Source organism: Cannabis sativa, chromosome 2 (genome assembly GCF_029168945.1).
Source record: "Cannabis sativa cultivar Pink pepper isolate KNU-18-1 chromosome 2, ASM2916894v1, whole genome shotgun sequence".
Lineage (NCBI taxonomy): Eukaryota > Viridiplantae > Streptophyta > Magnoliopsida > Rosales > Cannabaceae > Cannabis > Cannabis sativa.
Window position 1 is genome coordinate 79,208,207 of NC_083602.1, and position 72,089 is coordinate 79,280,295.

At 36.3% G+C, this 72,089-nt stretch overlaps 3 protein-coding genes across 3 annotated transcripts; all 3 read left to right on the forward strand.

The window, feature by feature from the left end:
- The first annotated feature begins 4,804 nt into the window (after positions 1–4,804).
- LOC133034534 (uncharacterized) lies at positions 4,805–5,790 on the forward strand. The gene is made up of 3 exons (XM_061109636.1): positions 4,805–4,875; positions 5,246–5,636; positions 5,755–5,790. The coding sequence occupies exons 1-3, from the start codon at positions 4,805–4,807 to the stop codon at positions 5,788–5,790; spliced, it is 498 nt and encodes a 165-aa protein (XP_060965619.1).
- A 6,872-nt stretch (positions 5,791–12,662) lies between these two features.
- Positions 12,663–14,708, forward strand: LOC115719105 (DNA damage-repair/toleration protein DRT100). The gene has a single exon (XM_030648020.2). The coding sequence runs from the start codon at positions 13,355–13,357 to the stop codon at positions 14,444–14,446; it is 1,092 nt and encodes a 363-aa protein (XP_030503880.2). The 5' UTR covers positions 12,663–13,354; the 3' UTR covers positions 14,447–14,708.
- Positions 14,709–15,641: 933 nt separating this feature from the next.
- Positions 15,642–18,262, forward strand: LOC133034535 (uncharacterized). Its single transcript, XM_061109637.1, has 3 exons — positions 15,642–16,494; positions 16,566–16,832; positions 17,043–18,262. The coding sequence occupies exons 1-3, from the start codon at positions 15,642–15,644 to the stop codon at positions 18,260–18,262; spliced, it is 2,340 nt and encodes a 779-aa protein (XP_060965620.1).
- Positions 18,263–72,089: the final 53,827 nt, after the last annotated feature.

Genomic DNA, 72,089 nt, shown 5'->3' on the forward strand with positions numbered 1-72,089 from the left:
CTTTTCACAGCATTATTCTGAAAGAATTTTCTCTCAGAAAATTCTCTCTGAGCCGCCACCCTCTCTCTCTCTATTCCTTCACTGTTTCGAAATGTATGAGTGCTAGAGTAGTGCCCACACACTTCAAGTAATACCTCAATCATAGTGAGGAAGGCTGTGTAGATTTCAGAGATAACAAAGAAGGACTTTCGGGCTCAGATCTTGATTATACTCTGCTACAGAAAGGAATCAAGGGTTAGAGATCTGAGTGGGAGGAGACATATATATTCCGCTGCAATCACTGTAAGATTTCTGATACTCTTATGTGTTTAATTTCATATCGTTTTAGAAGTTCATATTTAGGTTGTTAAATCAACATACTTGTGAGTAGATCTAAGTTCCTGGTAAAATAATTTCCAACACGGGCGCCCAAGCCCTACCCACTATAGCAGTTGCTGGCCATGAGTAGCTACCTAGAATAGGATTAGCCAACCAAGGCCACTTCCCCAACCTAGGAGTGGCTAGCCATAGCCTAAACCAAGGCTTAGGGCTGGCCGACCTCGAGCATACCCTTTCTAACGGTATGGCTAGTAAAACTGTGGCCAATTCAAGGCTTCAGCCCATCAAAGATGGGCCAATCTGTGAGGCCCCTATAGCATCAGATCCCCTATAGTTGGACTAGATAAGAGACATGATGAAGGGCCTAGCTGGATAGATCAAGGGGTTCACCATTCTGGACATACATAAATTCCTTGCCCTTGCCCATGTTCAAGATGACAGTATGAAAGATGTATACTGGACAAGAGGACTCATTAGCACACATGAAGTACTTTAAGATGCAACTTGATCTCTAGAAGATTATTGGTGATGTGCGGTGTTGGATCTTCGAAAAACCCCTGTCAAAAATAGCTCAGTAATGGTACTTCAAGCTGGCTCAAGGAACACTCAATTCTTGGAATGAATTTTCTTTAGAATTCTACACCCAGTTCGCATCCTCAAGACTGATACCATCGTAGCTGGAAGACATTGTCGAGGTTAAACAACGACAAGGAGAACCTTTAAAGAATTACATCCAATGAATCATGCTGAGGCCACCAAGGTAAAAGGCCTAACAGAAGAAGGTCAGTATACGGTCATACTAGGGGACATCCTGTTGGGTTTTATGCCCTAAATAAAACTCATTTCATATAATCAGATTTACTTATTAATAAAGATCAGAAATAACATTTTATGTTGCATGGTTCACATGATTTATTTCATGATTATAGGTATATAATGTATGAATTCTTTTTAAGTCCAGAACATATGTGTTTGTTAAAGATTATAGTGTTGTCAGCACAGTGGAATATAATCTTTATTATATGTTCAAAAGTTTATTCCCTGATTTGTCAGAACACTGGATTTAGACTGACATGGTATAATCAGCGATAGGTATTCTTACACCTCGGAAAAGTGTTATGTCCTTTCCAGGACATTGGCAAAGTTTACCAGTATCGGGTGTATGGAGTATACATCGGAAGGGACCGATATTGAACTTTGATTAGATATATTAAAATTTACCGTAATATCTATTCAATTCAATATCACCTGTTGATCCTAGATCAAATGATCTTAATCCTGATATGATTAGGTTCAATCTCAAGAGTGTTATTCGTGTTCTTTGATTTGTTAAGCTAAGCCTACTTTTGGGTTAGGGTGATACTTACATTTTGGGAACACGGTAGTGCAATTGAGTGGGAGCGCTAACATAAATATGGAATCTATAGCTTCTATTTGGCAAATAGAAGTAAAGGATGATTTCCTTCGAGCTTAACCAAACGAAGATAAATGGTGGAGATCTCATTTCACTTAGCTGAAATATCATTTATACAGGGTTAAGTGTTTTAAGGATAAAATACATTGTAGGGTGTTACGGTAATTTAATCCCTTTACAGTGTAAATCATCTATATAGAGGATCATTGATCACATTAGGGTTATAACAATGGATAACTAATGACGTGTCTATATCATGGAACATATAGAGCGTTCTATATGACTGAGAGTGCAATTCCAAGTTCTAAGTGTGGATTCAATGAGGAATTAATAAGTTAGGGAATTTACTTGGTAAATTCGGTTCGACTTATTGGAAGCTCGGTTATATAGACCCATGGTCCCCATACTAGTTGAGACCATACTTCTTGTAAGACTCAGTTAATTGATTTTAATTAATCAACTATAATTCTAAAAGTTAGACTATGTCTACTTTATGAATTCTCACAGTTTAAGGATGAAATCGTAAAGAAAAGGGTTTCTAGGTTTCATTATTAATTAAGAGACTTTGTATGTCTAATTAATAATTATTTTAAATGAAAATATTATTTAATAATCTATTTTAGTTATTAAATAATTAGTTTTGGCATTTAAATGATTAGAATTGGAAAAATGGCATTTTTGGAGAAATAGAAATAAAATGGAAAACTTACAAAAATACTAGATTTTGACTTACTCTTTACAAAAATACTGCCACACGGCAAAAATAACTTTTAAACTGCCTTGAGACTTTTTTTTTTCTTTTATACTGTAAACATGAAAAATAAAAAATGAGGTCTTCTTTTTTCACACCCGCAGACAAAACTACTACAACAACACCAGAACAGGCAGAAAACAACCATTAAATTCGTTTAGATGAAGCAAAAACATTAAAACCATTAATATTGGGGTTGTCATGGTTTTTTAATGTTGTTTTTGGGTTGTTCCACTATTGTTCTGTATGTTTAACAAATATTGGTTTTAAATTACACAAGTTAAACTAATTACTGAATATTTATTTGAGGTAACCAGAATGAAATAATCATGGACAGTAATAACTTTACCTTCTATTAAAGTTGTGAAATCTAAAAGACCAAAAAAAGAGGATTGAAGCTGGATGGGAAAAGAAACAACATAATAAATGCAGCAAATGTAGGGAGCTGGGGTACAACAAAAGAACATACAAGAGAAGACAACAAAAATGAAAAGAAACAGAACAACTAAAAAACAACAGTAGAACAACAGAGGAAAACTGAACATATATTAGAGCATATGAGAACTAAAGAAAATAACTTACATACAAATTTCATTATTCTCTATTACTATTAAAAATAGAGCAGTACAATAATATTTAGAAAATGTGATAAAAAATGAAAGAAAACAACAGTAAAACAACATTAAAACAATAATAAATCAATAACAAAATAAGTCATAAGAGTCATCAAACGATACAACAACACCACTCACGAAACCAGAGCTAAACTACAACCCCAAAAAAGAAAAAATAAATAAAGAAAAAAAGAGAATTTTTTTACTTAGAAAGTTTGAGTTGTCTGCTGTTCTTCTTCTTCTTCTTCTTCTTCTGTATTGTTCTTCTTGAAGATATTCTCACGAGATGGACTCTCTTCACAAAGAGAGCCTCCACACTCCTTCATCAGCCTACTCTCGTTTCAAGTTTTTTCTATCTCTCTCTAAAGCACACCCACAAAAACTTTCTCTCTATATATATATCTTGATTTTTTCTCTCAAAACCCAAGTAAAAAAATGAATGAAGGGAGTGAGTTTTGTAAATTTTTGAAATAGTGAAGAGTGGGGAGAAGGATTTTATCTAAAGTCCTTGGTTGATGGTCTTCATCTTAGACACTAATCTCAATAAATTTTCTTTATGCAAGACACCAATCTCAAGAAATTTTTAATAGACACAAACCCACAAAAAGAGATAGAGAGAGAAATAGAAAACATATGTAAAGCCTTGGAATTAATGGAGATCACGTGGGTGGGTGGGTATTTCACTTTTTCAAATTTAATTAAAAAAAATAGTCAAAAAAGTGATGTAAGCCATCAATCACCTAAACACATATATAAATTTTTAAAAATGGGACCACATGTTGGACTTAAAATTTAAATTTAAGAAAAAAAAAATAAAAAACAATCAGTAAATTATATAAAAAACCTGACATGAAAGTGACATAAAAGTCATCAATCACTAAATTAAATAGGTTTGAACAAAATTATAAAAAAAAAAAAAAAAACAAAAAAAAAAACAATATACACAGTAAAAATATAATAATTGCCGTGTAACAGTAAAAAAGAAATAAAATGGGAAATATCAGTACAGGGTGTAAATTTCCCAATAAAATTGAGGAAACTGCAAAATCCAAGTGAGGCCCATATCACCCTATGGCCGGCCACATAGTTTGAGTTTCCCAATTATTATTTTCAATTTTTAATTGCCATGTAATTGCTAATCAAAGCCTAGCAAAAATAGAAAAGTGGTGGATCACACTAAATAAGGCAGTTAATCAATTACACAGTAAAAGAGGAAACTGTTTATTTGGAAAGTTGTGCTCTCCCTTTTCCCTATATAAAGCAACTCTTGTTCTCTTCTCTTGCATGTCTTTGTATGCACTATAAGCCACGAAATTCAAGAGAGAAAAAGAGAGAAAATTTCGAAATCCTTGTGAGATGAGTAGTGCCCACACACATCAAGTGGTATCTCAATCATAGTATGTAAGACTATGGAATTTCTGCATCAAAGAAGGAGAAAAGAAGATCCAGGTTCAGATCTTGGTGATGCTCTGCTACAGAAAGGAATCAAGGGCTAGAGATCTGAACGGAATGAGTCATAATATTCCGCTGCACCCACTGTAAGGTTTTCTAACTTTATATGTGTTTATTTTCATTGTTTTAGAATTCATATTAGGTTGTTAATCCAACATACTTGTTAGTAAATCTAGATCCTGGTAAAATAATTTCCAACACATCCTTCCATTGAGTGACTTCTAGAAAGATATAACGAGGATCTCAACCAATAATATGAAGGAGTTCCTTGATAGAGCTAACAACTTTATCAAGTTAGAGGAAGCTGTTCGACAAGCCCAGACAAGGTAAGTCGGTAATAGGCGGTATCAGGGTGCCCTGCAACTTTATCAAGGTTTGTCTTCCGAAGAACTTTGGTGGTTTGGGATTCAAGGATGGAGCTAGTTGGAATCAAGCGGTTCTTGCGAAATATATTTGGGCCATTTCAAACAAAAGGGATTCTCTTTGGGTGAAATGGATCAACAATATATATCTAAAAAACTCATCTATTTGGACATATGAACTAAAGATTGACTCGAGTTGGTATTGGCGAAAGCTTTGCCATGTGAGACATAAATTTGATAGGTTGGACATTCAAACTGCAGGGGCTTCGGGTAAGTTCAAACCTCATCTTTAATACAACAGTAAATTGCCTCAGATTCCTTTCATTTACAGCAGGGGTGTGTGGAGTTCAATAAATGTCCCGAAGCATAGGTTTATCTTGTGGCAAGTTGTTAATGATCAGCTGCTAACAAGGAACAAAATGCTGCAATTTCGGGTCTTGCTGGACAATGTAGAGTGCCCGGTTTGTGCTGAAGTTGCTGAATCAATTCAGCATCTTTTCTTTGAGTGTAATCTCTCCTACAAGGTTGCAGATCAGGTGCAAAATTGGCTGGGAGTTGGGGGCTGGCCAAAGGAGTTTCAGGCTTGGAAAAACAGGTTGGTGATCAGCAACAAAAACAAGAATAGCAGAATTTGTACTGCTGTCATGGCAGCCATGGTATACAGGCTGTGGTTGAACAGAAACAACTGTGTTTTTAATGGTTTCTCGAGCACAATTACATCTATTGTACAGGATATTAAAAAAATTATGTTTTACAGATTATCAATAGCAAAAAAAGGGAGCTTGAATAGATATGAGAGGAACTTCATAGAGCAACTATACTGTGAAATTAGTTGACTTGCAGCTGGTTTTGCTTCCTTCAGCTGAGTTTTGTTTGTAATTTTTTGTTGATTAATGAAGTTGTTCCTTCTTGATAAAAAAAAAATTGATTATATTGAAATGAGTTTTATTTAGGGCACAAAACCAAATACAAGTAACACTGCCCTATCCTGGGATGCGGAGCCCCCAACATTTTTTTTCTTTGTGCCACATGTCAAAAATAGTGTCCACATCATCAAACTAACTTTTTGGATAAACAATCTTTTTTTAACCTTATTTTTCTATACCAATTTCTCACTGTGGGAAAATGATGATCCGGAAAATACAAACCACATGTATTTTACTTTTTAAAAACAAATACTAAATACTTGCCCATTACTTCATGATGCTCCATAACTTGTCGAGACAACCGTTCTGATACTCTATTTAGTTGTGCTAATCTTAGAGTGGCCTATGAAAAGTTTCATATAAAACAAAATACTTTAAACTTTAGAAATATATTTGACTATAATAATACATGAGTTCCGAGAGCTATTGGCAAACTTGAAACACTAAAAGCTCAGAAAAACATGTTGAAGCTTAATTTTAAAAGAAATATATTATGATTATAATAACTATATACAATAGTTATATATAATAGTATATATTATGTACTTGTGTGTTTTTGACGAAGTGGTGAGCTTCAAGGAGTACCAGTAGTCACGATGACGAGATAGGAATAGTGACTACTTCAAAGATTTTTCGAAACTCCAGTCGCTAACTTCAAGGATTCTTCGCTTCAAGAATCGCAGTCGAGAGAGGAAAGACCGATTGGGATGCCTCGAGGTTGGGTAAAGCCGACGGGGGTTTTAGGATTAATGGGTGACCTCCGATGGTAAGGGAGATCAATAAGAGAGAATGAGAGAGAGCGGGATCGATAGGGGTTTCATGGTTGGGGTTCCAGGCTTAGGTTTCAGCGTAGATGAAAATGAGAGCGGGCAAGGTTTCGTAGTTTGTTTTGATCTTTCATGTTCTCTTTGATCTCAATTCTCAACTGAGACTATAGAGGTGTTTTGCTTTTCTTTTTTTTAAAAAAAAAAAATCTTTTAAATCTCAATTTTGGCTTTAGTGTTAGTTTACTGACCCACACCATTAATTTTTTTGAAGTGTCAATTATAAACTGTCATCTAAAAATATGGGTACTCTATATGTTGTCAGTTTTTTAATTTAAACAACCGTCAAATTGAGATTAGAAGAATGTAATAGTGAAACATTAAAATTGTTCAGACCTAGAGATTCGTCCCATGAAATATAAAAAATTACAGTTTTAACTTCAGCCGCAAAGATGTTTTTATTTAATTAAAGAAGTCATAAGAGAGCCTATTGCCTTTACCACCCAAAAGATAACAAACACTACTCTAATCTACACATTAAGAAGTAAGTAAATTAGTTAAAAATCAGAAACAACTGTTGGGTTTTATGCCCTAAATAAAACTCTATTTTAATGTAATCTCTATCTTTTAAATATCAATAAAGAAACAGAAGTATTTTCATCACTTATTGTGTCATTTGGTTCATGTTATCATTTATTTATTTATTTGATTTATAAATTCATCCAAATCCTTATAACATTTATATTCTTGTTTATTGTGTCCTCAGCACAGTGGAAAGTAATCAAGATTATGTGATTAAATATATATTCCTAGATTTATCACTACACATGGTTTAACTGATATGATAATCTACAACATAGTTTACTTGCACCTTGGATAAGTGCTATGTCCTTTCCAGGGCATTAGTTAAAGTAAAGCTTGGGTTGGATGCATGGAGTATGCATCGGAAGGGACCGATATTGAACCTTGAATCAGATATGTTAAACTTACCATAATATCTATTCAATTCAATATCACCTAGTTGATCCTAGATCAAATGATCTTAGTCCTGATATGGTTAGGTTCAATCTCAAGAGTATTATACATGTTCTTTGATTTGTTAGTTAATCCTACTTTTTGGTCAGGGTGATGCGTATATTTTGGGAACATGGTAGTGTAATTTAGTGGGAGCGCTAAACATTGATATGGAATCTATAGCTTCTATTAGAGTATAGAAGTGAAATGATGATTTCCTTCAAGCTTGGCTAAACATAGATAAATGGTTGAGTACTCATTTCAGTGATTATGTTTAGTTCACTGAAATATCATGTATAGGTGGCTAAGTATTTTAAGGATAAAATGTGTAAAGCCCGCTTAGTTAATTTGGAAATTATCAGTTGTTTATGTTTAATCATGAAATTATTTATAGCCATTTAAATAATTTATTATGGATATTTATGGAATTCAGATATGCATGAGTATGTTATCAGTAGCTTTTATATTTCGCATTTCCGGTGTCCGGTATTTTGGAACGCGGCGTTTGGCTCAGTAGAAATCACAACTTAGTATGTTAGTAATTTGGGGACGGGTTTTAGACATTGGGAATGTCGGGAATAGCCGGGAATTTAGAATGTCCCAAAAATACCCCTTAAGTATGATTTATGTGGTTTTAGTATGGAGGGGCAAAATGGTCTTTTTGCCCCAATGATATTTTGTCTTATGTGATTTTTTAAATGGAAAAATAAATGTTTATTTTATTATTACTTGGCTGAAATGAGTTTAGTTAAATGGCATTATTATTTTAAGTTCATTCATTTTTCAACACTTAGAAAAAAAATAGAATTTTCAAGAAAACTCTCTCTCTTTTCCTCTCATTTTCGGCTTGGTGTGAGCTGCTTGGGCTGAGGGATTTTCTCATCAAATTCAATCATTTTTCTACCATTTTAAGTGTAATTCAATTGTAGGTAAGATCCTTGAACTTGTCCTTTTATGTTTTCTTGGAATTTTGATAAAAAGATGAGTAAATGCATGCATGATTTTGATTATGTTGCTGCTGTGATTTTCTTGTTGATTTATGTGGATTAAAGCATGTTAATTGAAGTTAAATTGGGTTGTTTGAAGCATGATTAGTTAGGTTGTTCAAGCTTTTAGTTTTTATGTGAAAAAGTATGATTTTTGGAAGGAAAATGTTGTGATTATATTCTGTGTTGTTGCTGTTGTTCTTGTTAGTTTGCAGAGGTGATATTATGCTTAGTTATGTAGAATTAAGTTGGTTTGCATGCTTGTTTAGGTGGTTTGCTCAAGCTTGAGTTTGGAACTCAAAACTTGAGCTCCAATGGCAAATTTTGTATCTGTGGTTTCTGGGTAGGTTTGATGCCTTGGATTTGTTCTTTAGGGTGTTTAGAACAGGTCTGGAAAGTTTGGGACCAATTGGGGTTGAATTGGTCGAGTTATGGGATTTTTAGTTGGCTGCCTGCGAGGAACCGGAATTCCGGTTGTGCATCCGGAATTCCGGATGGGGGTCCTGAATTTCCCAGAACCGGAATTCCGGTTGGGCAACCGGTCTTCCGGATGGGGGATTTTTCAGAACCCTAGTTTTCCTCGTTGTTGGGTTTTTAGGGGTATTGCCATGCTTTTTATCGATAGGGAAACTTTTAGTTTCGAGTTTTAGTCCCCGGGAAGTGATTTAGCGTGTCACTTATAGCGTTGTGATTTTTATGGTTTAGGAGCCGGTCCGCCGTTCGGCTTCGATTCCGGTCGGGTTGACCGCACACCGAAATCGGAATCCGGGTAAGATTAGTATAACGGTATGCATATGTAGATTACATGTTTAGCGTGCATGTAGGAAGCCTGCTAGATTACATTAGATATGTATTTAGGCTTCGAACCATCCAACCCTGTCACGTCGGTACAGGCTGGAGTATGACCAGCAGCCGGAGTATGACCGGTTCGACCGATGAGGCTGACACTTGGTTGGTGGTTCAGGGCTATTGACCTATCCCGTCGGTACAGGCTGGAGTATGACCAGCAGCCGGAGTATGACCGGTTCGACCGATCAGGAGGATACTTGTCAATAGCACCGTCCCCTGAACGTTCAAAACTCAGTACCATGTTGGACATGGCAGTAGTGCTCAGTACCATGTTGGACATGGCAGTAGCGGGACTCAGTATCGTGTTGGACACGGCAGTCAGTTTTATGTATGATATTATTATGCTTTTCTTACTGAGTCTGTCGACTCACAGTTTATGTTCATGTGTAGGTAAAGGCAAGGCTATAGCTGATGGACCGTGAGCGAGCTTATGAGATTGTACATGTCGGGGAGGTTAGGCCTGGAGCGTACGATCCTCGGGACAGCACGGCTGAGATTTTTGTAACTGTCGTTAGACGACTTTCATTTTGATGTAAAAGTTAAACAGTTAAAAACGTTTGTAAATGATTTTATAAATCGGGATCCCGAGACTTTTATAATATGGTTTATAAGTTTAATGAAAAAGCAAAATTTTAATTAATCACGTTTTTCCATAAACCTCGTTGATTAGCAACGAGCTGCACAGTACGTTTAAAAATCACGTAATACGCCTAAGATAGTTAGGGTGTTACAAAATGCATTGAAGGGTGTAACAGTAATTTAATCCCTATACAATGTAAATCATCTATAGAGGATCATTGATTATTGGGATTATAACAATGGATAACTGATAGCGATTCTATATCGTGGAACATATAGAGTGTTCTATATAACTGAGAGTGCAATTCCAAGTTCTATGGTGGATGCAACAAGGAATTAATAAGTCAGTGAATTTACTTAGTAAATTCTAGAGTTGCTTATTGGAAGCTCAGATATATAGGCCCATAGTCCCATACTAGTTGAGACAATACTACTTGTAAGACTCAGTTAATTGATTTTGATTAATCAATTATAATTCTATAATTAGACTATGTATAGTTTATGAATTTTCACTAAGCAAGGTCTTAATTGTGAAGAAATAGTTTTTAGGGTTTATTTGTTAATTAAGAGACTTTGATAAGTCCAATTAATAAGTATATTAAATGACAATATTATTTAATAATTAAGTTTTAGTTATTAAATAATTAGAATTGTCGTTTAAGTGGTTAAATTAGAAAATTGACATTTTTGAGAAAATGAGATGGAAAAATGAGAAAATGGCAAAATTGCAAAGTGGGGCCCATTATCCATTCCATGGCCGGCCACTTTGTATGGATTTTACCATTTATTTTTTCTATTATTTTAATGCCAAATAAATCTAACCTAACCCTAGGTGGTTTCCTATAAATAGGTAGTGATGGCTTAAGGGAAAAGATGATGCATCTCATTCCTTCAGATAAAATTTGAGCCTCCTTCACGAACCCTAGCCGAAACCTCTCTCTCTTCCTCTCTTCTAAACCGAAGCCACATAGTGAAAAGAGTGAGTACCCACACACATCAAGTAGTACTCAATCATAGTGTGTAAGGCTATGAAGAATCCAGATTCAAGAGAAGGAGATTCGGACTCACATCTTGGTGATACTCTGCTATAGAAAGGATACAAGGGTTAGAGATCTGAGTGGAAATTTGAGCCTCCTTCACGAACCCTAGCCGAAACCTCTGTCTCTCTTCCTCTCTTCTAAACCGAAGCCACATAGTGAAAAGAGTGAGTACCCACACACATCAAGTAGTACTCAATCATAGTGTGTAAGGCTATGAAGAATCCAGATTCAAGAGAAGGAGATTCGGACTCACATCTTGGTGATACTCTGCTATAGAAAGGATACAAGGGTTAGAGATCTGAGTGGAATGAGACATATTCCGTTGCAACCACTTTAAGATTTCTTGTACTTTAGATGTGTTTATTTCATATCATTTTAGAAGTTCATATATTTAGGATATTAAATAACATACTTGATAGTAAATCTAAGATCCTGGTAAAATAATTCTAACAACAACAACAACACTAATACTATCTAAAAGAGGAGTTTAAATGACCATTATTCAATTTTAACTTCGTAATGATATTATTTTTATATCTAAAAGTATTTTTTTTCTTATAGAAGAATTTAGTTTTTTTTTTTGTCCATTGCTTTTAATCAATGAACTCTAGATCTTTGATGCCAATAAACTTGCAAGCATCAAAGTAGAGATTGAAGATTTCTCATGTTATCTAAGTCTTCATTATATATATTTTAACACACTTTTAATATATGAATCTGAAGAAGAAAAAAACAATTAATTATCTTCGTCTCTTAGTCATAATAACTCTCATCATTAAATCAAATGAAGTTGCTCAAATTCTCCTGGCTTTCAGCCAGTGAAGCATTCATGTCAACAATTATTATTATGTTTTTAACCTCGAATTTCATCCCAATAAGTCAATATTATTACCGTTACAACCATTACTAGGTAGATTCATCTTTATAGATAGGCATATGTGTCATCATTATGTTAATACACACAAAATCAAACTTGTATAATTGAGATATGATAATACAAACTTCAACTTCAGCCAACCGACGTTTTTTTTACTTATTTATATACAGAAACAAACAGAAAGTTTAAAAAAATTTGAAAACTGGGTCCCTCCCAACTGTAGAGTAGATGATAGCAAGCTTCAAACACGTGATGTTGCATATAATATACAGTGAAGAAAGCTTAACTTTTTGCCTAATTTTATACCAAACAAACACATCTGGATTCACTTCATTCTTCAATTAATTCTTATCACTACTACATTTAAAAGTACATTCTCATTATTCATTACAAGTCACGCAACTACTTTTTCTTTGAACACCATATATCTCAAATCATTTACATAACAATTTTTAAATTAATATTTGTTTATGCCATACAGGTACATATAATTAGAACATATAATTATATGTTTTTTTTTATAAAGGCATTTTTCAAAAAAAAGAACATAAAATTTTCATACAAAAATATCTTTCCTTTAGCCCAAAGACAATATAATTTTGAAAACTAAGACTACACCCAAAAACCTGAATCGGAAAAGTAGAATCCAAAAATTCCATTACAAATAAATAATAAAACTAAAATGAAAAGCTACAATTATATGCAAATTATAAAGCAAAAAAAAAATATATATTAAAATAATAAGAAAAAATGAACAGACTAGCTATATGTAAAATACATTCAACCCTTCATAATTCTTTTGTCATTAAAAATGACATTGACTATAGTACTACCTTAGAAATTACAATAGCAATCAATCATTAATCAAATATCTCAATCTACCAAACAAATCACAGTAAATTATATTCAGATCATTCTCTATTAATATTGTAATTTTTATCCACGTATGTGAGACTTACGAACCGACAAAAGAAAATGATCTTTCATAATTTAACTAAGTTGTGATTTGGAGTTTCAAATGTACATGCTCGTTCTCACAGTATGTCTTGTTAAGGTTCATAAATAAATTAAAAATTATATGAAAGAGTAATGACGTGGCAAGAGGAAGAAGAAGAAGGGGCTAAGAAGGAAGCAGAAAAACACCGAGACCTGTTGCAATGAATGAACCCACAACTTTTACATCCCTCCCTACAGGCCTAGTGTCACTCTAAAATGCCACGTTAGGGGCAAAATCGTCACAGAAAATAATAAAATCATGTCAGAACTTTCTCTATATAAACAATAACAAACCCCTTTACGACCTTATCCCTCCATTTCATCCTATTTTAGCTTCCATCAAATAAAGTAGTAGGAAGAAGAGAATACTGTAGTAATCAATAGTGAAGATTATCGTTAATTATTATTAGATATGGGTTTGGGCTTAGTGATGATTATTGTGGTGGCCGCTACTTTGGCCGCCGCCGAGGCCTGTCCACCGTCGGACAGGGCCGCTCTTATGGCCTTCAAAGCCGCCCTCCACGAGCCTCATTTGGGAATCTTCAACTCCTGGACCGGAACCGACTGCTGTAAAAACTGGTATGGAGTTAGTTGTGATCAGGGAACCCGTCGGGTCGCCGATATAAATCTCCGTGGGGAGTCCGAAGACCCGATTTTCGAAAGGGCTCACCGAACCGGGTACATGACCGGTTACATTTCTCCCGCCATTTGCAAGCTTCCGCGACTCTCCAGCATCACAATCGCCGACTGGAAAGGAATCACCGGAGTCATTCCTCAATGCATAACAGCCTTGCCGTTCCTCCGAATCCTTGATCTCATTGGGAACAAGATCGGCGGTCCGATTCCTGTCGGTATCGGCAGACTCCGCCGCCTAACTGTTCTCAATATCGCTGATAATCTCATCTCCGGTCCGATCCCTGCCTCCATAACTAACCTCTCAAGCCTGATGCACCTCGATCTTAGAAACAACAGAATCTCCGGAGGTCTTCCCCGAGATTTCCACAGACTCGGAATGCTGAGTCGAGCTCTACTGAGTCGAAACCAAATCAGCGGGACGATTCCTCCTTCCATATCTTCCATATACCGTCTGGCGGATCTGGATCTCTCTCTGAACAGACTCGAAGGACCGATCCCGGAGTCGCTAGGGAAAATGGCGGTTTTGGCGACTTTGAACCTTGACGGAAATATGGTCTCCGGGAATATTCCGGCGAGTTTGATGAACTCAGCTATTGGGAACTTAAACTTGAGCAGAAATAAATTGGAGGGACGTATTCCAAATGTTTTTGGGCCAAGATCTTATTTTACGGTACTGGACTTGTCATACAATAAATTAACTGGCCCAATACCCAAATCCATATCTTCAGCTTCGTATATTGGACACATGGACTTGAGCCATAACCATCTCTGCGGCCCAATTCCAGCAGGCTCGCCGTTTGATCACCTTGAAGCGTCGTCGTTTACTTACAATGCTTGTTTATGTGGAAAGCCTTTAAAAGCATGTTAAATTTGGTAATAGTAGGTATTAATAGATGATTATCATGAATATGTTTTTTTTTTTTAACTAAATCATGTCGTGAATATATTAATGTTACGGGTTATTTTAATTATTGTAATTTCTTTTTTCTTTTTTATGGGGGGTGGGAGTGAGAGGATTTAATTGAGAGAGTGATCACTGTGTGGTAACTAAATAAGTTAATTTTGGACCCTTTTGATTTCATAATAAGTGGCATTAATCGATTTTTGGGCCGTTTTGATTTGCACTTAAATTAAGTGTGGGATTCTAAGACTATAGTCAACTTTATACTGTAACAATAATATTATTGAAAAAGAAAGTATAAGCTTATGTACTTTGAAATCTCTGACGATCAAAACTGAAAGCTGTATTTATATAATAGTACTACTCCTAATGTATTTTACAATAACATTAATGTAAAGAACAAAGGGTAGTAAACTTAGTACTTATTTTGATAATGATACTATTAATTATAGTCTTGAAGTTCCTATAGGGTAGGTATATATCTACTATTGGTTGGGATATCATTTTTCTGGATGTTTGACAGTAAAAACCGTTTATCATCTGGCTAAGTCTACAACCTTTCCTCCTCTTTCTTCAAATTCGTCATATTTTAAAAGATGGATGGTAGACTATTGTTTGATCCCTTATAGTGCCACCAAAGATTACGTCAAATAGAAGGGTAATAGATTGAGAATTACAACTCGATTTCTGTGAGCAAATCAGTGGGTGCTCCTAGTAATAGCATCAAGACTCAAGATCAGTTTGAGAATCTACCACCACTATGGTTGTTTAATAAGTTGAACATAGATGCTGCAAATGGATGTGAAGAAAGAAAAGACAGGAATTGGGGTGGTTGTAGTTAAGGAATAAAAGGAAATGCAGGAACTGTCCTGCAATATTTGCACAATTTCAACATGTGAGAAATTAAGGACCGTTAGGATATTCCCTCACTGATTTTCATAAAGATTCTGTGGTGATTGTATTTTGTACCAATGATTGCTTTTGTAACAAACTCGTACACGTGTATTGCAGCCAATGGCTGACTTGTATTCTCTGTTTCATTCCATTTGTGTATAAAAAGGCAGTTCAGACCCCTCACTCAATTGAGCTGAGATTTACCATTTTTCTCTCTTCTTTTTGCATATTTCTTCTCTTGGTATCAGAGCAAATCTAGGCTATCGCCATGGCAGATCCAACCTCAGCTCCAGTTCAGCAACAAGATGATGGCTCAGGGACTGCAACTTCTGAAGCATCCCACCAGAACCAACCTCGAGCGGCTGCCTCTGTTCAGACCGTATCGATGAATCCCGCACCAGTGACTACGCCATTTAGTAGTACACTCAGTCAGCCATTTACCATGAAGCTTGACAGACACAACTTCCCTGTGTGGAAGACAATGGTTTTCACCATCATCCGCGGCCACCGACTCGAAGGATTCATTAATGGCAAAAGAGTTTGCCCAGAAGAATTTATAACCTCAGGTACCCCTGAAACTACTGATTATAATGTGATTGTTAACCCTGACTATGAAAACTGGCTTGTGCATGACCAGTTGTTAATGGGGTGGCTTTACGGATCCATGACGGAGGGTATTGCGTCTGAAGTAATGGGCTGCCAGTCGGCCTACTCTCTCTGGACAGCTCTCGAAAACCTCTTTGGTGCCTACTCGAGGGCTCATACTGATGATCTCCGAACCAAACTTCAGACAACAAGGAAAGGTTCGACATCCATGACGGATTACTTAAAGCAAAAGCGAATGTGGGCTGACTCTTTGGCTCTTGCTGGAGAGCCATATCCAGAGAGGCATCTTGTCTCCAATGTTCTCTCGGGCTTGGAGATTGAATACTTGTCTATTGTCTCTCTAATAGAGGCTAGATCTGAAACTTCTTGGCAGGAACTGCAAAGTATTCTGCTGAGCTTCGACAATCGACTTGAAAGACTTACAGCAACTCCCCCCGCCCACAAAAATCTTAACTCACCGTCGCCTAATATCGCTCATAAACCAACCGGTGCAGAGGCACCCTGCACTCAAACCGGTATTCTCGGCCAAGGGACGAGGCTCAAATCCAAACTTTGGATCTCGGGGGAGAATAGGAAATCGTGGCAGAGGTCGAGGAGGCAGATTTGGCGGCTCGACGCCAACTTGCCAAGTCTGTGGCAAGTATGGCCACTCTACCGCAAAGGTGTTACAACCGGTATGATGAGAGTTACATGGGGCATCAACCACCAGGAGAACCACAGCAGGACAAACAATTTAATGCTCTTGTTGCCACACCACAAATCCTCAACGATGATAGTTGGTATGTGGACAGTGGGGCAAGTAACCATCTCACTGCTGAAGAAGGACAAATGAGCAACAAATCAGTGTATGGTGGTAAGGAGAAGATCACGGCTTGGTAATGGTAATCAATTACCCATCTCTCACATTGGATCTGGCCTATTAAAAACCTGCTCATCTACTCCTTTAATTCTTAAAAATATTCTACATGTTCCTGATATTTCTAAGAATTTAATAAGTGTCTCACAACTCACTTCTGACAACAATGTGTCAATTGAATTCTTTCCCTCTGTTTGTTGTGTGAAGGATCGAGTGACAGGAAGGTGGTTCTCCTGCAAGGAGCTCTTAGAGATGGCTTGTATCGACTCGACACCTCTCTTCTGCAAGATTCTCGTCAAACATGTCCTCGGTCTAGAAAGTCCCAACTTGAGTCCTTTGCTGGTGTTGTTACAGCAACATCTAAGTCGAATAAAATCAATGTTCATGAGTCTGTTTTAGATCTTTGGCATAGAAGGCTTGGTCACCCTTCTAATGTTGTGTTAAGTCAAGTGTTGAAAACTTCTAATGTAATACCTGCTATCAATGAAAAATTACTGTTTTGTGATGCTTGTCAATATGGCAAATCCCATTGTTTACCTTTTAAAAACTCATCCAGTCGTGCATCTCAGGTCTTAGAGCTTGTCCATACCGATCTATGGGGTCCAGCTCCCATTAATTCTCATACCAATTCTCGGTTCTATATACACTTCGTAGACGATCATAGTCGATACACTTGGCTATTTCCCTTGAAGCACAAATCTGATGCACTTTCAGCGTTTGTGCAATTTAAGGCCTTGGTTGAGAATCAATTTAATAGGAAAATCAAGGCTCTTAGAACTGATTGGGGAGGTGAGTTTCAGTCCTTTACTGACATTGTTACTCAGAATGGGATTGTTTTTCAACATTCCTGTCCCCATACTTCTGAACAAAATGGTAGAGCGGAGCGTAAACATCGCCATATAGTGGAAATGGGCCTCACTCTATTAGCTCAAGCCTCCATGCCTTTAAAATATTGGACTGATGCTTTCCACACAGCTGTACACCTCATAAACCGGCTGCCCACTACTGTTCTTGGTGGTAAGTCGCCTTACGAGGTTCTCTTCTCCAAAACACCAGATTATCACACTCTCAAAGTGTTTGGGCCAGCTTGCTTTCCTTGCCTAAGGTCATATCAGACACATAAATTCCAGTATCATTCTGTTAAGTGTGTCAACCTTGGCTATAGCCAAGCTCACAAAGGTTTTAGATGTGTCAGTCCTCATGGTCGAATATACATCACTCGACATATCATTTTTAATGAAAATGAATTCCCATGTAAATCTGGTTTTTTCAACAATTATAAGTCTGAACAGGTCGTTACACTAGATGCACCACACTCCTGGTTCATACTTCCTTCAGCACCTCCATTGTATCCCATTAATGAAGCAGATCATGGGACTGATCTCATATCATCCACTACACCAAAGAATCCTCAACAACTTGCGTAACCATCTCCCCAACATTCCGGTTCGACTCCACAACAAGTGTATGCCACTTTGACCTTGATAATAACACCTCTCACTCACCCCTGCACCAGCTGTCTTTTGATGAATCACAGGCCACTACTTCGGTTGATGCACATACGTCTTGCAACACACCACCAGCTCCACTTCAGCCATCACATCCTATGATAACACGAGCAAAGGCGGGAATTTTTAAACCTAAGGTGTATCTTGGTCATGCTCAATTTGACCTCTCACTCCATGAACCTTATTCCGTTGAAGAGGCACTTTCACATGAGGGGTGGAACGGTGCAATGCAGGATGAGATGGCTGCCTTGCGCAAAAATCGAACTTGGGTTTTGGTTCCTCGATCGGCTGTCACCACACCAAATATAGTTAGATGCAAATGGGTTCACAAGCTCAAGTACAATCGAGATGGAAGTTTTCAACGCTTCAAGGCACGGTTAGTTGCCAAAGGCTTCCACCAACGACCGGGAGTTGATTTTGCTGAAACTTTCAGGCCCCGTTATCAAAGCTTCCACAGTTCGTGTGGTATTGACTATTGCAGCGTCCTACAATTGGGAAATAAGGCAGCTAGACGTTAACAATGCGTTCCTTAATGGTGTTCTTGAAGAAGATGTATTCATGATACAGCCCCCAGGCTTTGAAGATGCCACTAAACCTCATCATGTTTGTAAGTTGAATAAGTCAATTTATGGGCTAAGGCAAGCACCCAGGTCATGGTATGATCAACTCAAGAAGACTTTGGTTCACTGGCACTTTGAAAATTCTAAGGCAGACTCATCTTTGTTCATGATGAAAACATCAAAGTTTGTTATTATGGTTCTTGTCTACGTGGATGATATCATAGTAGCAGGTAACAACTCGGCTGAAATAGAAAGCTTCATTGGAAAATTCAATAAGATCTTCTCATTAAAGGATTTGGGGCAGCTGCATTACTTCTTGGGAATAGAAGTTTTTAGGGATGATACATGGATCTACTTGTCACAAAAGAAGTACATTGCTGAACTCCTACAGAAACACAACATGGCCAACATCAAACCGAGTCCAACCCCGATGACAGCAGGAAAGCCACTCTCCATTCATGATGGTGATCAACTTGAAAATCCCTCCAACTACCGTAGCATCATTGGAGCATTGCAGTACTTAAGCCACACTAGGCCAGACATTGCTTTTGCAGTTAACAAGTTGAGTCAGTTCCTCAAATGTCCAACAACCACACACTGGAGTGCCACTAAGAGGATCCTTCGATATCTCAAAGGGACAATGCATCACGGTCTTCATATTGCTCCCAGCATAAATCTGAACTTGCAAGGTTTCTCGGATGTCGGGTTAGACTCGTCGCCCCGATGATCGAAGATCGGTAGCAGGCTATTGTGTTTTCTTAGGAGATTCTCTTATCTCATGGTCGTCTAAGAAGCAAACAGTTGTTGCAAGGTCAAGTACCGAATCTGAATACAGGTCTTTGGCACATCTAGCAGCAGAGTTGTCCTGGCTGCAAGAATTGTTGCAAGAAATGAACTTCAAAACGTCAACTACACCAATAATATGGTGTGACAACATGAGTGCAAGCGCTCTAGCATCAAACCCGGTGTATCACGCTCGAACGAAGCATATAGAACTCGATGTGCATTTTGTGAGGGATAAAGTCCTACAAAAGAAACTTGAGATACGCTACATCCCATCACATGATCAGATTGCCGACTGTCTAACTAAGGGCCTCTCCCCAACTCGTTTCAAGTTCCTAACTGACAAGCTCGGATTGACGGAGTCACCACTTCGCTTGAGGGGTGGAGTTAAGGAATAAAAGGAAATGCAGGAACTGTCCTGCAATATTTGCACAATTTCAACATGTGAGAAATTAAGGACCGTTAGGATATTCCCTCACTGATTTTCATAAAGATTCTGTGGTGATTGTATTTTGTACCAATGATTGCTTTTGTAACAAACTCGTACACGTGTATTGCAGCCAATGGCTGACTTGTATTTTCTGTTTCATTCCATTTGTGTATAAAAAGGCAGTTCAGACCCCTCACTCAATTGAGTTGAGATTTACCATTTTTCTCTCTTCTTTTTGCATATTTCTTCTCTTGGTATCAGAGCAAATCTAGGCTATCGCCATGGCAGATCCAACCTCAGCTCCAGTTCAGCAACAAGATGATGGCTCAGGGACTGCAACTTCTGAAGCATCCCACCAGAACCAACCTCGAGCGGCTGCCTCTATTCAGACCGTATCGATGAATCCCGCACCAGTGACTACGCCATTTAGTAGTACACTCAGTCAGCCATTTACCATGAAGCTTGACAGACACAACTTCCCTGTGTGGAAGACAATGGTTTTCACCATCATCCGCGGCCACCGACTCGAAGGATTCATTAATGGCAAAAGAGTTTGCCCAGAAGAATTTATAACCTCAGGTACCCCTGAAACTACTGATTATAATGTGATTGTTAACCCTGACTATGAAAACTGGCTTGTGCATGACCAGTTGTTAATGGGGTGGCTTTACGGATCCATGACGGAGGGTATTGCGTCTGAAGTAATGGGCTGCCAGTCGGCCTACTCTCTCTGGACAGCTCTCGAAAACCTCTTTGGTGCCTACTCGAGGGCTCATACTGATGATCTCCGAACCAAACTTCAGACAACAAGGAAAGGTTCGACATCCATGACGGATTACTTAAAGCAAAAGCGAATGTGGGCTGACTCTTTGGCTCTTGCTGGAGAGCCATATCCAGAGAGGCATCTTGTCTCCAATGTTCTCTCGGGCTTGGAGATTGAATACTTGTCTATTGTCTCTCTAATAGAGGCTAGATCTGAAACTTCTTGGCAGGAACTGCAAAGTATTCTGCTGAGCTTCGACAATCGACTTGAAAGACTTACAGCAACTCCCCCCAGCCACAAAAATCTTAACTCACCGTCAGCTAATATCGCTCATAAACCAACTGGTGCAGGAGGCACTCGGTACTCAAACCAGTATTCTCAGCAAGGACGAGGCTCAAATCCAAACTTTGGATCTCGGGGGAGAATAGGAAATCGTGGCAGAGGTCGAGGAGGCAGATTTGGCGGCTCGAAGCCAACTTGCCAAGTCTGTGGCAAGTATGGCCACTCGGCTGCAGTGTGTTACAACCGGTATGATGAGAGTTACATGGGGCATCAACCACCAGGAGAACCACAGCAGGACAAACAATTTAATGCTCTTGTTGCCACACCACAAATCCTCAACGATGATAGTTGGTATGTGGACAGTGGGGCAAGTAACCATCTCACTGCTGAAGAAGGACAAATGAGCAACAAATCAGTGTATGGTGGTAAGGAGAAGATCACAGTTGGTAATGGTAATCAATTACCCATCTCTCACATTGGATCTGGCCTATTAAAAACCTGCTCATCTACTCCTTTAATTCTTAAAAATATTCTACATGTTCCTGATATTTCTAAGAATTTAATAAGTGTCTCACAACTCACTTCTGACAACAATGTGTCAATTGAATTCTTTCCCTCTGTTTGTTGTGTGAAGGATCAGGTGACAGGGAAGGTGGTTCTGCAAGGAGCTCTTAGAGATGGCTTGTATCGACTCGACACCTCTCTTCTGCAAGATTCTCGTCAAACATGTCCTCGGTCTAGAAAGTCCCAACTTGAGTCCTTTGCTGGTGTTGTTACAGCAACATCTAAGTCGAATAAAATCAATGTTCATGAGTCTGTTTTAGATCTTTGGCATAGAAGGCTTGGTCACCCTTCTAATGTTGTGTTAAGTCAAGTGTTGAAAACTTCTAATGTAATACCTGCTATCAATGAAAAATTACTGTTTTGTGATGCTTGTCAATATGGCAAATCCCATTGTTTACCTTTTAAAAACTCATCCAGTCGTGCATCTCAGGTCTTAGAGCTTGTCCATACCGATCTATGGGGTCCAGCTCCCATTAATTCTCATACCAATTCTCGGTTCTATATACACTTCGTAGACGATCATAGTCGATACACTTGGCTATTTCCCTTGAAGCACAAATCTGATGCACTTTCAGCGTTTGTGCAATTTAAGGCCTTGGTTGAGAATCAATTTAATAGGAAAATCAAGGCTCTTAGAACTGATTGGGGAGGTGAGTTTCAGTCCTTTACTGACATTGTTACTCAGAATGGGATTGTTTTTCAACATTCCTGTCCCCATACTTCTGAACAAAATGGTAGAGCGGAGCGTAAACATCGCCATATAGTGGAAATGGGCCTCACTCTATTAGCTCAAGCCTCCATGCCTTTAAAATATTGGACTGATGCTTTCCACACAGCTGTACACCTCATAAACCGGCTGCCCACTACTGTTCTTGGTGGTAAGTCGCCTTACGAGGTTCTCTTCTCCAAAACACCAGATTATCACACTCTCAAAGTGTTTGGGGCAGCTTGCTTTCCTTGCCTAAGGTCATATCAGACACATAAATTCCAGTATCATTCTGTTAAGTGTGTCAACCTTGGCTATAGCCAAGCTCACAAAGGTTTTAGATGTGTCAGTCCTCATGGTCGAATATACATCACTCGACATATCATTTTTAATGAAAATGAATTCCCATGTAAATTTGGTTTTTTCAACAATTATAAGTCTGAACAGGTCGTTACACTAGATGCACCACACTCCTGGTTCATACTTCCTTCAGCACCTCCATTGTATCCCATTAATGAAGCAGATCATGGGACTGATCTCATATCATCCACTACACCAGCAACTCAACAACTTGCAGAACCATCTCCCCAACATTCTGGTTCGACTCCACAACAGGTATGCCACTTTGACCTTGATAATAACACCTCTCACTCACCCCTGCACCAGCTGTCTTTTGATGAATCACAGGCCACTACTTCGGTTGATGCACATACGTCTTGCAACACACCACCAGCTCCACTTCAGCCATCACATCCTATGATAACACGAGCAAAGGCGGGAATTTTTAAACCTAAGGTGTATCTTGGTCATGCTCAATTTGACCTCTCACTCCATGAACCTTATTCCGTTGAAGAGGCACTTTCACATGAGGGGTGGAACGGTGCAATGCAGGATGAGATGGCTGCCTTGCGCAAAAATCGAACTTGGGTTTTGGTTCCTCGATCGGCTGTCACCACACCAAATATAGTTAGATGCAAATGGGTTCACAAGCTCAAGTACAATCGAGATGGAAGTTTTCAACGCTTCAAGGCACGGTTAGTTGCCAAAGGCTTCCACCAACGACCGGGAGTTGATTTTGCTGAAACTTTCAGTCCCGTTATCAAAGCTTCCACAGTTCGTGTGGTATTGACTATTGCAGCGTCCTACAATTGGGAAATAAGGCAGCTAGACGTTAACAATGCGTTCCTTAATGGTGTTCTTGAAGAAGATGTATTCATGATACAGCCCCCAGGCTTTGAAGATGCCACTAAACCTCATCATGTTTGTAAGTTGAATAAGTCAATTTATGGGCTAAGGCAAGCACCCAGGTCATGGTATGATCAACTCAAGAAGACTTTGGTTCACTGGCACTTTGAAAATTCTAAGGCAGACTCATCTTTGTTCATGATGAAAACATCAAAGTTTGTTATTATGGTTCTTGTCTACATGGATGATATCATAGTAGCAGGTAACAACTCGGCTGAAATAGAAAGCTTCATTGGAAAATTCAATAAGATCTTCTCATTAAAGGATTTGGGGCAGCTGCATTACTTCTTGGGAATAGAAGTTTTTAGGGATGATACAGGGATCTACTTGTCACAAAAGAAGTACATTGCTGAACTCCTACAGAAACACAACATGGCCAACATCAAACCGAGTCCAACCCCGATGACAGCAGGAAAGCCACTCTCCATTCATGATGGTGATCAACTTGAAAATCCCTCCAACTACCGTAGCATCATTGGAGCATTGCAGTACTTAAGCCACACTAGGCCAGACATTGCTTTTGCAGTTAACAAGTTGAGTCAGTTCCTCAAATGTCCAACAACCACACACTGGAGTGCCACTAAGAGGATCCTTCGATATCTCAAAGGGACAATGCATCACGGTCTTCATATTGCTCCCAGCATAAATCTGAACTTGCAAGGTTTCTCGGATGCCGATTGGGCCTGCTGCCCCGATGATCGAAGATCGGTAGCAGGCTATTGTGTTTTCTTAGGAGATTCTCTTATCTCATGGTCGTCTAAGAAGCAAACAGTTGTTGCAAGGTCAAGTACCGAATCTGAATACAGGTCTTTGGCACATCTAGCAGCAGAGTTGTCCTGGCTGCAAGAATTGTTGCAAGAAATGAACTTCAAAACATCAACTACACCAATAATATGGTGTGACAACATGAGTGCAAGCGCTCTAGCATCAAACCCGGTGTATCACGCTCGAACGAAGCATATAGAACTCGATGTGCATTTTGTGAGGGATAAAGTCCTACAAAAGAAACTTGAGATACGCTACATCCCATCACATGATCAGATTGCCGACTGTCTAACTAAGGGCCTCTCCCCAACTCGTTTCAAGTTCCTAACTGACAAGCTCGGATTGACGGAGTCACCACTTCGCTTGAGGGGTGGAGTTAAGGAATAAAAGGAAATGCAGGAACTGTCCTGCAATATTTGCACAATTTCAACATGTGAGAAATTAAGGACCGTTAGGATATTCCCTCACTGATTTTCATAAAGATTCTGTGGTGATTGTATTTTGTACCAATGATTGCTTTTGTAACAAACTCGTACACGTGTATTGCAGCCAATGGCTGACTTGTATTCTCTGTTTCATTCCATTTGTGTATAAAAAGGCAGTTCAGACCCCTCACTCAATTGAGCTGAGATTTACCATTTTTCTCTCTTCTTTTTGCATATTTCTTCTCTGTTGTAAGGAATAGGAAAGGGGAGGTAGCAGGGGCGAAGCCAGAACTAAAGAGTTGGGGGGCCAATATCAGACAGTGCAATATACAATAAATTTAAATTTCGGTGACTTTAATACCTTTTAAGGATGTGTATCAATTATAAAAAATACTACATTTCTAAATTTTATACAATAATTTTTTTTTTTAAAAAAAAATGAATCAAATCATTAAATTAAAAATAAAATACGAGTGTTACGCTAAAAATTGACGGAGTTTAATTTAATACTACCAAAAGTAATAATGATATGTAATTACTTAAGGAAAAAAATACTCATATTGATTTTAAGAATAATATAATTAGTTAATTTTACTACTATTTATTAAACAATTTACTAAATATATTTTTAAATTAAAACAAATTAATTAAGTCTAATAAAATAGTAATATAATAATTTACTACATTAATATATAAAATAAAATTGTACATATTTTCTTAATAATAAAATTATATTTAAATAAGTATATACTAATTTTTTAGTTCTTTCATCATGAAAAATTATGTGTTAATATCTTTTTATATATGATTATATATATGTTTTTTTTTTTTTTTTTGAGATAGATTATATATATATATATATGTTAAGTAGTGTAAAATTTTTAAAAGTTGAGGGGGGCCACAGCCCCTATAGGGGTGTATGTGGCTCCGCCCCTGGGAGGTAGTTGCTGGTTACTCATCTCGAGACTATATGGGTGGTAATTCAAGTCATGACACAACAATACGACATCAACTTAATATAAATTATTGCTAGTTTGGATCATGAAGAATAAACATAAGTCGAAATTAGATATGAACCCGAATGACTCAATTATTATTTAGATTGATTTAGGATTAACACACGTGACACAAAATTGATATAAATTTACACGTTTATATCTAATATACTATTACAATTATTAATTTATAGTTAAATTATTATTTTATTTTTCTAGAAAGATATTTAAATTAAAAATAAAATTACTTAAAAGAATATAAGATAGATAATTTATTTATACTATTAACTAGATAATATAGTCGCTCTTCGCGCGGCTAGTTTAATTTCATTTAGTGTTATAATGAAAAACTATTTATTAATTTAATATACTTAGAAAAATATTTTATTATATATATAATAATACTAAAATTGTATCATCTAATTACATATCATTAATTTATTAAAAAAATAATAAAATATATTTATTCACAATATATTGATTATTATTTAGTTTATTTAATATTATAAAATTTAAATTTATATTATAATGTATATATATTACATATAGAATTTTAAATTGCTTTGTTAAAAAATATTATTATTATAAAAATAAGTAAATAGGTTTGTTTAGGAAAAATTTAAGTGTTTCCCATAATATAACGTATTATTTTTAAATATAATCGTTCAACACCATATCTCACCTATTGTTATCACCGTATCTCACCCGTTATCTCTCATCGTATCTCGCTCATTGTCATCATTGTACCATTAAATATCGTATCTCACCCATTGTCATCATCATATCACTCCAACCAGTCTTTTACAATTTTTGAATAGTCATCTTGTTGATGAACATGCCTTCTTTAAGATATGTATTCTTAACATTATAACTTCCACACTCTTGAAGTTGGTGAAAAGTTTTTGCATTAATGAGCAGTTTAATCCCTGTCAATTATTTAGTTAGATTCTTTATTTTTAAAATTAACTTTTGAATCTTTCTTTTTTGTTATCGATAAGTTAAAAATTAATTATAAAAATTGTTAATTATATGTAAATAAATTTATGTTTTGTTCAAAAATTTATACCATTTGGAACATGTATTTTAATTACCCTATTTTGATTTATTATTTTTACGAGTTAAAATTTAAATTTTTATTTTTGTCAAAAAGTTATAATAGGACTATGGTCTTGTGCTTTGTTTTTTTTTTTTTGTTCATTATCATAGATTATTTTTATTGATATTTTTTTCTCTTAATAATTAATTAAAAATTAGAAAAATAATTTTCAACAAACTTTTCTTAAAAATGATACATAGATATTTGTATAAAATGAAAAAATATAAATTACATGTTAAGCAGAAAAAAGTTATCAAACTTTTATTGAATTTTGACAACTTCAGGACCATGATTCATTTCATCAAGGCTACTAGATTATCAAACTTTTTCCTATTCACACCATAGGTGGTGGTTTGCATATCAGTTAGAACTTCTATTGTCCAATCAGAGCACCTTTAGAAGTTTCCACTTCAACCAGCCATCTTTTAGTTAGTGTGTCACACACATTTTTTGGTCTTCAAAATTGATCATGAACTCTATACCACTTATGTCTGGTTTTTGTCTCCTAAAAACAAGGTCGTGTAGGAAATATTTGTGATCCTTTTAGAAAGAAGTTCGGGTGATCTTTGGATGATGCGTTGCAAGAGCAGTCATCTGGAGCATTGCTCAAAATAGTCTTCAGCATGATCCCAAGTGCAAAGAAAATTGAATTAATTACTCAAGTTCAAATCTTCTCCATGTACTTGAGGAAATTACTCATTGTTGGCCATCGAGGCCACAGGTAAAGTAATGGCACAACTCACCTCTCTCATCTTGAAATACTTCTAAGTATAAAGCAGCTCGTTAGTCCTTACTCTTTGAATCTCATAACCTCTAGTTTTGAAGTATATTCTTTAAATTCCCCCTTTGGTGTGAGTGGAAGGTCCCTTTCCCTTCGCAAGGTCTTAAGGCCTAGTGTCGTTAGAGCGACAGGGAGAACCTGATGGAGGTAGTTTTGTTTGTTCTCTCAATAGTCTGTGGTTCTTCCATATCAGGTGGAGGGGCCACTGGTTGGCGCACTCAAGCTTGAGCCCTTCTGAACTCTTGATCAAAGTTTGCCTCCCTATGAGGAGTCTCACCTTTTATTGTTTGCTTAGTACTAGTTCTCGCATGGCCAGTTGGCCATCGGGGAATCTGTGCAGCTAATTTAGAAAGACCCCTACAAGGGATAGTTCCGCGACCAGAGCGACAAGCTTTTCTAATTCATCAAGATGGTGTTAACCCAAAAATATTCCCTAGTGTTGTGGGCATCAATGTTTGACACATGACATTCAAGATGACGTCATAGAGTTTAGTAGACCTGAGTCATAGCGGTCAACCTAGGTGGGGACCCAAGCCCTACAGCCAGGGTGGAAGTTTAGGCTTCAATAACCTGAATCCAACACACAATATTTTAGTATTCTATACCATAATGACATGGAGCGACCAAATCCAAATTCCAAGAGCTGAAATTACTCAAACATACAACCCAGAAGCCAACCTAGGCAACTAGGGTTTGCACCCGGTGCCCAAGTTGACATCCTCAACTAGTGTTTTAGTTTCTAGGTCTATCTTAGTGAAAAGTGCCCAAAACTTGCATTAGGACATCAATTAGACATATTGCAGACATATTTGAGGCATTATAATCATATTCAGAGCAAGTTGACTTTTGAGCACCCGGGGCCCCGAGGCCTTGAGCATCCAGTGCCCAGGTTGACAATCTTTCAATCTTGGCCTAAGTGTTTGATTGAAGGTCCAAATTTTGAATTGAATCCATCTTCATAAAAAATTTGTAAACAGGTCCTTTCGTAGGAAAAACAAATTTCTGGGCATAAATAATAACAGGGCCTAAAGCCAAGGTTGACACTTGGGGCTGGCCCTACGCCCAGTATGGGAACGTGCCACCCTAGGCCACAAAAAATGAGTTTTTCCAAAATTCTTTCAAGCATCATCTCTTTCTTAAAAAAATGTTGAGATTAAACTATTTTCAAGGACCAATTAGAATTTCTAAAAGGGCAAAAATAAATCCTAGCGCCAATTTGACATTGTTGGGTTTTGTGTCCTAAATAAAACTCATTTCAATATTGTAATATCCCAGAAAATAAATAATATTTAAATGGACATATTTTATTAAATATGTAATTACTTGGGAAATGAAGTAAGATTATGATCTTACTTAGGTAAATTGTTGAGAAATTATTTAATGAAATACGTTATTTTTGGACCCGGTAATTGTGGAAATTTAGCTATGTGGTTAGTAATGTCACGACATTAAATGAAAGAATTATTTTGAGGATATCCCGGATTAAGTTAGAATTTTATTACAATGTCAGATTGGGGAATTAGTAAAATTACCAAAATGCCCCTAAGGTTTTTTTTTTTTTAAAAAAAAAAATTATGTGAGGGGGGTAGATTAGCAAATTCAATGGAACCCTTTTTTTTTTTTTCTTTTTGACTTTTCTTTCATTTTTTTAAGCTGCCAATTATTTTTTTTAAAAAAAAAAAGAAAGAAAACCCTTATTTAAAGAGTTTCCTTCCAAGGCAAGAAAATATTTTCAAAAAAATCAACACCAAGCTTCTCTTCTTCTTCTCCTTCTGCCGAGCCCTAGGAGCAGCTTGGAACCAGGTGAAACTCATTTTATTTCATCCACTCTTGAGCTAATCTAAGCCCTAGAAGCTAGCTAAGTGAAGGTATGATTTTCTACTCTTCTCTTGATTGGTTTTCTTGAGTTTAGTATAGGTTTTGGTGAAGGTTTTCAATGAATTCTGAGCTGGGGTATAAACTGAGGGTAAGGTAGGTTCTTAGGGTTGAATTGGAACTTGTTTGAATGAAAATTGAGTGAGGTTAATGGCTGGTTGAAATTGGATATGGTTGTTGAGAGAAAATTTAGTTTTTCTTCACTTTGAAGTGTGATTTTGAGCAAATTGATATATTGTATTGAAATGGTTGTTTGGTTATGTTATAATTGCCATAATATACTGTTCTGGAAAGTTTGGTTAGGTTTGGTGGAGGTTTGATTGGTTTTTGGGGTGAAAAACCAGAAATCACCATGGCTGCCAGGAAAAAAAGGCAGGCCGTTTTTCTGGGTGTCTGAAAAACGGCCGACCGTTTTTCCCAGGAAAGGGGGATTTTGGGTTTTTCTCCTCAAGTCCGATCTGTTTCGGGGTGTCTTTCGGAGTGGAATTCAGGGTGTTTTAGAGATGGTTAAGCTAGTTTGATCTGGGGGAAAGTAGGGTGTGTTCGATTGTGAGAATAGTTGATTATCAGAAATTTGATTAAGGTTTTCATTTGAGTTTTAATTGTCGTGACATAGGACTGGAATTGCTTAGCTTTTTTTTCCACTCAAGTCAGCCCGTACTCTTGATTTCTGAACCAAGGTAAGAAAAGTGATAAGCACCGTATGTGGTTAAAGATTAATGTTTGAATGGAAGTGGCCTTGATTATTATCAAGACTTTGATTAAATATTTAGTAAGCCTAGGTTATGACCTAGGGTTGGAAACGGTTATTACCGTTACGAGTAATTACTCTTGAAACCGCGGTTAGGTTTCTTACTTATCGTTTGCTTTATCGGGCAACGATAGTGACATATTCAGCTCGTGGTTAACGAGTGGTAAAAAGGGGTACTTTATAAAGTACCAAGATTGTGTAATGTGAATGTGTAATGTGTAAAGGAATACTTTATGATATTGTATAATGAGTAAACATATTGGTATGAGATTAAATTGATAATCATTTTCAGTTAAAGTTTTGGTTACTTTTCTTGCTGAGTCTCTGTGACTCACGGGTGCTTTATGGTGCAGGTAAAGGAAAGGCAAAAGTTGAGCAACCATGAGTTTGTGGTCGCAGCAGCAATGTACATACCAGCCGCAGTGTCACGGCCCAGTAAACAGGATGCTCTATTTTGATTGTATTTTGGAAGTATAAAGTTTATGTTGTAAAATACTTTGAAACCAGTTTGTGAATATTTTGAAAACAGGGGAACCCCGTAGTCCATATTACTTATCTTTTGTTAAACAGTTTAAAAGTTGAATTTTAATTATCAAAATTTAATTACCCACACTTTTAGTATAATTACATATTATATAAATATCAGTATTTTATTAAATTGCACACACGTGGCGTCCCTATTGGACAGGGCGTTACAAATATAATCAGATTTACTAATTAATAAAGTTCAGAAATCATATTTTATATTGCATGGTTCACATGATTTATTTCATGTTTATAAATTCTATTAGGTCAGAACATATGTATTTGTTCATGATTATAGTGTTGTCAGCACGGTGGAATATAATCATGATTATATGTTCAAAAGTTTAATTTTTCTGATTTGTTAGTTCACTGGATTTCGACTGGCATGATAATCAGCGATAGGTATACTTACACCTTGGATAAGTGTTATGTCCTTTTCAGGGCATTGGTAAAATTTACCAGTATCGGATGTATGGAGTATACATTCAAAGGGACCGATGTTGAACTTTGATTAGATATGATAAATTTACCGTAATATCTATTCAATTCAATATCACGTAGTTGATCCTAGATCAAATGATCTTAATCCTGACATGATTAGGTTCGATCTCAAAAGTGTTATTTATGTTCTTTGATTTGTTAGTTAAGGCTACTTTTTGGTCAGAGATACATATATTTTGGGAACTTGATAGTACAATTGAGTGGGAGCGCTAAACATAGATATGGAATCTATAGCTTCTATAGAAGTGAAACGATGATTTCCTTCGAGCTCGCTAAATAGAGATAAATGGTTGAGATCTCATTTTAGTGATTATATTATTTCACTAAAATATCATTTATAGGTGGCCATGTGTTTTAAGGATAATATACATTAAAAGGGTGTAACGGTAATTTTATCCCTATGCAATGTAGATCATCTATAGAGGATCATTGATTATTGGGATTATAACAATGGATCATTAATAGCGTATCTATATCGTGGAACATATAGAGCGTTCTATGTAATTAGGAGTGCAATTCCAAGTTCTATGAGTGGATACAATGAGGAGTTAATAAGTTAGTGGATTTACTTGGTAAATTCTAGATCAGCTTATTGGAAGCTCGATTATATAAGCCCATGGTCCCCATACTGGTTGAGACCATACTGCTTGTAAGACTCAGTTAATTGATTTTAGTTAATCAATTATAATTCTAACATTAGACTCTATCTAGTTTATGAATTTTTCACTAAGCAATGGCTTATATGTGAAGAAAAGAGATTCTAGCTCTTATTTATTAATTAAGAGTGTTGACCTTGCTTTTAGCCAACGACAACGAGTCGAATTTAGTGAGCGATAAGTAATTTATAGCAATCGATATATAATAAAGCAATGTAAAGATACAAGAATTTTATAGAGGTTCAGCCCCGAGCAGTTCGGTAATAGCCTAATCCTCGTTATTTGTATTGACTTAAGATCAAGGAGAAAGGTTCCTTTTCTTATAGCTCTTACAACAGTATCTTTGAATGTATAATTCTTAGATAATATATTTAGGGTATAGTCTCAGCTCAACTGTTTTCAACCTATTGCCCAGTGAACATGCATCACTATTTATAGGGCTAGTAAGCTTGGAGAGGAAGAGTTTCCAATCTCGTCACAATGCGTATAAACAGAAAGATTGTGGGACCAATGCTGAATACAAAAATCGTTGGATTGATGCTGGATACACTGATAGTGGGATCGTGTGTATGCCATGTATAATCGTTGGATTGTTCCACTCAGGTTGACCGGCACACCTGAATTCGGAATCGAGGTAAGATTAGTATAATAGTATGCATATGTATTTATATGTTTAGCGTGCATGTTAGGAAGCCTGTTAGATTACATTAGATATGTATGTTGGCTTCGTACTATCCATCAGTATCACATCAGTACAGCTAGAGTATGACTAGCGTAACGAGTATAGGCTGATATTATGGTCGATAGTACCATACTATTTGACAGTATCACATCGGTACGACTAGAGTATGACTAGCGTACCGAGTATAGGCTGATATTATGGTCAAAAGTACCGTCGTACGAACGTTCTAGACTCAGTACGGTGTGGGACACGGGGTTTAGGGTTATGGTCAGGGGTATGGGCGTCTGATCATAATCCGGGATATATGTATGTTATATGATGTATGCTTTTCTTACTGAGTCTGTCGACTCACAGTGCAATGTTTATGTGTAGGTAAGGGCAAGGCTAAAGTTGAGGAACCGTGAGAACGAGCAGATGAAGATTGTACATGTCGGGGCGGTTAGGCCTGGAGCGCACGATCCTCAGGACATCAAAGCTTTTGCTGTTAGTCGCTGGGCGACAAATATTTTGTAAATGAATAGCAAACTTTTGTAAAGTATTTTGTAAACGGGAGCCCGAAATATTTTGTATGTAATGTTATAAGTTTTTAATTAAATAAGAAAATTTTAATTAATCATGATTTTCATTAACCTCGTTGATTAGCAACAAGCTGCAAAGTATATTTAAAATCATGTTAACACGCCTATACTAGTTAGGGTGTTACAGTTCTTTTCTTTTATACAATTTATATTTATCTATCAATATATATAATTATATATATGGGTTCACTCTGAATGGATATTACCTATGAATGGGTAGATTAGAAAATTTTGAGTTTTTATACTTAATTTTTCTATCTAATTAAAAAAATCTCTCATTTTTATATCATATAGGCTGAGATTGTTCCATCGGTAAAAATAAATTTTGAAAAAAAGTTTTTTAGCAAGAAAAATAAGAAAAGAAAAAGTTGAGTTTGAGTTAAATATTTTTGTATGAACATATTTTTGATATAGTATAAAAAGAGATATTTTTTGATATTTTTTTAATTAAGTAGTTAAATTAAGCATAGAAATTCAAATTTGTGATTTAATTATTCGTTATTAGATCAAAATTTGATGGTTTGATATTTTTAAAATTAATATTTATAGTTAAATTTGTTTAGTAAGCATTCATGGGTAATACCCATTAAAAAGTGTTCCAAATATATATATTTATAGAAAAAACAAAAAAAAAAAGTATAAATTGCATCTTATATATATTTTTTTTTAACTATTTTCACTATTTTAACTATAAGATTTTCATATTTTATTTAAACAATATATAAGTTACATATATATTATCAATATTAATTATTTTTAAATCTGTTAAAATTTTTAGTATTCTATTATTAATTTTGTGTTAAAAAATTTATTAAAATATATATATTTATATATTTAGTATGTTAATGTAATGTGCATTTATAACTTTTAATAAATTATCATTAATTTTGTGTATTTTTATGAGATAAAAAGTTTACTTATGTGTTAAAAAAACATAATTTTTTTATATGCTAATATAACATGTATTTGATTAAAATAAAAATGAAAGATAATTAATGAAATAACAAAACAAAAAGATGGTTCAATTATATTTGAAACAATAAGTTTTGCTTTGTAGTTTTGGTATGATCATGATATTTTGTCACTATAAGAGGATTAGAAACCAAATTCTAATTCTCATAAATTGGTTGTCGTAAATGAACCCAAGAGCTTTTCATGGATTACAATTAATTTTAGTTTTTTTTTAATATGATAGTATGATATTTTTTAAATTTTATTATAACAAAGTATTTTTCTTATTGCAAAGATTGAAATTGATGAACTTCTTTTTTATGATATATCATATGGTTCTTTGAACACCAAATAATATTTAGCATCTCTTGAATTCACTTTTTTTTCCTTAGTTATTTGTTCTCCCATTCTTAATTTGTCTTGTTCTCATGGTTAAAGTTTGGGATAATTAAGTTGAGGAATACCTCTTTTATGTATCTATTAATTAAAAATACTCTTATATTTTATTTCATTAAAATCTACTCACTTTTATGAATGGATTGACTAATATATTCTTACTCTCCACTTAAGTGTAGCACATGATTTACATTAATCTAAGGGGTATAATATAGACATCATCTATAAAAGTGACTATATTTTAAAAGAATTTGGAAATGAAGGTAAAATTATAAAAAATTACAGTAAAGTGGGTATACAATGTAATTTTTTCTTAAAGTTTTAGTATAATATAGTTTGTCAATGAGTGATAATAGAGTTAAAAAGTAGAGAAGTTTACATATCTATACTAAGAAACGTAAATAATATCAATTTTGTTAGAGAAAAAGTAATATACCAAAAATCTAACAATAATTATTATATATAACCAATATAATTCATGTAATAAGAGAATATAAACTTAATACAATCATTACAATTTTCTTTAAAATATATTTCATGTAATATGGTGACTCTTTTTTTTAAAAAAAAAGACTTTAATAGCAAACAAAAAAAAGGGAGCGAGAAAAATAATAATTTTATGGGCCTTTTTCATTTTTACACTTTAAAACAATTTTTTTTTTTGTATTTTTACAAAATTCTACATAGAAACCCATATTGCAACTAGCGCTGCAACCTAAATTGCAACAAAAAATCGTACAGAAACTCCTATTGCAACTAGCACTGCAACCACTTTAGAAACCCAAACCGTAAATTTGAAAAAAAGTTTAAAAAAAAATAATTTATGGAGTAATTCCCCTAATTTTAAATACCATTTAATAATTTTTTTAACATTAATCATACTTTTATTTTTATTATACTTTATTGAAATTCAATATTTTTTTTTCACTCAATTATTACATTACAACTAATTTTAATTTTAATTGCTTACATATTTACTAACAAGTATTTAATCCAAATTGGATACTAATTATTTTATGTGTATATATTTAGACTAGCAAAAAGTTACATGCCAGGCACGTATACTAAATTTTATGCTAGTTTTTTTTTTATGTTATTTGAAAGTGATACAATTAAAAATTAAAGAAAAAAATAGTATTAGTTATTAGGTGAGATTATTATTATGTGTATTTAAATATTATAGTTTATAATCACTACAAAAAACTGTTACTTTTAGTGACATTTTTTTAGTCACAACATAATTTTTTTATGACTAAATGTGACTTTTAGTCACAATAAAATGTTACTTGTGACTAAAATATAGTCTTTAGTTACAAGTTGTCACTAATTTAGTTTTAGTCCAACAAGTATTGTAACTAAAAGTACATTTAGTCACAAGAAATTGTAATTTGTGTGACTAATACCTTTAACCATGAACTTTTTAGCCACAACATAGGAATGATAATTTATAATTAGTCACAATTTTTTACTTTTAGTCACAAGTTTTGTTGTGACTAAAAGTAAAAAATTTTGTAGTGAATGTTGTCAATTAAAAGTGAATACCGAATGCAATATATTAAGAAAGCTTGATGATTTAAATATGTTCTTAAGTTAATCCAAAAATAAATTAAAAATTGATGTTCCAATACTTAAAGAAACATTACTTAAATGGGTGTAAGATAAAAAGAAAATTAAAAATCAATCTGTAAATTGTTGATAATTGAAGATAGCATTTGTCTAAAAATTGTAGATAAGAAAACTAATGATAGTCATTGGTGGATTTCAATCTTCATTTGCTTCGATAGAGACAATAGTGTAATTTTTGTATTTTGCACTTTTCATTCTAGCCGGGTCCGCATATATCTGGATTGTCTATTTTTTCGTTGATAAATTGAATATGGTAGTGTCGACAAAAAGTGAAAACTATGTTTAATAAAAAGTGATAGTATTCTATAACAAAATACAATTAAATTATTTGAATTTAAATTATTTTAAAATATTATATTTTATTAAAATAAAACTCTATACGATTAAAATTTCATATTTATCTTTATTCAAAAAGAAAAAAAAATGAAAAGTTTCTATTATTATCTCTACTGCCTTTCTAGATATGAATAATGGTCTCTTCTTTCTTCCATATTCTTCTTTATTTTTTGTATATTGTGTTTGCAGAATATATGTAAATTATTACGTAACTTTAAAAAACTTTGCTCCTAGAAACTAATGCATATGCCGAGCACTTAAAATCATTTGTTATACACTACAAGAAAAGGCATTTTTACCGGCGCAGTTCGTCAAATGCGCCGGTAAAGGTTGTCGAGATAAAACAAAATCTGAAATCCCACTTCCATTTAGGCTTCACTTTTGCCGGCGCATTATTGCGCTGATGTTAAAAGGTTTTACCGGTGCAATACTGAATATGCGCCGGTAAAAGTTACCAAATGAAGCGCCAACAGGCGCGAGAAGTTTGCCGCCTTTCATTTCATTTATTGTGGCGCTTGTTTACTTTTACCGGCGCATAATTGCGCCGGTAAAAGTCTCAAAAAAAGAGAGGGAAACTTCCCGTGTGGATTTCCTTGGTAGGTGGGAATACTTTTACCGGCGCACCATTGCGCCGGTAAAAGTGTTAAAGGAAACGTGTAGATTTTGATGTGATAAGTGAGAATATTTTTAGTGACGCAATTGTGCGCCGGTAAAAGTATTTACTTAAACGCTCATTTTTGGCTATTTAGGTCAGATTTTAAAAACACTTTTAACGGCGCAATTGGATGCGCCGGTAAAAGTATATATATGAATCAGGAGCACGAAGCCCCCTTCTTCTCCTCCATTTTTCATTTTTTTGCCTAGGTTTTCAGAGAAAACCTCTCAGCCCCCCTCTCTCAATCTCTCTTTAATTCTCTCTCATTCTCTATCAATCTCTCTCAATTTCTAACCCCGCCTCTCAATCCCTCTCAATCCCTCTCAATCCCTCTCTTTTTCTCTTCAAAAAAACTACCACCACCACCTCCAACACCACCACCACCGTCGGCCACCACCACCATCGACGGCGGTCGAGCTACGCCAGCCACCACCGCAGACCACCAAACCCCACCTCCTCCAATTTATTTAAGGTATTTTTAATTTTTTTAATTTTAATTTTTTTTAATGTTTATATGTATAGATTTGTGTATGTATGTGTCTATTAGTATATGTGTAAAGCCCGCTTAGTTAATTTGGAAATTAGCAATTATTTATGTTAATCAGGAAATTATTTATAGCTATTTAAATAATTTATCATTGTTATTTATGGAATTCAGATATGCATAATTATGTCATCAGCAGTTTTATATTTCGCATTTCCGGTGTCCGGTATTTTGGAACTCGGCGTTTGGCTCAGTAGAAATCACAACTTAGTATGTTAGTATTTTGGGGACGGGTTTTAGACATTGGGAATGTCGGGATTGGCCGGGAATTTAGAATGTCCCAAAAATACCCCTTTAGTATGATTTTCATGATTTTATGGTGGAGGGGCAAAATGGTCTTTTTGCCCCATTAGTGTTTTGTCTTGTATGATTTATTAAATGGAAAATAAATAATTATTTATGTGATTATTTGGCTGAAATAAAATGTGTTATATTCCTTTTTTTCCAAAATTCCAACACTTAGTCAAAAAATCAAGAAATTCCAAAACACACACACACAAAGCTCTCTCCTTTCCTCTCTTGTTCGGCCAAGCTTGGGGAGCAGCTAGGGCTGGATTTCCTTGTTGATTTCAAGTTATTTTTAGCAAGATCATAGTGATTTTAATTGAGGTAACTCTTGGCTTTAATTCTTGCTTGTTTTTCTTGAAGAAAATGTGTGAAAATGTGAAATGCATGTTGGTTTTTATGTGATTCTTGCTGCTGTGAATTGAGGTTTATTTCAGAGGTTAATGCTTGTTAGATTAAGGCTATTTAGGTTGTTTTGAAGCATGATAGTTAGGTGGAGTAAAGCTTTGTTGTTTTTATGTAAAATAGGTGATTTTTGGATGAAATGGTTATGTTCTGTTGCTGTGTTATTGTTGATGTTTTTGATTGTTTTCAGAGGCTTAGTTAAGCTTGTTTAAGTGGGTTTAGATGGTTTTGATTGCATGCTAGCTAGGTTTGCTCAAGCTTGAGTTTAGAACTCAAAGCTTGAGCTCTAATGGTGATTTTTGAATTCGTGCAATCTGGGTGGATTTGATGCCTTGGATTTGTTCTAGGGGTAGTTTAGAACAGGTCTGGAAGGTTTCATGTGAATTGGGATTGAATTGAGCAAGTTATGAATTTTTGATGTTGCTGCCTGCGAGGAACCGGAATTCCGGTTGAGCATCCGGAATTCCGGATGGGGTCCTGAATTTTCCCAGAACCGGAATTCCGGTTGGGCAACCGGTCTGCCGGTTGGGGGATTTTTCAGAACCCTAGTTTTCCTCGTTTTTGGGTTTTTAGGGGTATTGCCATGCTTTTTATCGATAGGGAAACTTTTAGTTTCAAGTTTTAGTCCCCGGGAAGTGATTTAGCGTGTCACTTATAGCGTTGTGATTTTTATGGTTTAGGAGCCAGTAATCCGCCGTTCAGCTTCAGTTCCAGTCAGGTTGACCGGCACACCTGAAATCGGAATCCAGGTAAGATTAGTATAACAGTATGCATATGTAGATTACATGTTTAGCGTGCATGTAGGAAGCCTGTTAGATTACATTAGATATGTATTTAGGCTTCGAACCATCCAACCCTGTCACGTCGGTACAGGCTGGAGTATGACCAGCAGCCGGAGTATGACAGGTTCGACCGATCAGGCTGACACTTGGTTGGTGGTTCAGTGCTATTGACCTATCCCGTCGGTACAGGCTGGAGTATGACCAGCAGCCGGAGTATGACCGGTTCGACCGATCAGGAGGATACTTGTCAATAGTACCGTCCCCTGAACGTTCAAAACTCGGTACCATGTTGGACATGGCAGTAGTGCTCAGTACCATGTTGGACATGGCGATGGCGGGACTCAGTATCGTGTTGGACACGGCAGTCAGTTTTATGTATGATATTATTATGCTTTTCTTACTGAGTCTGTCGACTCACAGTTTACGTTCATGTGTAGGTAAAGGCAAGGCAGTTGCTGATGGACCGTGAGCGAGCTTATGAGATTGTACATGTCGGGGCGGTTAGGCCTGGAGCGTACGATCCTCGGGACAGCAAGGCTGAGATTTTTGTAAATGGTCGTTAGACGACTTTCATTTTGATGTAAAAGTTAAACAGTTAAAACGTTTGTAAATATTTTTATAAATCGGGATCCCGAGACTTTTTGTAAAATGGTTTATAAGTTTAATGAAAAAGCAAAATTTTAATTAATCACGTTTTTCCATAAACCTCGTTGACTAGCAACGAGCTGCACAGTACGTTTAAAAATCACGTAATACGCCTAAGTTAGTTAGGGTGTTACAATTTGGTATCAGAGCCGCCAGGTTGTCTTCCGAAGATCGTCACGACATGTACAATCATCATCAGCAGTTAGCTCGGTTCACGGTTCAGTAAGCCTTTATTGCTTTAGTAGTTTATTTTATTCAGTTATGAAAAAGAAAAGCCTGTTAGGAAGCATGTTAGTAGCCTGATAGTAGAATAGGCGCATGTTTCATTTCTAGTTTCCAAATTAAGCGGCATTAGTAAGCTCGCCTTGAATACGACCTGATATGCCAACTCTTGGTTTCGCAGGCGGTTCTAACTAGATGGACGCCAGGCGGACTACCAGGAGTCGGGGCAACTCCGTGGGGTCGAATCAGGGAGAGGGAGCTCGGTTTCCCCCACCTGCTAGGGGCCGAGGTAGAGGTCCCCGAGGCAGGGCTCGTGGTCGGGGTGATGAGAACCCGCCACAGGCTGCCCAGGCTCCCCCAGCCGATCAGGGAGCCCCGAATTGGGAATTGCGGTTTGCGGAGATGCAAGCCCGGATCGAAGAGCAAGACCTCGAGATTCAGAGGTTGAGACAGCAGGGTGCTCCGCAGCCCAGTGCCGCCGTAGTTCCAAAGTGGCACCGCCCCCCGCCGCCTGTGCCGAGATAGTGGTGGCGGCCCACGCATTGGAACCTTTATATGAGCGGTTCGGAAACAAGCACCTCCGTATTCCCGGGAGGTCCGGATGTATCGAAAGCCGAGCAGTGGCTGACGGTGATCACCAGAATCTTGAACTTTATGGGTGTCACTGGTAACGACAGAGTGGTGTGCGCCACATTCCGGTTCCTGTGAGGATGCCCCGGTATGGTGGGACATGGTGTCTCGGTATTCACGATGTCACCACCATGACTGGGAAAGGTTCCGGGAACTCTTCAACGCGAAGTACTATAATGAGGCGGTCGAAGCGCCAAGAGGAAAGAGTTCGTTCACTCCGACCGGCGGGAGAACATGAGTGTCACTGAGTATACTACTCAGTTTGACCGGTTGGCGAGGTTAGCCTCGGGAATTGTGCCGACCGACTTCAGCAGGAAGGAGAAGTATCTGGACGGGTTGAATCCCAAGATCAGGCATGACCTGATGATTACCACAGACGACAGCACCACCTATGCTCAGATGGTGGAGAAGGCACTGCGAGCTGAGGGCGCAGTGGGGTGTATGTCAGATTCAGCCAGTACTCCGGTTGGTGGCGGAGCTCCTACCCCTCCTGCATCAGGCTTTAGCAGGGGGAGTAGTGGTTCGGCCATTGACCAGAGGAAGAGGGCACCCACTGCTTCCGGCGGCTCGAGTCAGAACAAGAGGTTCCGGGGGAACCAGAACAGAGGGAGTCGTCCTGGTGGTAATGAGACCCGATTCTCCTACCCCGAGTGCCCTATCTGCAAGAGGCACCATCGGGGAGAGTGCGGCGGGGATGCTTTCATTGTGGCATGCCCGGCACTTCAAGAGGGAATGTCCCCGGCCCGGCCGCAGGCACCGAGAGCTCCACGGTACCCACTCCGGCCCGGGGTATTCGCGATCACGCAGGCTGATGCAGATGCCAGCCCATCAGTTGTTACAGGTCAGATTTTTATTAACGACTCGCTTTATTCAGTGCTGTTTGATTCTGGGGCTACACGTTCTTATGTGGCAGCCAGAGTTTTTAGTAAGTTGGGTAGACCCTTTGATAAATATGAATCAGGGTTTGGAACCCTGTTACCTGGCGGAGAATTGGTTATCTCCAATAGGTGGATTAGGTCTATGCCGATCAGGATAGATGGTAGAGAGTTAAGCGCTGATCTGATAGAGATGAGCTTAGTCGAATTCGATATTATTTTAGGAATGGATTTCCTATCTAAATATTCGGCGAGCATTGATTGTAAGAGGAAGATGGTGGTCTTCCAACCGGAAAGTGAAGAACCGTTCGTATTTGTGGGTTCGGTTCAGGGATCTCGGATCCCGGTGATCTCGGCTATGTCAGCGAGAGAATTATTGCACGGTGGGTGCTTAGGGTTTCTGGCCGTGGTGGTGGACACCACTCGGCCAGACACCATTCGGCCAGAAGACATCAGAGTGGTTCGGGAATTTTTGGACGTTTTTCCCGAAGAACTTCCAGGGTTACCACCTCATCGGGAGATTGACTTCGTGATTGACTTGGCACCAGGGGTGGATCCGGTTTCTAAAGCCCCGTATAGGATGGCTCCAGCTGAACTTAAGGAATTGAAGATTCAGCTCCAAGGGTTGCTTGACATAGGGTTCATTCGGCCCAGTGTGTCACCTTGGGGAGCCCCGGTTTTGTTCGTGAAGAAGAAGGATGGATCTATGAGGATGTGCATCGACTACAGAGAGTTGAACAAGCTGACGGTGAAGAATAAATATCCATTACCTAGGATCGATGACTTGTTCGATCAGCTTCAGGGGAAGACGGTCTTTTCTAAGATTGATCTCCGTTCGGGTTATCATCAGTTGAGGATCCGAGAGGAGGACATTCCAAAGACGGCTTTCCGCACTAGGTATGGACACTACGAGTTTCTGGTTATGTCATTCGGACTAACCAATGCTCCTGCAGCATTCATGGACCTGATGAATAGAGTATTCAAGGATTTCCTCGATATCTGTGTGATTGTGTTTATCGACGACATCCTCGTGTACTCTCAGTCAGAAGAGGAGCATGAGTTACATCTTCAAATGGTACTGCAACGCCTTCGAGAACATAGACTCTACGCCAAGTTCAAGAAATGTGAGTTCTGGTTGTCTCAGGTGTCCTTCCTAGGACACATTGTGGGTAAGGACGGGATCAAGGTGGATCCCGGGAAGATCGAATCCGTCAGGGATTGGCCGAGACCGAAGACAGTGACAGAGATCAGAAGCTTCTTGGGATTAGCTGGGTACTACCGTAGGTTCGTGGAGGGGTTCTCCAAAATTTCAATGCCCCTAACCGAGCTTACAAAGAAGAATCAGCGATTTATCTGGACAGATAAATGCGAAGCTAGTTTTCAGGAGCTGAAACAGAGATTGATTACTGCTCCGGTACTAGCTTTGCCTTCGGACGAGGAGAAGTTCGTGGTCTATTGTGACGCATCCAAACAAGGTTTGGGGTGCGTATTGATGCAAGCTGATCGGGTTATCGCTTATGCCTCCCGTCAGTTAAAGGACTATGAACAGCGATACCCGACTCATGATTTAGAATTGGCCGCAGTGGTTTTTGCACTGAAGATTTGGCGGCATTACCTTTATGGGGAGAAGTACGAGATCTATACCGACCATAAAAGTCTCAAGTATTTCTTTACTCAGAAAGATTTGAACATGAGACAAAGGCGTTGGTTGGAACTAGTGAAGGATTATGATTGTGAGATCCTTTACCATCCCGGGAAAGCTAATGTAGTGGCCGATGCCCTGAGCAGAAAGGGTCCCGGGCAAGTAGCTAGCATGGTTCAGATCTCACCTCAGCTAGCAGTGGATATGGTTAGATCCAGCATTGAGTTTGTGGTAGGTCAGCTTCACAACTTAACGCTGCAATCTGATCTGTTGGAAAGAATTAAGGTTGCTCAGATGACAGATCCGGAGTTAGTGAAGATCCGAGATGAGGTATTGGCTGGTCAAGCCAAAGACTTTTCAGTGTCAGCTAGTGGGGTGCTTTTGTATAAAGCCAGGGTTTGTGTCCCGAACAGTGTGGACTTGAGGAACGAGATCTTTGAGGAGGCTCATTCTACTCCATATTCTACGCATCCCGCACCACCAAGATGTACCAAGATTTGAAACCGTACTTACGGTGGAGCGGTATGAAGAAGAATTTGGTAGAATTCGTTTCGAGATGCCTCACGTGTCGGACGGATCAAGGCCGAACATCGAGACCAGCAGGTTGTTGCAGCCTCTAACCCTACTGCCGTAATGGAAATGGGAGGATATTACTATGGATTTTGTGGTCGGGTTACCTAGGACCACGGGTATGTATGACTCCATCTGGGTAGTGGTGGATCGATTTACGAAATCGCTCATTTTCGCACGGTCGTAACAACGTTTACAGTGGATCAGTTGGCAGAGTTATATGTCAGGGAGATAGTGAGACTTCACGGGGTACCGAAGTCTATAGTTTCGGACAGGGATCCGAAATTCACCTCCAAGTTTTGGCAAAGTTTGCAACGGGCAATGGGTACGAAGCTAAAATTCAGTACAGCGTTCCATCCTCAGACAGATGGTCAGTCCGAAAGGACAATTCAGATATTGGAGGATATGTTGAGAGCCTGTGTTATGGACTTTGAGGGTTCATGGAGTAAATATCTACCGTTAATAGAATTTTCATACAACAACAGCTATCAGAGTACGATAGGGATGGCACCCTACGAACTGTTGTACGGTAGGAAATGTAGATCCCCTATCCACTGGGATGAGACAGGGGAGAGGAAATACCTAGGTCCAGAGTCAGTTCAGCGGACCAATGAGGCAATAGAGAAGATTAAAGCTAGAATGCTTGCCTCACAGAGCAGACAGAAGAGTTACGCAGATCCGAAACGTAGGGACGTTGAGTTCCGAGTAGGGGACCATGTGTTTTTGCGAGTATCTCCGATGAAGGGGATTAAACGTTTCGGGAAAAGAGGCAAGTTATGCCCTAGGTTTACAGGACCTTTCGAGATTCTCGAGAAGATAGGTCAAGTGGCATATCGGTTAGCATTGCCTCCAGCCTTATCAGCAGTGCACAACGTATTTCATGTCTCAATGTTGAGAAAATACGTTTCGTACCCCTCTCATATACTCGCTATGAGAGCCTTCACTTCGATCCGATATGTCTTATGAGGAACGGCCAAGTGCGGATCCCGGATAGAAAGGATAAAGTCCTTCGGAATAAGACCATAGCGTTGGTCAAGGTTCTCTGGAGAAACAGTAAGGTGGAAGAAGCCACCTGGGAGCTAGAATCAGATATGCGAGCTCAATATCCAGAGTTATTCAGGTTAGATTTCGGGGACGAAATCCTTTTAAGGGGGGGATAGTTGTAAAGCCCGCTTAGTTAATTTGGAAATTAGCAGTTATTTATGTTAATCAGGAAATTATTTATAGCTATTTAAATAATTTATCATTGTTATTTATGGAATTCAGATATGCATAATTATGTCATCAGCAGTTTTATATTTCGCATTTCCGGTGTCCGGTATTTTGGAACTCGGCGTTTGGCTCAGTAGAAATCACAACTTAGTATGTTAGTATTTTGGGGACGGGTTTTAGACATTGGGAATGTCGGGATTGGCCGGGAATTTAGAATGTCCCAAAAATACCCCTTTAGTATGATTTTCATGATTTTATGGTGGAGGGGCAAAATGGTCTTTTTGCCCCATTAGTGTTTTGTCTTGTATGATTTATTAAATGGAAAATAAATAATTATTTATGTGATTATTTGGCTGAAATAAAATGTGTTATATTCCTTTTTTTCCAAAATTCCAACACTTAGTCAAAAAATCAAGAAATTCCAAAACACACACACACAAAGCTCTCTCCTTTCCTCTCTTGTTCGGCCAAGCTTGGGGAGCAGCTAGGGCTGGATTTCCTTGTTGATTTCAAGTTATTTTTAGCAAGATCATAGTGATTTTAATTGAGGTAACTCTTGGCTTTAATTCTTGCTTGTTTTTCTTGAAGAAAATGTGTGAAAATGTGAAATGCATGTTGGTTTTTATGTGATTCTTGCTGCTGTGAATTGAGGTTTATTTCAGAGGTTAATGCTTGTTAGATTAAGGCTATTTAGGTTGTTTTGAAGCATGATAGTTAGGTGGAGTAAAGCTTTGTTGTTTTTATGTAAAAGAGGTGATTTTTGGATGAAATGGTTATGTTCTGTTGCTGTGTTATTGTTGATGTTTTTGATTGTTTTCAGAGGCTTAGTTAAGCTTGTTTAAGTGGGTTTAGATGGTTTTGATTGCATGCTAGCTAGGTTTGCTCAAGCTTGAGTTTAGAACTCAAAGCTTGAGCTCTAATGGTGATTTTTGAATTCGTGCAATCTGGGTGGATTTGATGCCTTGGATTTGTTCTAGGGGTAGTTTAGAACAGGTCTGGAAGGTTTCATGTGAATTGGGATTGAATTGAGCAAGTTATGAATTTTTGATGTTGCTGCCTGCGAGGAACCGGAATTCCGGTTGAGCATCCGGAATTCCGGATGGGGTCCTGAATTTTCCCAGAACCGGAATTCCGGTTGGGCAACCGGTCTGCCGGTTGGGGGATTTTTCAGAACCCTAGTTTTCCTCGTTTTTGGGTTTTTAGGGGTATTGCCATGCTTTTTATCGATAGGGAAACTTTTAGTTTCAAGTTTTAGTCCCCGGGAAGTGATTTAGCGTGTCACTTATAGCGTTGTGATTTTTATGGTTTAGGAGCCAGTAATCCGCCGTTCAGCTTCAGTTCCAGTCAGGTTGACCGGCACACCTGAAATCGGAATCCAGGTAAGATTAGTATAACAGTATGCATATGTAGATTACATGTTTAGCGTGCATGTAGGAAGCCTGTTAGATTACATTAGATATGTATTTAGGCTTCGAACCACCCAACCCTGTCACGTCGGTACAGGCTGGAGTATGACCGGTTCGACCGATCAGGCTGACACTTGGTTGGTGGTTCAGTGCTATTGACCTATCCCGTCGGTACAGGCTGGAGTATGACCAGCAGCCGGAGTATGACCGGTTCGACCGATCAGGAGGATACTTGTCAATAGTACCGTCCCCTGAACGTTCAAAACTCAGTACCATGTTGGACATGGCAGTAGTGCTCAGTACCATGTTGGACATGGCAGTAGCGGGACTCAGTATCGTGTTGGACACGGCAGTCAGTTTTATGTATGATATTATTATGCTTTTCTTACTGAGTCTGTCGACTCACAGTTTACGTTCATGTGTAGGTAAAGGCAAGGCAGTTGCTGATGGACCGTGAGCGAGCTTATGAGATTGTACATGTCGGGGCGGTTAGGCCTGGAGCGTACGATCCTCGGGACAGCAAGGCTGAGATTTTTGTAAATGGTCGTTAGACGACTTTCATTTTGATGTAAAAGTTAAACAGTTAAAACGTTTGTAAATATTTTTATAAATCGGGATCCCGAGACTTTTTGTAAAATGGTTTATAAGTTTAATGAAAAAGCAAAATTTTAATTAATCACGGTTTTCCATAAACCTCGTTGACTAGCAACGAGCTGCACAGTACGTTTAAAAATCACGTAATATGCCTAAGTTAGTTAGGGTGTTACAATATGTATGTGTATATGTATGTATTTCTGTATGTATGTGTATGTATATTTATGTGGGTATAAATGTATGTATGTGTATAAATACATGTATGTATGTATATGTATGTGTATGTGGGATTATATATATATGTGTATGTATGTGTATGTATTTGTGTATGTGGGTGTGTATATATATATGTGTGTATATGTATGTATGTATGTATGTGTGTATGTATTTATGTGTATGTGTATGTGTATGTGGGTGTGGGTGTGGGTGTGGGTGTGTATATATAAGTATGCATGTATTTGTATGTGTATATTGGTATATGTATATATATATGTATGTATGTAAATAAGTATGCATATATATGTGTGTGTATGTATGTATATATGTATGTAAATATATATGTATATGTGTGTGTATGTGTGTGTATAAGTGTATGTGAGTGTGTGTGAGTGTATGTGTATGTGTATGTGTATGTGTATGTGTGTGTATATGTGTAAGTTAGTGTAGGGTAATGGATATGTGATAAAATTTTTAAATTTTTATAGGTATTAAATTTTTAATTTGGTTTTACTTTTTTATGGAATTAGGTCCGTGTTCGACCGCTCGAGATTACCGCTAGCTGCCTGTGGTTGTCATTTTTGCACTCGATTCAGGTATATTTTTTTGCTTTCGCTTAGTATACGTAGCAGTGTTTGTTATTAGTTAATATGTATATGCATGTTAGAGAAGTAGGTTCTGTGATAAAATTGACTGCTGTTGGATGGGTGGATTATTTGTTTGTGTATATATTGTATGGAATAAAGTAGTATTAAATTTTTTTAAAAAGTTAGTAATTTTAATTTAAATAAAAAATGATTTAAAAAATAATAAAAGTGAAAAAATGTAATATATAATTTAAAATATGATAAAGTGATATTATAAATTTGAAAAAGTTAGTAATTTTAATTTAATAATAAATTATTAAAAAAATAATAAAAGTGAAAAATGTAATATATAATTTAAAATATAATAAAGTGATATTATAAATTTTAAGAAGTTTGTAATTTTAATTTAAATAATATAGGATTAATCAAATAATAAAAGTGAAAAATGTAATATATAATTTAAAATATAATAAAGTGATATTATAAATTTAAAAAAGTTTGTAATTTTAATTTAAATAATAAAAGTGAAAATGTAATAAAATGATGTTATAATAAGTATAGATGAGCATAAGATATTGTAAAGTATATGATAAGATATTATAAAATAGCATAAAATTAAATTTGTATTATCTTTTCTTGATCTCTTTGGTTATACACCAAAGATAGGATTTAACAAATGTATTTGTATTATCACATAGTGATAATTTTTTTTTTAAATTTTACACATGCACGAAATACCTTAGACCCGTTTAGAGAGGCGGAGTCAGTAAGGACTCTTAAATACGCTTCTCCAAATTATAATAAAGTGTTGTATATGTAGTATGTCTACACCAGGTGGCAACAGTTCGAAAAAGAAAGGGGTCAGAGGTAAATACAAAGGCAAGAATGTTGAGGATGAGCTCTCCAAAACACAATCTGCCAAGTTACAAATTAAGCTGCACGCAGAGATTGGCACCCCCGTCGGCAAAAACGGAAATAAATTCAACAATATGGCGAAATGGATGACTCGGATGTCTATCCCCATTAATAAATTCAAATGGGAAGATGTCAGTAGAGCTGACATCAATGCACTCTGGGATAGACTTGAGGTATGTCTTAATAATTTTTTTAATTTCTAAATTACTATACTCTTATTAAATTGTAATTAATGTATTAATGTGTAACTTTTTGCAGACCAAGTTTGTCCTCCCACGAGATAACCCTACATTCGTAGACTACGGTGAGTACGAGATGTCAAAGGGTTTACGTGACTGGAGGGCAGACTGCAAGAAAAAGTGGATACAAAACATTGAGGAGCTTGGACAGTACCCCCGAGACTTACCTGTTATGACGCAAGTACTCGGGGAACGATCTCGACATCTTAGAGGCTTTGGCCATCTCCCCAGACTGAAGGGAGTTGGGGCCAAAAGAGCACCTGCCACGCATCCTTCAGCCCCACCGACTGTTACAATGGAACAGTACGACGCTTTACAGAAAAAAGTGGAGGAAGCGGAGGAGACAACTCAACATACGAGGCAGCAGTATGAGACACAACAACTCTACCTCAGACGATTCCAAGATCAGTTTGAGTATCTTTCTCGAGCTGTGCCGGGTTTCAACTTGCCTCCCATGGATCTTCCACCATTGCCCACTCCTGGTGCTGGATCGTCGGCTGCTCCTGGTGCTGGATCGTCATCGCAGCCTCCCGAGACTCAGAGAAACAACGATGACGACGTTACCCGCCTATAGAACTGTACTTTTTTTTATTATCCGGTTCGAACATTTAACATTTTGTTTATATACTGATTTTAGTAGAACATAATATAATTAATGTTCGTTTATCTTTTAATGTAAATTATGTTGGTTTTTTTGTTAATATAATATTATAATTATTTTAAAAAATTAATTAATTATATTTAATTAATTAATATTATAATTAATTAAATATAATTCATTAATTTTTTTAAAAAAATAAAAATTAATACTTTTGTTGGCGCATTACTGCGCCGGTAAAAGTATTCAAAAACTATTGGCGCCCACCGTCAAATTGGCGCCAATAGTTTTGCCGGCGCACTATTGCGCCAGCAAAACTTTATCAAAGCAGGTTCATAGCGGATAAGGGCGTTTTTTAACACCGGCGTTTATTTTTCACCGGCGTGATTTCTCGCCGGTAAAAGGAAGTTTTACCGGCGCATTTACTCTACGCACCGGTTAAAAATCTTTTACCGACCAAGCTTCCCAGATAAGCTTTGCCGGCGCACAACTGCACCGACAAAGCTTTGCCGGCGCCGTTAGTGTACTTTTGCCCGCGCAAAAATGCGCCGGCAAAAGTTGGTTTTCTTGTAGTGTTAGCTGTAAACTTTGTTAGGTTTTTTTCGCCATTGATGCTTGGTTTTGTGAATTTTGATAAAAGTCACGCTTTTTTTTTTTATTATTATTATTACTTATATATTTTGTTATTAAGTTGTGAAGAAGAAAAAAGAGAAGTGAGGATTGGAATATTATGTGTGATCTTATGGGAATGTCCAAATTGTAATAGGAAAAAGAATACAATAAATAATTAAAGAAAGCCCAATCGTAGATGTACAACAGCAAACACTCAATCGTATTTTTTTTTGATTTAATGGGATTTATTTTATTTATTTTATTATATATAAATAAAAAGTGACCCATGAATTTCTCATAAACTATTTTATTTTTAATAATAAACTATTTTATTTTTAATATAAATAAAAAGTCACTCATGAATTTCTCATAAACCAAGAATTCTGTTATATAGGCACATTTTATATAGAATAGACTAAATTACCTAAGCGATTAGATACTAGTTAGAAGTTATTGTTTTAATTTTGTTTACACAAGTTATTATTTTAATTTAGATACTATTAAGTATAGATTAATATAATTTTTATATAAAAATCATGTGATATCATTTTTATTTTAGTTGGATACCAAAGTAGTAGTTTTACTTTAAATTGATTAATTTATACCATATTTGTAATGGGTTACCAAATGGGTTATAATTTATGTAATAAGAGTATACAAATTAAACAAAATACATTTATCTACCACTAAGTACATATTACAAATTGAAATTCAAAAACTAAATATATATTTAGCTACCACTTACAAAAAATATATATAAGAAAATAAATTTCATGTATAAATAAAAAGTAAATACAACATATACAAATAAACGAGTATAATAAAATAGTAATTAAATTTTAAATACTAGTACTTAAAGTATTTTATATGAAAAAGTGGTTACATTAAACTATATATCATATATTAGTAATCATTTATTATAAAAAGTATTTAGATGTAAATTTTTCTAAAAATAGCATGTTTTGAATAATTTGGTTCTCTTTTTTCTCCTCTTTAATTTTAAATATACATATAATCTCTATGCTATTTCAATAATTCTTTTATTGTCAAAAAGAACCACATCATTCTCCTTCAAAAAAGAAAAAGAACCACATCATTCTACATATTTTTGTAAAATATTAATTTTATTTTTAAAATTCTATCATTCTATTATGTTATTTTTTTTTTGTTTTTTATAATTCTAATATGATAATGCCATATTTTATATTATACCACTTAATTTATATTAAAAAAATAATAATATAAAAAAATAATAAATACTAGACAATTGCGTGAAGCGCGACATAATTTTCTAATCAATATATATATAAAGGAATGCACAAAAGTGATGACATAGCGGTTTCTATGAAATTTCTTTCCCTTTCTTTGTTTTCTCTAATTTTCACTTTTTTTTTTTTAATTATTTTTCTTTAACAAAACCTTTCATTTCTTCATCTCACCTTATTTAATAATTGTATATAATTACCTCATGCCTTTTGATTTGTAATCCTAGCAGTTACACAATGATATTATAGTATAATAAGTAGGGCTTTTTTCATAAATGTACAACAAAAACAAAATAATTACAAAAAATGTGCAAAAAAAAATTATTTTAAAAATTTATACATTTTGAAAACTTATTACATGAAACCATAAATTTTTAATATGTTTATTAAACCTCAAAATAAACAATTTCGTAAAATTAATTAAACAGATTTATAAAAATAAACAAGTTAAATATTTTTTTATTAAAAGATAAATGTTTATTATCTATTTTAGTATGAATTTTTATAATTTAATAAGATTTTTTTTAATAAAATACAATATCAAAATTATAAACATTAATGTATATAAATATAAATCAATACTTAAAATTACTAAAAATAAACATGACACTTAGAGTGATACAATAAACATATGTGAATATTATTATTTTGTTTATTAAAGTAGGATGTTTAATAAATAGAAAACAAAATATATATATACAAAGTATTTTATATTATTAGTATGTTTATTATAATTGTACACATAAAAATAGACATAGTCAATTTATACTAATACTAAAATAAGTATATTTTCTTTCTATTGTTTCTATATATTGATTATTTTCTAATGAGTTAGTGAACGAGTTTTCTATTGAAGTATAATTCTTACATCAAAAAATAAATAAACAAACATAACTTTATAAATTCCAAAAATTATTTAATTAAAAAAAATAAACACAACACAATTAATAAACAACGAAAAAGATAAAGATAAACAATTTTTTATATATATATTATTTATTTTCTAAAAAATTACTAAAAAAATAAACATATCACACGTAGAGTGATATAATAAATTTATGTGAATATTATTATTTTGTTTATTAAATTAGTATGTTTAATTAATAGAAAATAAAATAAACACATATATAAAATATTTTATATTATTAGTATGTTTATTATAATTGTAAACATAAAAATAAACATAGTCAATAAACACATATATAAAATGTTTTATATTATTAGTATGTTTATTATAATTGTAAACATAAAAATAAACATAACCAATATTACTATATATATACTAATCAATAATTATTACCATATATATATTATAAAAAAAATTGAAAAAAAGTTTTTAATTATATATAAAAGTGTATGAGAAAATGATAATAAGTTTTTTTGCACATATTTTGTAATTAATTAAAATAATGTATACAAAATTGTAAAATGCCCTAATAAGTATAACATTTAATATTTCCATTTGATGTAAACATGTCCTAACAAATTAAATAAAATAAATTTATTACAAATCAATAAGTAGTGTAGGTGCCTTTTTTTTCTCTTTTTTTATTATTTGCATTTTTTTTTTCTTTCCTTCCTTCTTATGGTAATGGTTTCTAGAAGTTATATCATAAATATTTAAAAGATTATTATTTTGTTATATAGTTGTTAATATAGTTTTGTAACAACTTTTTAGAACACATATATTATCAAAATAAAAAATTAATCCCAACTTAAAAAAAATAATAATGAAAAAAGAAAAGAATTAACAACATTACATGTCTTCTTTAAAAATTAAAATAGTAAAGCTAATAATATTACATGTTAAATTATTACCAATAAAATAAATTTATAGATTATAAGTGTAATGATTATGCTAATAAATTTGACAAAAAACTATAGTCATTATACATAATTTTTCATATGGCATCCTATATGATTTTTTTTCTAATCTTTCCTCTTGTTATAAATATTAATAATTATATGGATGTCTAAATCTTTTATTTATTACCATTAATTGTAATCAAAATTCCTCTTTTTCTTAGTTTCCCTTTTTCTTAGTTTCTTAATATCTCACTCTTGTATTTGTATAAATAGGGGTTCACCCCATTAGAATAAACAACTCAGAAATTCTGATTCACTTTCTCTTTCTCTCTTCATCTTCTTCTTCTTTCCTCTCATCTACTTTATAGTATTTTATAACACGTTATCAGCACGAGTCTCTGCCCAAGCTTCAAGCATGAGTCTCTGCCTAAAACCCAATATAAGTATTTTGTTAAAGTTCTTGAATTGTTTCAAAGTCACTATACACTAAATATATATTTATATATATACTCATCTGACTGAAACAATTTCAAGAATCCTTTTTTTTATTATTTTATTTTTATCTATATATCTATATATTATATATGTATGTATATGCTTCTATATGTTTATTATTGATTTCATATATATATATATATTATGTTTTTATCATTTATAATATTTACAATATATGTGTGTCAATGATATGATAGAGAAAATCTGTATAAATTATACATATATCCAGAAGATTATGTATCATCGATAAAATATTGCATATATCCTGAAGATTATGCATCATCGATAAAATATTGCATATATCCTGAAGATTATGCATCCTCGATAAAATATTGCATATATCCTGAAGATTATGCGTCCTCTATAAAATCTTGCATATATCCTGAAGATTATGCAAACGTAATATTCATTATATAGTTGATGGATATATAATGAAAGAGATGAATATATATTTATATATATGTTCTTGTATTCTTTGAGGACAATAAAAAGTAATCTAATATCGATATAGATTTTGACAAACATTTCCTGAAGTAAATGTTTTATATTTGTCGAAGAAAAAAAATGATTGTATTTATGTGAATACAACTAAAGAATCATTAAAAATGATTATTATTGATGCAATTTTATAGTAGGTTTTGAATACCTAAAAAGAATATTAAGAAAATTGCATTGAAACATCAAAGTATAAGAATAACAATGAGCATGACTAATGTTATTTAAATACATGAGGCATGTATTTATTGTTCATCATTCCCTGCAGAGAATGATACGAATTGAAGTCAATTACTTTTAAAGATTCCTCGTATTAGTCATGTTATTATACATTGTTATTACTTGCAATGTTGGAAATTATTGAATCTGACATATATTAAAGATTAAATTTTGCATACTTCTTGGAGACTATGCAAAAATTGCATTCATATATTCTTTGAATAAATATCGTAAAAGAAATTGTTGAATAATTTCTTATATTTTTATGGATGAACAAGTAATAAATTTTTAAGAAATTTATAATAATGTTCTACTTGTTCAACGTCATTCTCTGAAGTGAATGTAATGATTTTAAATAATCAATGACATTATTTACTACTCAAATATTTCCAGAAAAAAGTGGAAAAACCCAAAAGATGAAATACCACACACAATCAAAGTGCATGAAATCTATATATCATGTGTGGAATTGAATAATAGTGGTCGCGTACCTGTAGTACGGACACACTTATAATCAAGATAAAAGTATACTTGATTATTTAATAGAATGTGAATTGTACAAATTTATTGTACATTTAGAATATTTAAATATCATTACCTAAAGAGAATGAATAGACATGAAATTCTATTTCAAAGAATAAAGATTTCACATATATTGGTAATGTCAGAAGTAAATTAATATATACATATTTTATTATTTCTTGAAATCAATAGTTTCAAACTATTGTTGGTACAAGATATGTATATATGCAGTTACTATTTAATTCAGTTTGCATATTCCCAAAAGTGGATACATAATTTACTAATATTTGTTAGTGATCCAATATAATCAAAGTGATAAAGAATCACAAAATGATTATTTGAAAAGCTTCCTGAAGAAGTCTTACATACAATTGCTACTTTGAGTAGTAAAATATCTTTGTATGTACCTAGATGTATAACTTTTATCTAGTTATAAAAGTGATAAGAAATAACTTATATGTACTGGTTGTACATTTAAATATATAATATATCAAGTCATGATAATTAGACTGATGAATAGTCTATTAATAAATTAGACGACTTGTTAAAAAGATACCAGGAAACATGAATGATATATTATGGTTATATCTATTTGACCATTATAACAACATGATGAAGTTGTCATGTACATTTTACATTATACACATCATTGAATTGATGATAGTGGTTCCTGAAGAAATATAAAGTTTGATAAACATAATAGTGACTCCTGAAGAGTGTATATGTTTTGGAGAATAATATAATTATATTATTCGTGTATATAAAAATGAAACTTGTAATGATTATGTTGTAATGAATTTACATTACCTTTTGAAAGTTTCATTGAAATACAAATTATAGTGAGCCTGAAGTTCATGAATTGAATTATTTTGACATGATCAATCATATGCAATAAATTGTCAAAGGATTCGCACATAAAAAATATTTAAATTATATTTCTTTAACAATCTTGAGCCATTGTTAGATTTTTATTGCATAGTTTCTTATCGATGTGATAAGATTATATGATCATGCATTTACAAAATGTGTAAATTTATGTATTTCTAATTATACACGTATGACTCATTCTTAGAAATGAATTAAGTTCATAAAGATTGAACTTGAAATTGAAGTTTATTGAACCTGAAGTTCAATGTCATATAGTATATATGAGTTTAAATAAATATTGATTCATTGTGATATACTGAAATCCCTAAAGGTATTAATATTATTAGATATCACAATTTTTAAAAATTCTCTCGATCAGGGGGAGAGAAGCAGTTGGGATCGATGATAATTTTTGAAAAATAATCCTTGCACAAAGTATATAAGAACGATATAGTTCAAAATGATATATACCAACTGCAAATCAATATTACTCAAAGTTGAGTTAGAATGAGTTGAAAACGCCTGAAGCGTAAATGAATAATATAGAAATTATTAGTAAATGTTCATTTGATTTGCCCTGAAGTTGTTAAATCTAGAGGTACTCATGGAGATACCTTAATGTTATAAAGTATTAAAATGATAACCGTGATGAAAACGGTACTCGAAGAGACTCCCAAAAGAAGTTAGACATAACACATTTGATCATAATTGAATCCCTGAAGTGATTCTATATAGGTACCTATAAATGATAAACATATTTGAAAAATATGTAATTTAAAGAGATCTCTATAAGTTATGTCAATATGGGAGGAAATTATCATTTATTGAAATTTTTGTCGACAATAAATATTGAATGTGTGCATATGCAATAAACTAACATGAGATAGCAAGGATCATTGTATTAGATTTGTCGAGAATCATCGACATACATTTTATTTTTGGCCAAAATATTATGACGCAATCCAGGCAAATTTACTCACATAAAGTGAAGTAAGACCTGTAGGGTGTGCAAATAAATATTTCTAATGAGAAATTTGCATATATGTATTTGTACATAATGAATTGTTGTACAAAGTTTGCATAGACATGAGATTGATTGAAGTAAGGCTTAAATATTGAGAAAATATAATCATGATTTGATTATAGCCTGGAATATATTTTATGAGGATTTAAAGCGTCACATAAATGTTGCAACAAAAGGTTATTTATTTGGAGCTCCTAATATAGTGAGAATTTGAAATAAGCCTTATCTAAAAATTCTAGAAGAATTTAATACATGTCTTAAGTGATATAAATTCTAAGTCTCGCGCACTATATGACAAAGATCTTTGTATGAAATAAAGACATGTAAGTAAATTATTGTTTGAAAAATACGTATGGTTGTCTATGCAGTATAAATACGTAAATTATACGTTGTGATAGACTCTTGAAGAGTTTTTGATTAATTGCAAAACAAACTTTTATTTCTTTTGTATATCGAGAAATATTAAATGTATAAAGTTTGTTCATTAGTATTGAAGTCTTGAAGTACTTCATATGTATTAAGAATTATAGATATATGATCATTTGATATGGCTATTAAGATCATACAACAAGATGGAACAAATATATGGTATTGGAGTACCATCATTGTCACAAATGAAAATTTATATTATCATTAATGTGTTATGTTCATATCTACTTGAAATTTTAAATTTTAGTATGAACAAAGTTGTGTACACACATGAATGATACAATTAGTTGGATAAAGACTAATGTTCCACGAACCCCTCATCTATAATTTAGAAGTCCATACAACTCTGAAAGAGTTATAGAAAATATATGATCAAAGATTATATATGGTGATATTTTAAAAGTGATAACAATAATCTTATGAGATATATCATCACCAAAAGAATTATGGATCATATGTGCATGAGGGGGAGACATATTCATGTTGCACTCTTTTTCCCTTAGCTCAGGTTTTGTCCCACTGGGTTTTCCTGGCAAGGTTTTTAACGAGGCAACTTGCAAATAGTTATGAATATGAATATATATTGTACTCTTTTTCCCTAGCTCAGATTTTGTCCCACTGGATTTTTCTGGCAAGGTTTTTAACGAGGCAACTATAAATCATGTTAACATACTTGCATTTTATGAAGCAAGTAGAGAATGTGTGTGAGTGAGATCATTGACATAGCATATTTGGGAAACATATGGATTGCACTCAATAAAGAAGTATCAACCCAAGCAATTCTATATGGATAATACTGCTTGCATCGCTCAACTAAAAGGAGGTACATTGAAGGAGATAGAGTTAGAACACATTTCACGAAATTCTTCTTTATACGCTTCAAGAAAATACATATTGGTGTTCAACATATTCAATCAAGTGTCAATCTTGCAAACTTATTCACAAAGTTATTACCAACATCAACATTTGAGAAGACGGCAGATAAGATCGAAATTCGTCGATTAGAAGATCTCCACAAATGCCTAAATGAGGGGGAGTTAGTTTACACTATACTCTTTTTCCTTTAATCAAGTTTTCAGGAAGATGCTTAATAAGGCAGTTATTATGGACATCCAAGGGGGAGTGTTATAAATATTAATAATTATATGGATGTCTAAATCTTTTATTTATTACCATTAATTGTAATCAAAATTCATCTTTTTCTTAGTTTCCCTTTTTCTTAGTTTCTTAATATCTCACTCTTGTATTTGTATAAATAGGGGTTCACCCCATTAGAATAAACAACTCAGAAATTCTGATTCACTTTCTCTTTCTCTCTTCATCTTTTTCTTCTTTCCTCTCATCTACTTTATAGTATTTTATAACACCTCTCTTATTTTTTATAATTTAATTATTTTTTTGTGTTATTTCTTTCATTTAGTATCTTCATTATTAGATTTGTGTGTTTTATTACGAATTTTTAAGTAACAATTATTCTAATACATTAATTACAATATAAATCCTAAATTATACCGTCATTTTAATACATTAAATTAATGACAATAACATACTAAAAATTTGGGTGAAGATCATTATCTAGACGTATAAAAGAAAATTGTATTAATTAAATGTTATTCAACTAATAATTGCATTATTTTATTTAGTGAAGCTCAAAAGACTATAAATATTTATAAAATTATTTAATACCATTACATTCTACATTTTATTCTTAAAAGTTGAAAAATATTAATAATTCATTTATATAGAATTACTTAATGTAGCAGTCTAAATTTCATTAATGTTTCATTTTAAACCCACCCCCAAATTGTATATATAATAACAAATCCTCCTCTGATCACTTCAGATACCATCGCTCACCTTTATTTTTTTTTTCTCTCCTTAGTATCTTTTTCTCTTTCTCTTCCGTATGAGTCTTATATATGTTTATTATTACTTTTTGTTTCCTTTCTTAAGTATCTATTTCACTTTATATTTATATATAGTATGAGTTTTATATATGTTTATATTTATATGTTATTGTTATTGTTGGAATGTAATCTTTTTTTATGTTTATAATAATTATCAAATATAGTTGTGATTATGTATGCGATTCAACTTAAAGAATGAGTTTAAATTTTGTTAAAAACCATCATCTTCGTTGTCATTACTGCCACATCTCTCGCGGCATAAAGTTATCTCCAGTAAAGGTCTAATATAATCTAACAACATATTTTTTTAGGTTGCATGCTGTAAAGCCCGCTTAGTTAATTTGGAAATTAGCAGTTATTTATGTTAATCAGGAAATTATTTATAGCTATTTAAATAATTTATCATTGTTATTTATGGAATTCAGATATGCATAATTATGTCTTCGGCTTTTATATTTCGTATTTCCGGTGTCCGGTATTTTGGAACTCGGCGTTTGGCTCAGTAGAAATCACAACTTAGTATGTTAGTATTTTGGGGACGGGTTTTAGACATTGGGAATGTCGGGAATGGCCGGGAATTTAGAATGTCCCAAAAATACCCCTTTAGTATGATTTTAGTGATTTTATGGTGGAGGGGCAAAATGGTCTTTTTGCCCCATTAATGTTTTGTTTTATGTGATTTATTAAATGGAAAAATAAGTGTTTATTTTATTAAATGTTGGCTGAAATAAATGACTTATGTGATTTATATTACCTTTTCTCTCATTTTCAAACACTTAGTCATTTTTGAAGAAATTTCCAAAAACACACACACACACAACTCTCTCTCTCTTTCGGCCAAACCTTGAGCAGCAAGGAGGGGATTTTTCTCCTTGGATTTTGGCTAGTTGTTCATCATCTCTTAGGGTTCATCTCAAGCTAGGTTGGTTCATGTCTCTCCTCCTTTAATTTCTTGAAAAACTATGTGAAAAATGATGATGCATGCATGAGTTTTTAGTATTTGTTGCTGCTGTGATTTTGTTATTTTTCTAGGGTTCAAAGCATGATTATTTTGATGATGATTGAGTTGTTTGAATGCTTGTTAGTTAGGATTGTTCAAGCTCTTAGTTTTTATGTGAAAAAGTATGATTTTTGAAGAAAATGTGTGAATATGTTGCTGTGAAGTTGCTGGGTGTTTCTGTATGTTTTCAGAGGTGATTATATGCTTAGTTAAGTAGAATTAACTAGGCTAGGGTGCATGATAGTGGATTTAACCAAGTTTGAGTTCTTGAACTCAAAGCTTGGTCTTTAATGGTGAAATTTGCTTGTGAGGTTTCTGGGTAGGTTTGAGGCCTTGGAATGGTCATTTGGGACCTATAGAGCAGGTCTGGAAAGTTTGGGATCAATTGGGTTCGAATTGGTCAAGTTATGGGAATTTTTGGTTGCTGCCTGCGAGGAACCGGAATTCCGGTTGAGCATCCGGAATTCCGGATGGGGGTTCAGATTTTCCCAGAACCGGAATTCCGGTTGGGCAACCGGACTTCCGGATGGGGGATTTTTCAGAACCCTAGTTTTCCTCGTTTTTGGGTTTTTAGGGGTATTGCCATGCTTTTTATCGATAGGGAAACTTTTAGTTTCAAGTTTTAGTCCCCGGGAAGTGATTTAGCGTGTCACTTATAGCGTTGTGGTTTTTATGGTTTAGGAGCCAGTAATCCGCCGTTCAGCTTCAGTTCCAGTCAGGTTGACCGGCACACCTGAAATCGGAATCCAGGTAAGATTAGTATAACAGTATGCATATGTAGTTTACATGTTTAGCGTGCATGTAGGAAGCCTGTTAGTTTACATTAGATATGTATTTAGGCTTCGAACCACCCAACCCTGTCACGTCGGTACAGGCTGGAGTATGACCAGCAGCCGGAGTATGACCGGTTCGACCGATCAGGCTGACACTGGTTGGTGGTTCAGTGCTATTGACCTATCCCGTCGGTACAGGCTGGAGTATGACCAGCAGCCGGAGTATGACCGGTTCGACCGATCAGGAGGATACTTGTCAATAGTACCGTCCCCTGAACGTTCAAAACTCAGTACCATGTTGGACATGGCAGTAGTGCTCAGTACCATGTTGGACATGGCAGTAGCGGGACTCAGTATCGTGTTGGACACGGCAGTCAGTTTTATGTATGATATTATTATGCTTTTCTTACTGAGTCTGTCGACTCACAGTTTAGTTTCATGTGTAGGTAAAGGCAAGGCAGTTGCTGATGGACCGTGAGCGAGCTTATGAGATTGTACATGTCGGGGCGGTTAGGCCTGGAGCGTACGATCCTCGGGACAGCACGGCTGAGATTTTGTAATTGTCGTTAGACGACTTTATTTTGATGTAAAAGTTGAACAGTAAAAACGTTTGTAAATAGTTTTATAAATCGGGATCCCGAGACTTTTTGTAAAATGGTTTATAAGTTCAATGAAAAAGCAAAATTTTAATTAATCACGTTTTTCCATAAACCTCGTTGATTAGCAACGAGCTGCACAGTACGTTTGAAAATCACGTAATACGCCTAAATTAGTTAGGGTGTTACAATTTGGTATCGTAGCCGCCAAAGTTGTCTTAGAAGATCGTCACGACATGTACAATCATCATCAGCAGTTAGCTCGGTTCACGGTTCAGTAAGCCTTTATTGCTTTAGTAGTTTATTTTATTCAGTTATGAAAAAGAAAAGCCTGTTAGGAAGCATGTTAGTAGCCTGATAGTAGAATAGGCGCATGATTCATTTCTAATTTCCAAATTAAGCGGCATTAGTAAGCTCGCCTTGAATACGACCTGATTTGCCAACTCTTGGTTTCGCAGGCGGTTCTAACTAGATGGACGCCAGGCGGACCACGAGGAGTCAGGGCAACTCCGTAGGGTCGAATCAGGGACAGGGAGCTCAGTTTCCCCCACCTGCTAGGGGCCGAGGTAGAGGTCCCCGAGGCAGGGCTCGTGGTCGGGGTGATGAGAACCCGCCACAGGCTGCCCAGGCTCCCCCAGCCGATCAGGGAGCCCCGAATTGGGAGTTACGGTTTGCGGAGATGCAAGCCCGGATCGAAGAGCAAGACCTCGAGATTCAGAGGTTGAGACAGCAGGGTGCTCCTGCAGTTCCAGTGCCAGTAGTTCCAGTGGCACACCGCCCCTGCCGCCTGTGCCGAGATGGTAGTGGCGGCCCACAGATTGGAACCTTTATATGAGCGGTTCCGGAAACAAGCACCTCCGGTATTCCTGGGAGGTCCAGATGTGTCGAAAGCCGAGCAGTGGCTTACGGTGATCACCAGAATTCTGAACTTTATGGGTGTCACCGGCAACGACAGAGTGGTGTGCGCCACATTTCAGTTCCAGGAGGACGCCCTGGTATGGTGGGACATGGTGTCTCAGATCCATGACGTCACCACCATGACTTGGGAGAGGTTCCAAGAACTCTTCAACGCGAAATACTACAATGAGGCGGTTAGAAGCGCCAAGAGGAAAGAGTTCGTTCACCTGACCCAGCGGGAGAACATGAGTGTCACTGAGTATACTACTCAGTTTGACCGGTTGGCGAGGTTAGCCTCGGGAATTGTCTTAGGCCAGGCTTCGGCGGGGAAGGAGAAGTATCCGGACGGGTTGAATCCCAAGATCGAGGCATGACCCGATGATTACCACGGACGACGGCACCACCTGCGCTCGGATGGTGGAGAAGGCACCGCGAGCCGAGGGCGCGGTGGGGTGTATGTCGGATTCGGCCCGATGCCTCGGTTGGTGGCGGAGCTCCTACCCCTCCCCGCATCGGGCTTCGGCGGGGGAGTAGTGGTTCGGCCATTGATCAGAGGAAGAGGGCACCCACTGCTTCCGGCGGCTCGAGCCAAAACAAGAGGTTCCGGGGGAACCAGAACAGAGGGAGTCGTCCTGGTGGTAATGAGACTCGCTTCTCCTATCCCGAGTGCCCTAGCTGCAAGAGGCACCATCGGGGAGAGTGCAAGGGGCAGGGATGCTTTCATTGTGGCATGCCCGGGCACTTCAAGAGGGAATGTCCCCAGCTCCGGCCAGAGGCACCGAGAGCTCTAGCGATACCCACTCCAGCCAGGGTATTCGCGATCACGCAGGCTGATGCAGATGCCAGCCCATCAGTTGTTACAGGTCAGATTCTTATTAACGACTCGTTTTATTCAGTGCTGTTTGATTCTGGGGCTACACGTTCTTATGTGGCGGCCAGAGTCTTTAGTAAGTTGGGTAGACCCTTTGATAGATATGAGTCAGGGTTTGGAACCCTGTTACCTGGCGGAGAATTGGTTATCTCCAATAGGTGGATTAGGTCTATGCCGATCAGGATAGGTTCGTATTTGTGGGTTCGGTTCAGGGATCTCGGATCCCGGTGATCTCGGCTATGTCAGCGAGAGAATTATTGCACGGTGGGTGCTTAGGGTTTCTGGCCGTGGTGGTGGACACCACTCGGCCAGACACCATTCGGCCAGAGGACATCAGCGTGGTTCGGGAATTTTTGGACGTGTTTCCCGAAGAACTTCCAGGGTTACCACCTCAACGGGAGATTGACTTCGTGATTGACTTGGCACCAGGGGTGGATCCGGTTTCCAAAGCCCCGTATAGGATGGCTCCAGCTGAACTTAAGGAATTGAAGATTCAGCTCCAAGGGTTGCTCGACATAGGGTTCATTCGGCCCAGTGTATCACCCTGGGGAGCCCCGGTTTTGTTCGTAAAGAAGAAGGATGGATCTATGAGGATGTGTATCGACTACAGAGAGTTGAACAAGCTGACGGTGAAGAATAAATATCCATTACCTAGGATCGATGACTTGTTCGATCAGCTTCAGGGGAAGACGGTCTTTTCTAAGATTGATCTCCGTTCGGGTTATCATCAGTTGAGGATCCGAGAGGAGGACATTCCAAAGACGGCTTTCCGCACTAGGTATGGACACTACGAGTTCCTGGTTATGTCATTTGGACTAACCAATGCTCCTGCAGCATTTATGGACCTGATGAATAGAGTATTCAAGGATTTCCTCGATATCTGTGTAATTGTGTTTATCGACGACATCCTCGTGTACTCTCAGTCAGAAGAGGAGCATGAGTTACATCTTCAGATGGTACTGCAACGACTTCGAGAACATAGACTCTACGCCAAGTTCAAGAAATGTGAGTTCTGGTTGTCTCAGGTGTCCTTCCTAGGACACATTGTGGGTAAGGACGGGATCAAGGTGGATCCCGGGAAGATCGAATCCGTCAGGGATTGGGCGAGACCGAAGACGATGACGAGAGATCGAAGCTTTTTGGGATTAGCTGGGTATTACCGTAGGTTCGTGGAGGGGTTCTCCAAAATTTCAATGCCCCTAACCGAGCTTACAAAGAAGAATCAGCGATTTATCTGGACAGATAAATGCGAAGCTAGTTTTCAGGAGCTGAAACAGAGATTGATTACTGCTCCGGTACTAGCTTTGCCTTCGGACGAGGAGAAGTTCGTGGTCTTTTGTGACGCATCCAAACAGGGTTTGGGGTGCGTATTGATGCAAGCCGATCGGGTTATCGCTTATGCCTCCCGTCAGTTAAAGGATTATGAACAGCGATACCCGACTCATGATCTGGAATTAGCCGCAGTGGTTTTTGCACTGAAGATTTGGCGGCATTACTTGTATGGTGAGAAGTGCGAGATCTATACCGACCATAAGAGTCTCAAGTATTTCTTTACTCAGAAAGATTTGAACATGAGACAAAGGCGTTGGTTGGAGTTAGTGAAGGACTATGATTGTGAGATCCTTTACCATCCCGGGAAAGCCAATGTAGTGGCCGATGCCCTGAGCAGAAAGGGTCCCGGGCAAGTGGCTAGCATGGTTCAGATCTCACCTCAGCTAGCAGAGGATATGGTTAGATCCAGCATTGAGTTTGTGGTAGGTCAGCTACACAACTTAACGCTGCAATCTGATCTGCTAGAAAAAATAAAGGTTGCTCAGACAACAGATCCGGAGTTAGTGAAGATCCGAGATGAGGTATTGGCTGGTCAAGCCAAAGACTTTTCAGTGTCAGATAGTGGAGTGCTTTTGTATAAAGCCAGGGTTTGTGTCCCGAACAGTGTGGACTTGAGGAACGAGATCTTTGAGGAGGCTCATTCTACTCCATATTCTCTACATCCCGGCACCACCAAGATGTACCAAGATTTGAAATCGTACTTCTGGTGGAGCGGTATGAAGAAGAATTTGGTAGAATTCGTATCGAGATGCCTCACTTGTCAGCAGATCAAGGCTGAACATCAGAGACCAGCAGGGTTGTTGCAGCCTCTAACCCTACCAGAGTGGAAATGGGAGGATATTACTATGGATTTTGTGGTCGGATTACCTAGGACCACGGGTATGTATGATTCCATCTGGGTGGTGGTGGACCGATTTACGAAATCTGCTCATTTTCTGCCGGTCAGAACAACATTTACAGTGGATCAGTTGGCAGAATTATACGTCAGGGAAATAGTGAGACTTCACGGGGTACCGAAGTCTATAGTTTCGGACAGGGATCCGAAATTCACCTCCAAATTTTGGCAGAGTTTGCAACGGGCAATGGGTACGAAGCTAAAATTCAGTACAGCATTTCATCCTCAGACAGATGGTCAGTCCGAGAGGACAATTCAGATATTGGAGGATATGCTGAGAGCCTGTGTTATGGACTTTGAGGGTTCATGGAATAAATATCTACCGTTGATAGAGTTCTCTTACAACAACAGTTACCAGAGTATGATAGGGATGGCACCCTATGAACTGTTGTACGGTAGGAAGTGCAGATCCCCTATCCACTGGGATGAGACAGGGGAGAGGAAATACCTAGGTCCGGAGTCAGTTCAGCGGACCAATGAGGCAATAGAAAAGATAAAAGCTAGAATGCTTGCCTCCCAGAGCAGACAGAAGAGTTACGCAGATCCGAAACGTAGAGATGTTGAGTTCCGAGTAGGGGACCATGTGTTTTTGCGAGTATCTCCGATGAAGGGGATTAAACGTTTCGGGAAAAGAGGCAAGTTATGCCCTAGATTTACAGGACCTTTCGAGATTCTCGAGAAGATAGGTCAAGTGGCATATTTGGGAAACATATGGATTGCACTCAATAAAGAAGTATCAACCCAAGCAATTCTATATGGATAATACTGCTTGCATCGCTCAACTAAAAGGAGGTACATTGAAGGAGATAGAGTTAGAACACATTTCACGAAATTCTTCTTTATACGCTTCAAGAAAATACATATTGGTGTTCAACATATTCAATCAAGTGTCAATCTTGCAAACTTATTCACAAAGTTATTACCAACATCAACATTTGAGAAGACGGCAGATAAGATCGAAATTCGTCGATTAGAAGATCTCCACAAATGCCTAAATGAGGGGGAGTTAGTTTACACTATACTCTTTTTCCTTTAATCAAGTTTTCAGGAAGATGCTTAATAAGGCAGTTATTATGGACATCCAAGGGGGAGTGTTATAAATATTAATAATTATATGGATGTCTAAATCTTTTATTTATTACCATTAATTGTAATCAAAATTCATCTTTTTCTTAGTTTCCCTTTTTCTTAGTTTCTTAATATCTCACTCTTGTATTTGTATAAATAGGGGTTCACCCCATTAGAATAAACAACTCAGAAATTCTGATTCACTTTCTCTTTCTCTCTTCATCTTTTTCTTCTTTCCTCTCATCTACTTTATAGTATTTTATAACACCTCTCTTATTTTTTATAATTTAATTATTTTTTTGTGTTATTTCTTTCATTTAGTATCTTCATTATTAGATTTGTGTGTTTTATTACGAATTTTTAAGTAACAATTATTCTAATACATTAATTACAATATAAATCCTAAATTATACCGTCATTTTAATACATTAAATTAATGACAATAACATACTAAAAATTTGGGTGAAGATCATTATCTAGACGTATAAAAGAAAATTGTATTAATTAAATGTTATTCAACTAATAATTGCATTATTTTATTTAGTGAAGCTCAAAAGACTATAAATATTTATAAAATTATTTAATACCATTACATTCTACATTTTATTCTTAAAAGTTGAAAAAATATTAATAATTCATTTATATAGAATTACTTCATGTAACAGTCCAAATTTCATTAATGTTTCATTTTAAACCCACTCCCAAATTGTATATATAATAACAAATCCTCCTCTTATCACTTCAGAGACCATCGCTCACTTTTATTTTTTTCTCTCCTTAGTATCTTTTTCTCTTTCTCTTCAGTATGAATCTTATATATGTTTATTATTACTTTTTGTTTCCTTTCTTAAGTATCTATTTCACTTTATATTTATATATAGTATGAGTTTTATATATGTTTATATTTATATGTTATTGTTATTGTTGGAATGTAATCTTTTTTTATGTTTATAATAATTATCAAATATAGTTGTGATTATGTATGCGATTCAACTTAAAGAATGAGTTTAAATTTTGTTAAAAACCATCATCTTCGTTGTCATTACTGCCACATCTCTCGCGGCATAAAGTTATCTCCAGTAAAGGTCTAATATAATCTAACAACATATTTTTTTAGGTTGCATGCTGTAAAGCCCGCTTAGTTAATTTGGAAATTAGCAGTTATTTATGTTAATCAGGAAATTATTTATAGCTATTTAAATAATTTATCATTGTTATTTATGGAATTCAGATATGCATAATTATGTCTTCAGCAGTTTTTATATTTCGTATTTCCGGTGTCCGGTATTTTGGAACTCGGCGTTTGGCTCAGTAGAAATCACAACTTAGTATGTTAGTATTTTGGGGACGGGTTTTAGACATTGGGAATGTCGGGAATGGCCGGGAATTTAGAATGTCCCAAAAATACCCCTTTAGTATGATTTTAGTGATTTTATGGTGGAGGGGCAAAATGGTCTTTTTGCCCCATTAATGTTTTGTTTTATGTGATTTATTAAATGGAAAAATAAGTGTTTATTTTATTAAATGTTGGCTGAAATAAATGACTTATGTGATTTATATTACCTTTTCTCTCATTTTCAAACACTTAGTCATTTTTGAAGAAATTTCCAAAAACACACACACACACAACTCTCTCTCTCTTTCGGCCAAACCTTGAGCAGCAAGGAGGGGATTTTTCTCCTTGGATTTTGGCTAGTTGTTCATCATCTCTTAGGGTTCATCTCAAGCTAGGTTGGTTCATGTCTCTCCTCCTTTAATTTCTTGAAAAACTATGTGAAAAATGATGATGCATGCATGAGTTTTTAGTATTTGTTGCTGCTGTGATTTTGTTATTTTTCTAGGGTTCAAAGCATGATTATTTTGATGATGATTGAGTTGTTTGAATGCTTGTTAGTTAGGATTGTTCAAGCTCTTAGTTTTTATGTGAAAAAGTATGATTTTTGAAGAAAATGTGTGAATATGTTGCTGTGAAGTTGCTGGGTGTTTCTGTATGTTTTCAGAGGTGATTATATGCTTAGTTAAGTAGAATTAACTAGGCTAGGGTGCATGATAGTGGATTTAACCAAGTTTGAGTTCTTGAACTCAAAGCTTGGTCTTTAATGGTGAAATTTGCTTGTGAGGTTTCTGGGTAGGTTTGAGGCCTTGGAATGGTCATTTGGGACCTATAGAGCAGGTCTGGAAAGTTTGGGATCAATTGGGTTCGAATTGGTCAAGTTATGGGAATTTTTGGTTGCTGCCTGCGAGGAACCGGAATTCCGGTTGAGCATCCGGAATTCCGGATGGGGGTTCAGATTTTCCCAGAACCGGAATTCCGGTTGGGCAACCGGACTTCCGGATGGGGGATTTTTCAGAACCCTAGTTTTCCTCGTTTTTGGGTTTTTAGGGGTATTGCCATGCTTTTTATCGATAGGGAAACTTTTAGTTTCAAGTTTTAGTCCCCGGGAAGTGATTTAGCGTGTCACTTATAGCGTTGTGGTTTTTATGGTTTAGGAGCCGATGTCCGCCGGGTTCGGCTTCGGTTCCGGTCGAGTTGACCGCACACACGAAATCGGAATCCGAGTAAGATTAGTATAACGGTATGCATATGTAGTGTACATGTTTAGCGTGCATGTAGGAAGCCTGTTAGTTTACATTAGATATGTATTTAGGCTTCGAACCACCCAACCATGTCACGTCGGTACAGTGGAGTATGACCGACGGCGGAGTATGACCGGTTCGGCCGATCAGTGACAGCTGGTTGGTGGTTCAGTGCTATTGACCTATCCCGTCGGTACAGGCTGGAGTATGACCAGCAGCCGGAGTATGACCGGTTCGACCGATCAGGAGGATACTTGTCAATAGTACCGTCCCCTGAACGTTCAAAACTCAGTACCATGTTGGACATGGCAGTAGTGCTCAGTACCATGTTGGACATGGCAGTAGCGGGACTCAGTATCGTGTTGGACACGGCAGTCAGTTTTATGTATGATATTATTATGCTTTTCTTACTGAGTCTGTCGACTCACAGTTTAGTTTCATGTGTAGGTAAAGGCAAGGCAGTTGCTGATGGACCGTGAGCGAGCTTATGAGATTGTACATGTCGGGGCGGTTAGGCCTGGAGCGTACGATCCTCGGGACAGCACGGCTGAGATTTTGTAATTGTCGTTAGACGACTTTATTTTGATGTAAAAGTTGATGTAAAGCCCGCTTAGTTAATTTGGAAATTAGCAGTTATTTATGTTAATCAGGAAATTATTTATAGCTATTTAAATAATTTATCATGGAATTCAGATATGCATGAGTATGTTATCAGCAGTTATTATATTTCGCATTTCCGGTGTCCGGTATTTTGGAACGCGGCGTTTGGCTCAGTAGAGATCACAACTTAGTATGTTAGTATTTTGGGGACGGGTTTAGACATTGGGAATGTCGGGAATGGCCGGGAATTTAGAATGTCCCAAAAATACCCCTTTAGTATGATTTTAGTGATTTTATGGTGGAGGGGCAAAATGGTCTTTTTGCCCCATTAGTGTTTTGTTTTATATGATTTATTAAATGGAAAATGAATAATTAATTATGTGATTATTTGGCTGAAATGGTTTTATTAGGATGGTATTAAATGACTTTTCTTTTATTTTACAACACTTAGAAAAATTCCAAAAAAGTTTCAAACTCTCTCTTTCTTTCTCTTCCATTTTCGGCCAGCCTTGAGCAGCTGGGGGAAGGTGTTTTTCCTTTGATTTTTGCTGGTTATTCTTCATCCTTTAAGGTCTATTGCAATCTAGGTTGGTTCATGCCTCTTTCCCTCTTTAAATTCTTGAAGAAAATGTGTGAAAATGTGATTTGCATGTTGGATTTTTATGTTGTTGTTGCTGCTGTAATCTAGTGATTATTTTGTGTTTAAGCATGTTAGTTTAGGGTTGTTTTAATGCTTGATTACTAGGTTGAGCATGCTAGAAGTTTATATGTGAAAATATGTGATTTTTAGATGAAATGCCATGTTTTGTTTCTGTGTTATTGCTGGATGTTTATGTTAGTTTGCAGAGGTATTTTCTTGCTTAGTTAAGTAGAATTAACTAGGCTAGGATGCATGTTAGTGGATTTAACCAAGTTTGAGTTCTTGAACTCAAAGCTTGGTCTTTAATGGTGATTTTTGCATGTGGGATTTCTGGGTAGGTTTGATGCTCTAGAATTGTTATTTGGGACCTATAGAGGAGGTCTGGAAAGTTTGGGATCAATTGGGTTCGAATTGGTCAAGATGTGGGAATTTTTGGTTGCTGCCTGCGAGGAACCGGAATTCCGGTTGAGCATCCGGAATTCCGGATGGGGGTTCAGATTTTCCCAGAACCGGAATTCCGGTTGGGCAACCGGACTTCCGGATGGGGGATTTTTCAGAACCCTAGTTTTCCTCGTTTTTGGGTTTTTAGGGGTATTGCCATGCTTTTTATCGATAGGGAAACTTTTGGTTTCGAGTTTTAGTCCCCGGGAAGTGATTTAGCGTGTCACTTATAGCGTTGTGATTTTTATGGTTTAGGAGCCGATGTCCGCCGTTCGGCTTCGGTTCCGGTCGGGTTGGCCGGCACACTGAAATCGGAATCCGGAGTAAGATTAGTATAACAGTATGCATATGTAGATTACATGTTTAGCGTGCATGTAGGAAGCCTGCTAGATTACATTAGATATGTATTTAGGCTTCGAACCACCCAACCCCGTCACGTCGGTACGGTACCGGAGTATGACCAGCGGCGGAGTATGACCGGTTTGACCGATCAGTGACACTTGGTTGAGTGGTTCCGTGCTATTGACGTATCCGTCGGTACAGGTGGAGTATGACCAAGCCGGAGTATGACCGGTTCGACCGATCGGGAGGATATAGTAACACGTCGGTACGAGTGGAGTATGACCAGCAGGCGGAGTATGACCGGTTCGGCCGATCAGGGTTGTTACGTGTCAATAGTACCGTCCCCGAACGTTCAAAACTCGGTACCATGTTGGACATGGCGGTAGTGCTCGGTACCATGTTGGACATGGCGATGGCGGGACTCGGTATCGTGTTGGACACGGCGATCGGTTTTATGTATGATATTAGTATGCTTTTCTTACTGAGTCTGTCGACTCACAGTTTATTTGCATGTGTAGGTAAAGGCAAGGCGATTCTTGATGGACCGTGAGCGAGCTTATGAGATTGTACATGTCGGGGCGGTTAGGCCTGGAGCGTACGATCCTCGGGACAGCACGGCTGAGATTTTGTAACTGTCGTTAGACGACTTTCATTTTGATGTAAAAGTTATACAGTGAAAACGTTTGTAAATATTTTTTATAAATCGGGATCCCGAGACTTTTTGTAAAATGGTTTATAAGTTTAATGAAAAAGCAAAATTTTAATTAATCACGTTTTTC

Coding starts and splice junctions, on each gene's coding strand:
- LOC115719105 (XM_030648020.2), top strand. CDS start 13,355: ATGGGTTTGGGCTTAGTGATGATTATTGTGGTGGCCGCTACTTTGGCC.
- LOC133034535 (XM_061109637.1), top strand. CDS start 15,642: ATGGCAGATCCAACCTCAGCTCCAGTTCAGCAACAAGATGATGGCTCA. Junction 16,495..16,565: donor GGCACCCTGCACTCAAACCG/GTATTCTCGGCC, acceptor AAATCGTGGCAG/AGGTCGAGGAGGCAGATTTG. Junction 16,833..17,042: donor CAACAAATCAGTGTATGGTG/GTAAGGAGAAGA, acceptor TGTTGTGTGAAG/GATCGAGTGACAGGAAGGTG.
- LOC133034534 (XM_061109636.1), top strand. CDS start 4,805: ATGAAGGAGTTCCTTGATAGAGCTAACAACTTTATCAAGTTAGAGGAA. Junction 4,876..5,245: donor GTTCGACAAGCCCAGACAAG/GTAAGTCGGTAA, acceptor CATTTACAGCAG/GGGTGTGTGGAGTTCAATAA. Junction 5,637..5,754: donor CGAGCACAATTACATCTATT/GTACAGGATATT, acceptor GTTGACTTGCAG/CTGGTTTTGCTTCCTTCAGC.